Source organism: Polypterus senegalus, chromosome 7 (genome assembly GCF_016835505.1).
Source record: "Polypterus senegalus isolate Bchr_013 chromosome 7, ASM1683550v1, whole genome shotgun sequence".
NCBI lineage: Eukaryota > Metazoa > Chordata > Cladistia > Polypteriformes > Polypteridae > Polypterus > Polypterus senegalus.
In genome coordinates this window covers 186,058,431-186,130,519 of record NC_053160.1, presented here as the reverse complement: position 1 = coordinate 186,130,519, position 72,089 = coordinate 186,058,431, and positions in this window count along the sequence as shown.

Genomic DNA, 72,089 nt, shown 5'->3' with positions numbered 1-72,089 from the left:
AAAAAAAAAAAGGGGGCATCAGAGAGTCAATAAACAATATCTTTAAATGATGATCGCAGTAAACTAAAGGCCAAGAAAACACTTAATCCATACCGACAAGACTTAACGTTTAAGGGCTGAGTGATGGCTAAGGCTCAAGGAGGGTTTCCGTGCCCGCATTTATCAAGCATCTTAGCATACAAGAAACTGGCTCAGAGTGACACAAATGGGGACCTGCACTTAGGAGTGGAGATACAGTCGGCCATCCATACTCATGGGGGATTGGTTCAAGGACCCCCATGGATGCCAAAATCTGCCGACACTCTTATATATAATGGAGTAGTATTTTCATATAACCATCCCGTATGGGGTTACGATTAGAGTAGGGGATATGAGCCACACTAGCCAGACTAGGTACACCAGTCTGTGGACCAAATTTAATTTTACATTATTTGTCACCCATCCATTAACTAAAATAACTATCAAGTTAAAACCCATAAAACTATTTCCTTAAGTGTTTTTTTTTATCAATAAATAAATAGGGCGGCATGGTGGCCAATTGGGTAGCGCTGCTGCCTTGCAGTTAGGAGACCAAGGTTCGCTTCCCGGGTCCATGGAGTTTGCATGTTCTCCCCGTGTCTGGGTGGGTTTCCTCCCACAATACAAAGACCTTTAGGTTAGGTGCAATGGCGATTCTAAATTGTCCCGTGTGTGTGTGCCCTGCGGTGGGCTGGCACCCTGCCCAGGGTTTGTTTCCTGCCTTGCACCCTGTGTTGGCTGGGATTGGTTCCAGCAGACCCCCGTGACCCAGTAGTTAGGATATAGCGGGTTGGATAATGGATGGATAATATAATATAATATAATATAATATCTGCAGTGGGCTGGCGCCCTGCCCGGGGTTTGTTTCCTGCCTTGCACCCTGTGTTGGCTGGGATTGGCTCCAGCAGACCCCTGTGACCCTGTAGTTAGGATATAGCGGGTTGGATAATGGATGGATGGATGGAAGAAATATTTAAAATATACTTAACCCTTAAACTGCCACATACATAATGCACCCCTGGACGCCAAATACTTTTTTGCTGAACTTGTTAAGGAAACGTCACAGATCACCAAGTGTTATGGTGTATAAAATCTACAAATTATTCTCTATATTTTTATTATTATATTTTGCTCAATCCCACCAAGATGAATTCAGATGTATGACACTTGTATAGGCATTATAATAAAAAAAGGCATCTCCTCTTCCCTTACACCTCACTTTTATAACAGTTGTTCACAGCATAGTGCTAGAATGGATTCACAGCCTGGGAAAGGAAGACTGAGCTGATACTTCAGGATTTTGATTACTTTATGGATGGACATTTGGGACAACGATTTGGTTTACAGCCAGGGAAAGGAGGACATGTTAATGTTTTATTATTATTATTATTTATTATTAGATTTTATTTTTATTTATTTTATTTTATTATTAGATTTTATTTTTTTTTTCTCCAGCCGTCTGGAGTTTTTTTATTTTTTTGTTTTTTCTGTCCACCCTGGCCATTGGACCTTACTCTTATTCTATGTTAATTAATGTTGACTTATTTTGTTTTCTTACTGTGTCTTTTATTTTTCTATTCTTCATTTTGTAAAGCACTTTGAGCTACATTTATTTGTATGAAAATGTGCTATATAAATAAATGTTGTTGTTGTTGTTGTTGTTGATGATGTTTTAGGCAACATCAAAAAAAAAAAAAACTTTATTATCTGGGAAAAGATAGATTAAAGAATTTGAGCAAAATTCATTCATCATATTGACAGCCAGCCAATCTGGTGCATGCAGCAATCTTGTGTTGTGAAACCATGGCATGAAACTAAAATAATAAATATGCCTGAAAGCAACGTCAGTAGAGAAACAGCGACGATGGAAGATCGACGTCAGAAAAGACAGGGGCGGCTCTAGGCTCGTGGTGGCCCTGGGCAGAGAAAGAATCGGTGGCCCCTTCTTTGCCAATGTCAATATGGTATCTTATGCACGGCGGATGGCCACATCTGTGGCGGACACTGCATAGCCGCCTCGTGCTCTTGACACAAGTGTTTGACTTATGATAAAGTTCAGGATTGCTCCTTCCTGTGACGCAATGAAAGCCTCCTGAGCCGCCTTTCTCTTTCGTTTCGAATAACCAGATTCGTGTACTTGATATCTCTTCATTTTACTTAGAATGGGTATGTGAATGTCTTGAGTCCCGTACCCGACTGAAATTCACTATGACTATTGCGCTAACACTAAGACTTTATTAAAACTAGGTGAAACATTAACTTGTAAGACGAACTCGCCCACTTTCACTAGCTTCACTTCAGCTGTCAGCTATGTCGTTATTTTCTCTTTCTGTTTTATATTCAATATATATTGGCGTGCCCCTTGGATTTGGCGGCCCTGTGCAGGTGCACAGTTTGCACATGCCTAGGGCCGCCCCTGGAAAAGAAAACAAAGACACGTGTGACCAGTTTTCATCCGATCGTCAGTTAACAGCGTTTTCATGAACATCGATGGCCAAATCAAACGCCGCCCTGGGCCTTTCATCCTTGACATCACTGATTCCTTTCAGTAAGGTTTTTTTTAAGACTGTCTTATCCAGACTTTACTATAGATCGTATTTTCTATTGCTTATTATTGTTCTTTAATAAATAATAACTTGTTTTCATTTTTCTATGCCTTGTCTTAATGTCTAGAGCAGTGTTTTCCATACTCGGTCATGGGTACCCCCTGTGGCTGCAGGTTTTTGTTCCAACCAACTTTTGTTTGTAATTGGACTCCTGGGCTAATTTAGTGATGCGTTATTTCCCAAGTTCCTAGTTTTGGGAACAATATAGAAATTAGAAAACTAAGTTTGGTATAATATATATATATATATATATAAATGTACCAAACGGATATATAGGAATATGTATTTTTTTCTTTGTAACAATATTTTTATTTTGATTTTCATTCTACTTTTTAAGGTGATCTAATTGCTTAATTAATCCATTATTTACTAATCAGTGGGTCTAACACTAAAGTAGCAAGCCTTTGATTATTCCATGTTGTTTGCCTGTGTGTCTGCTCTGTTCCTTTTTAATTGTCGTTAATAAGACACAATGTAGGGGAAAAGCTGCACAGAGAAAAGGGCAAAATATAATGAAATCAACAAAAGAGAGTTAAGCATTTAAATCAATAGAAAAAGCAGAAATATTTGTAAATCTATACTAATAAAAGGCAAAGCCCTCACTGACTCACTGACTGACTGACTGACTGACTGACTCACTCACTGACTCACTTGTCACTAATTCTCCAAGTTCCCGTGTAGGTAGAAGGCTGAAATTTGGCAGGCTCATTCCTTACAGATTAGTTACAAAAGTTAAGCAGGTTTCATTTCGAAATTCTACGCATAACGGTCATAACGGTCGATAAAGGTCGACAACGTCCGCCATGTTGAACTTTCTTATTTATGGCCCCATCTTCAAGAAATTTGGTAGGCGGCTTCCCTGCGCTAACCAAAACCGATGTACGTACTTATTTCGGTGGTATGACGCCATTGTCGGCCGCCATATTGAATTTTCCACACGTCACTAATTCTCCAACTTCCCGTGTAGGTAGAAAGCTGAAATTTGGCAGGCCCATTCCTTACAGCTTACTTACAAAAGTTAAGCAGGTTTCATTTCGAAATTCTACGCGTAACGGTCATAACGGTCAAAAACGTCCACCATATTGAACTTTCTTATTCATGGCCCCATCTTCACGAAATTTGGTAGGTGGCTTCCCTTAGCTAACCGAAACCAATGTACGTGCTTATTTCGGTGGTATGACGCCACTGTCAGCCGCCATATTGAATTTTCCAACATCACTAATTCTCCAACTTCCTGTATAGGTAGAAGGCTGAAATTTGTAAGGCTCATTCCTTACAGCTTACTTACAAAAGTTAAACAGGTTTCATTTCGAAATTCTACGCGTAATAATCATAACAGTCAACAACGTCCGCCATGTTGAACTTTCTTATTTATGGCCACATCTTCTCGAAATTTGGTAGGCGGCTTCCCTCCACTAACTGAAACCAATGTACGTACTTATTTCGGTAGTATGATGCCACTGTCGGCCGCCATATTGAACTTTTCAACAGTCTTTGTTACTTATGGGCCCATCTTCAAGAAATTCTATCGATCAAAGAACTGTCACTTACCGAGTGGTTTCCATGCCCGGAGATGGCACCTGCCTTTTCCATTCTCTGTGTTATATATTGCACGGCCATATCAGGCTCACTCTTGATATCCATTGTGTCTTATGTATTGAATGACTGGGACAGGTTCAAGGTGTGGACTGATGACGGTACAGGAGATAATTAGACTACACAGGAGCACTAGAAGAGTGAAATGCTTAAGCCCTTCACCTATGGATCTGCATGTGAGTTGATGGCTGCCGCTGAATTGTTCGGTTGTCGCTTTCAAGTGTACCGAAATGGCCAAATATTTTACACCTTTGGACAACCGCCAATGCCTCTTAAACATCTTAGATTGACAGGTGACGATTTCAGTAGTGGACACTTTGATGTTTATGAATGTTTAAACTCTCAAAAGCTGGATGTGAAGTTATCAATGAAACCAGTTGTGTGCTTACAACGCTTGACAGATGCCGAATGTCACTTCAACACAAGTCCTACAAATACTGTCGTCATTGAAACAAACCATGAAACTCAAACCGATTATGACAGCAGCTATCCAAGCTGTGAGATTTGAGACAAGATTACTGTTCACATGGCCGACTGTACGTTACATGCTCAAGAGTAAGCTCAGCGCACAGCTTGGTCATATTACAACCGGAGGGCCGAACTCACAATGTGGTATACAAAGAGATCCTTAACAAATAATCATTGGCATATTGTCCCACAGTTTAAAAAGGTTTAATTTTCTTCTTAATAAAAATTTGAATGCAGTACTTCACCGCTGCGAAGCGCGGGTATTTTGCTAGTGTCTTATAAATGTAAAAATCACACTGCTGTGCTTTTCTGAAAGTAGAATAAGAGACAAAAAATACCAGCTAATTAAATGAGATCAGTGCTATCAGGTGTTGTCACTGATTAGGAATCTGGTTGGAACAAAAACCTGCAGTCAAAGGGGGCACCCAGGACTGAGTTTGGGAAACACTGGTCTAGAGTGATTGAAATAATAAGGTAGATTTCTTTGAGCACTTAGCACAGCTGGAGATTTGCCTTTACCTCTGTGCTGCAAGGTTTATTAAGGCTGAGGGTGAGAGCTCCACTCAATAGTTGGGAACAGGACATAAAGTAAGGCATTCTCGACTGATAAATGACCCATAGTCAAAGATGCTGAGCCTTTGTATGTTTGAATATTTTCTTGGAGACCAAAAGTAATATTTAGGTGTGAGATCTATTTAAAACATCATATGTTATTCATTCCGATAATAAATAAGATTCTTGAAGTGCTGAGAGACTGGCAGGCTATGTTATTTTTATAGCACTTCTGTGGTTTAAAGTACTAAAAGTTAGCCAGCTGTGTGTCATTTGTAGAGCACTGTTGTGGTTAGGGTCTGAGTGTGTGTATCTATGTATGTGTGTGCTTATTTAAGTTGCGGGAGTAGACCAATCCAATAATGAACTTGACAAGTTTAAGGGGTAAACAGACGATAACACACCAAGAAAAAGTGAAATTTGAATGGAACACCTTTTTTTCATACAAAGAGCATCACAATTACTGCAACACTAATCATTTTACACACTGCCGATGAACTGTAAAAACTATAAAACTACTACAACAATCTATTATGATATGTACAAGGGGCAACTGACGCTATTGATGAAATTCAGTAAATCAACTGCACTTGAACTAGCAGCACACGAGCACACAGAGGCCAATGCTGATGCTGGCAGGCCAGTCTAGTGCAGCAGCTGAATCCCAGGGACAGTGATGCTGATTCACTAGCGGGCGCCAGTGGTCATGAGCTGCCTGCTCAACGAATGTATGGCACGGACTGATCAGCTCTGGCATGCTGGAAAATTGCACTGGGAAGTGACTAGGGCCTGTTGCGGTGTTCAATGAATGTATGTCGCAGAATATACTCAACTCCGGCATGCTGGCAAATTGCACTGATAACTGACTACCGTGGCAGTTTAAGAGTTAAAAACATCTAAAAACAACCTGCATCAAAAAAGACCTATCGTGCAAGGGTTCAAAAAGAATCCCCTCCTACCGGTAAATGTTATAATTACAGGTAAAACAACTGTTCTCTATATATTCTTAATAAATATTTTTATTTAAGAAATTTATTAAAAAACACTATTATAAGAACTCGTAGGGTTCAAGGACCCCCGTGGATGCCAAAATCTGCCAACACTCAAGTCTCTTATATAAAAGTAGCATAGTAAAAGTGGCATAGTAGTTTCATATAACCTACCATCGCACACGTTCACATGGAAGGCAGCAAAAGGGTTCAAAGGAAGGTAATTCCCAGTCAAACCAGTGGGTGGCAGAGTGCACTGATCCCTTCTCTTTCTTCCCCACAGACCAAATGTGGGGAATTTCGTCTGGGCCCTATGACATCACTTCCTGTTCCACCCCCAGATGACATCACTTCCCCCTTCCAAACTTGCCTGTTACTTTAGCTTCAGTTCTGTTTTGGACTCTTGACTGTAACAAGGATGTGCGGTCAGAGGAGGCAGGTGAAGCGCCACACGATAAGTAAAAAAACGAATAATGATAACCTAAAATAAATGTGTCCACTGGTCTGTGCTATACATTTTGTTTTCTGTATGATTACAATAATTTTGATAATTTTTATAGTCAAAAATCGCTAAATTGGTGCATTTCCTGTTACAGAGGAGAAACGCGAGGCGCGGCAGTGACGAGCCTCACCTCCCCTCAGACTGTGCTCTCCCTCACATGCTGGGTTGATGCCTGCGATCGGCACGTGCCTGTTGCTGTCTCTCTGTATGTCGCCAATATAAGGTTTGCAGACATTTATTATACACCCTGACTTTCCACAGTCTGGTTAATATCTTTAATGAATGTGTGGGACATATTTAGTCTTGCTGATCGGACATAAAACTGCAGTGAAAAGGCACAGGGTGAGTGAGGCAGACAGTACCGTGCTGTCCTGAAGGGGGCACATGTGAGCCGAACAGGTGCTCGTTGCTGCTGTTCTTCTATTCAGAGGCGCCAATAAGTTAGCGACATCAGAAAGACTGCAGCGGTCCGCTTATATATTATATATTATAAAGTCGACCCTAAATATACGACTGGCCTGACATGCAAACAACTTGGTTTACAACCAAAATTATTGTTTTGAATTACGACCGACGTCTTGAGTTACGACCCGAATGCGGTCACGTGTATCCACTTGTTACCATTGTAAACAAACAGCCAAGAGTGTTCGCAAGCGTCAGTCGGAGCCCAGATACATGTGTTTGTGAACTTAATTTCGGTCAGTGCAGGGATTTATATAATTTATTTCGATAATTCCTATCAAAATGGCCTCAAAAAAGTTAGAAAAGAAGCTAAGGAAGGAAGAGAAGGTAACAAAGGTAAAGCAAGCGATCAGAATCGAAACGAAGAAGGAATTGTACGGAAATATGAGAGCGGCGTTCGTGTGACCGATCTCACTAATATGTACAGCATGTCGAAAACCACCATCTCGACAAAGATTTGTGTAAAGAAGCTCCGTCCAAACAATAACCGCCTTCCATTTCATTCTCCTCCTCCTCCCTTCCTGCAAGCCAAAGATGTCAACTTAAATGGTGAGTACAGTATGAAACTGTTATTTCTGGTAGACTACGCACTTTGTATAACTTTTTGGTTAGTAAATTAGAAAAATGTTTGGTGTTTTTGGTAAATTATGCACATTATACAACCCTTTTTTATTATGAAAAGGTTAAGCAAGTGTTGCTGTGGGAGGTTCGGAACACATTATGTGAATTTCCATTATTTCAACCAACTTGAGTTACAACGAGTCCTCGCAAACGAATTGAGTTCGTAAGTCAAGGGTCCACTGTATATCTAAGTTTAAAAATTTCTCAAAATTGGACTTTTAGTCAAAACATCCATCCATCCATCCATTATCCAACCGCTATATCCTAACTACATGGTCACGGGGGTCTGCTGGAGTTAACCCAGTCAACACAGGGCGCAAGGCAGGAACAAACCCTGGGCAGCGCGCCAGCCCACCGCAGGGCACACACACACACACACACTAGGGACAATTTAGAATCGCCAGTGTACCTAACTTGCATGTCTTTGGACTGTGGGAGGAAACCCACGCAGATACGGGGAGAACATGCAAACTCCATGCAGGGAGGATCCGGGAAGCAAAGCCGGGTCTCCTAACTGCAAGGCAGCAGCGCTACCCACTGCGCCACCGTGCCTCCCCTCAGTCAAAACAGGTAGTGATAAATAATTGAAGACCTACACCGGAGCTGAAAGGTTTGCTTGCAAATTAAGGGAAAACTAAATTTTGACCTTAAATAAAATATTCCTTTGTTTTTCTTGTTATCCTTTTTTTGAACAGTCTGTATTAAAATTACATCAGAATTAAAAGCTTTAAACACAACTAAATATTTCAATTAAGGTCTATCTATCTATCTATCTATCTATCTATCTATCTATCTATATATATATATATATATATTGCTCTACTTTCCCCTATTGTATTATTGATATGTAGCCTTAGAATGCCTAATCTCACAGACTTACCACTGTTTATAAGGTATTAGATAGATATTATTGTATATAACTTATCCCCACCTTCCATTTTATATCCATAACCTCAGGCAATTATATGTAGTAAAATGTCAAGCAGGAGTTAAGTTACACATAAAATAATATATTACTGCTAATATTCATAAATAATAACAAAATGCAAAGTACATTTGAATATTGGCAACCATACAACCTGATAAATGGTGATGTGTAGCTCAGGTGGCACACAGACTTGTAGTTACTTCAAATGTCTCTAGTTAAGACATCATTGGTGCTCAGCTTTCAGCCACATGTCTGTTGAAAATGGCTGCCAAGCTGTGCTCTTCCTTGTGTTGTCTTCAGTTCATGGTGTGATTGTCTTCATCAGTTGTTAGCAAGAGAAAGATACTTCTGCATCATCACAGGTTAGCAAGAGAGAGAGAATCTGGTTGAGCAAGCAAATTTATAGGTTTTCTGTCCAACCCCTACAGCCAATAGGACATCATGGTTCTTAAAAGCCTCTGAGACAAGCCAATTCCAAACAGCCACACCTCAGACCAATGGGGGGAAATAGTACATCTTAACACCTGCAAGACCATATGTTAAAATAACTAACTGGTTTAAGACACATCCCCCAAATCCTGTCGTAAAATTACAAAGAGACTTAGTCGTAAAGGGGGGACAAACACAAATGCCTCTCACCAAAGTAACACTAAATTACATTGCTTTGCCTAAATTATAAATAAAGACATACAAAACATTTATCAAGTTATATGCAAATTCTTACATCACAACAAGGTCAAAACTGAAATTCATTTTTTTTGTACACCACTCTATACTTTCATTTGTATTGAATGAGTACAAATTGCTGGAATTGCAACGGAAAATTTAGCTCACATGGACTTGCCGACCAGCATCCCGTTCCTCTGGGGGAATCACTGCGGGTCGTCGTCCCTTTCCTCTTTGGAGAATCGCCTCCAGCTGTCCTTTCTCTCCTGGAAGATTGTCCGCAGATTGTTCTTCCCTCCATTGGAGAATCTACGCTAGTTGCTGTCCCAGTGAACAGCAACAATGACGACATTTATTTCTGAGGCACATTTTCATACAGATGGTGCTGCTGCAAAGTGCTTTACAAGATGAAGCAAGAAAAGTTTATATGAAACAGAAATAAGATTAGGCAATGTTAAATAACAAAGAATATATTAAGGTCAGATGACTGGGAGAACAGAAAAAAAAAATTTCAGAAAACTGGAGAAAAAGAGTGTGTGTGTGTGTGCCCTGCAGTGGGCTGGCACCCTGCCCGGGGTTTGTTTCCTGCCTTGCACCCTGTGTTGGCTGTGATTGGCTCCAGCTGACCCCTGTGACCCTGGAGTTAGGATATAGCGGGTTGGATAATGGATGGATGGAAACTGGAGAAAAATATAAAAAAACAAAATCTGCAGGGGCTCCAAGGCCACAAGACCACCCAGCCCACATTGAGTATTCGACTTAACATACTGTAGATTATCTAAATGAGTCCTCATGGTTTTCAGGCTTCACATGACGATTAAATGTGACAGTCGCCAATTATCATTCAGGCGGGATCCCCCCTTTGATTGACCCTTCACCTTCGGAGGATCCCACCCATCGTCAGCCCATCCCCACAGAGAATCGACATGCGTGTTTGCAGTGAGCCATCGCAAGGCCTTCCGTGAACCGTTCACAACTCTTCCTCATTCAGTTCAGATGTAATTCATAACTCGGAGTGACTCCATTACAGACACTGGCTCGTGAACCATAACTTAAGAAATGCTGGTTTAGTGAATAATAACTTTAGTAGATGGCATGTCACTCTAAAGATCTAAGATTTTTATTTTCTCGTCGAGAGATCGCACTTTACGCACCCTCTTAGCTCCTGAGGGATTGCCCTGACCGCTTTAATTGCTTTTTAGGAGCCAATTTGTTTTCTAATGTAAGTGCCCTGGATGATGGATGGGCATCTCAACTGGGTTCTTGCCTAGCAAGTAAGCCATAATGGGAAGACAGCAGGACCGGAAAGCACTATAATCTTTGTCTGGGGCTGGGATCGGACTGTAATGAATGGACTGGGTGAACGTGGATTCCGGGAGCAGTTCATAGCCCCACACAGAAGGTGGCAGTGCTCCTTGAGGCTGAGCCTAATTAAGACACCCGCAAGTGTTGCATGGGAATCGCGGTGCGGAAATGCATCCCCAGTAGGGGTAGAGAGCACTGGTTTCCACATAAAACGGAAGTGCGGTGACACCAGAAAAAGTTCTGGGTGTTGTTTGAAAAGGAGCCCACCATCTCACATCGGGGAGTCAGAGTCAGCAATGCTCTTGTAGGAACGAAGAAGAAATGATTCGATAAAATATTGTATTTGCCCTCGATCTTTTGACAAGTAATTATCAGGAAGGTGTGGCAAATAAATAAATATCTTTTATTTGAACCCACAATTGTGTCGGGCCTTACTGTGTCTGTGTTTTGGGGCTCAGGAGTGCCACCTAGTGGTTATAACAGTAATTAACAGCACACAGAATGGGACATCAAGGGCCTCACAGCGCCGACTAAACGGATTTTATTTAAAGATTCACGAGGCCGCTGTGCACGCGTGTGTTGTGTGTCAATAGTAACGGTTTTGTCGGTTGAAACTTTATTACACAAATTACAGACAGTCTCTGTGCATGCAAGCCATTTTTTGCCTGCCCTACAGGCGCGCATTTAGATACCCTTATAGTTTAACTCTTTAAGGGCTAATTATTTTTTTTTTTTTCAGTTTTCTGAAAAGCACACAAAGCAAAAGTTTCACACGTAACTCAACATAAAATACAAATTTCTGACAAATGTCACCGTGTTTAATGTTCCGTGAGCGTCTACACTATGCAAATTCACATACCTATTACACAGCATTGCCCTGCAAGGTATGGTAACATTAGAAGCAAGCCAATGGCGTACAAAAGTGCAATTTAAATGTAAAGAATTATTACTATAATTATTACGAGGGGGAGTCAAGTTAAAGTTAGAAAATAGGATTTATTAGAAAATGGAACAAACCTTCACAAAACCGATGATGTCATTTCTCAATGGAGTCTCCACCCGTCTCAATGCACTTGTGACATCTGCCTGGCAGTGCCAGCAGAATAAAAGGTTTTGTCTTGTAACAGATAATAGATATACTGCTGAAAAAAATGAAAGGAACCCTTTTGAATCTGAGTAAAGCATCAAGTCAGTGACACTTGTGGGTTGTTAATCTGGTCAGTTCAGTAGCAGAGGGGCTTGTTCATCAGTTTCAGCGGCTTTGGTGCACTCGAGGGGGGGCAACAATGAGACGACCCCCAAAACAGGAATGAATGGTTTGACAGCTGGAGGCCACTGACATTTTTCCATCCTAATCTATTTTGTCACTCATTTTGCATTTGGCTGTGTCACTACTGGTAGCATGAGGCCATACCTGGACCCTACAGAGGTGGCACAGGTAGTCCAACTTCTCCAGGATGGCACATCAATACGTGGCATTGCCAGAAGGTTTGCTGTGTCTCCCAGCACAGTCTCAAGGGCATGGAGGAGATTCCAGGAGACAGACAGGCAGTTCCTCTAGGAGAGCTGGGCAGGACCCCCTCATAGAAGGTCCTTAACCCATCAGCAGGACCCACTGGTATCTGCTCCTTTGGGCAAAGAGGAACAGGATGAGCACTGGCAGAGCCTACAAAATGACCTCCAGCAGGCAGGCAGGCGAGTGGTGTGAATATCTCTGACCAGACAATCAGAAACAGACTTCATGAGGGTGGCCTGAGGGTCCCAACATCCTCTAGTGGGCACCGTGGAGCTCGATTTGCATTTGCCATAGAATACCAGAATTGGCACCCTGTGCTTTTCACAGGTGAGAGCAGGTTCACCCTGAGCGCATGTGATAGACATGAAAGGGTCTGGAGAAGCCGTGGAGAACATTATGCTGCCTGTAACATCGTTCAACATGACCGGTCTGGTGGTGGGTCAGTGATGGTATATCTGGGGTGGCCTATCCATGGAGGGACACACAAACCTCTACAGGCCACACAATGGCACCTTGACTGCCATTTGATGAAATCCTTGGAATAATTTGTCAGACCCAATGCTGGTTCCTCCTGGTGCACAACAATGTGGCGAGAGGATGAAGGAATTGATACCATTGACTGAACCCCACCAACGCTCAATCTCCTGACCTCAATCCAGTAGACCACCTCTGGGTGGGACATTATGTTTCGGTCCATCTGATGCCTCAGCCTGTCCAGGAGCTGAGTGATGCCCTGGTCCAGATCTGGGAAGAGATCCCCCAGGACACCATCCGTCATCTCATAAATACGTGTTCAGGCATGGGTTGGGCATACAATCCACTGAGTACAATATGGAGTTGCTGCAATGACATTTTGGCCCAATGGACTCGCCTGCCACTGCATCATTTTGTTCCCTTTGATTTTCGGAGTGCCTTTGAGTTCAGCCCTCTCTCTGTTGGTTGATCATTGTCATTTCCATCCTTTCGTTCCTCACACATCACCATCTCACTCCATAGCAGTAGAGAGAGCCAGCAGGATTTGTTTTCCCATTGAGATCTGATGCTTTCAAAGGTTTCCTTTCATTTTTTGAGCAGTTTACATTCATACCCACACCAGGTCACCGCAGACCACCATTACGCACCCACCCAGTTACAGGCCCCATCAGATAGCATCAGGAGATGCTGACATTGAATCCACAGAGTCCTGTAGACATGGTGAGATGTAAGCTAAGGAAAAGTTCAAACCCCGACTGGATTTTCTTCCTGACAGACTTTTCTCGTAGATCCCAGTAAACGTACTTTTCGAGGAGCCATTTTCTTTCCATATTTATCTCGTATTTCGATACTCACTGCCAGCAGTACACAGCTGCCCCATTAAAGGCAGCATACACCTTTGTGATAACCTGACAGTTTTTGAATAGTATTAAGATTCTTCTTTATCGTTTCAGTAATTATAAAACTTCCATTCACATGAAAATGTAATTAACTGTACGGGTATGGTGTTCGGCGGATATCGCAATCATCCTCATCTGCAGGTCTTGGCAGTTAGAGCCGCTCCATAAGTAAAGGCCCAAGAGGCACACTCTGACAGTAACAAGTTTGTTTCGTGATTTGTACCTGAAAATGAAAGAAGCAGAGCGTGTGTAGATCTAATTAAACCTCGCTTGACCCCCTTTTTTTTTTTTTTTTTTTCTTTTTTTTTGGCAATTTATCTTAAGAAATTTCAAACTGGGCAACGTCATTGAATTTAAACCTGGACTTGTCTGTATGACAAGTAAAGTGAAATCTGCAGATAATTTTTCTTTACTGAAGGGGATAATTAGGATTTTTCTTGTCGTCGTCTCGCAACAGTGGTGTGGAGATTTCATGTGAAGTATATTACGTGTTGTGGAAGGCCAGACAGACACCGAATGTCCAAAACACGTATGTTTATTACAAACAACTGCACCACAATGCCTAATCGGCCCACTCAGTCCCTTCTTTCTTTCTTTCTTTCTTTCTTTCTTTCTCCTCGAATCCTTCTGCCACCTCTACTCCTCTCCCCACAAGCTCCATCTTCCTCCTCCTGACTCCGGCTTGTCTACTGGACTGAGGCGGCCCCTTTTTATGCAGTACCCAGATGTGCTCCAATCTTCCTGTTGTGGCAAAAGTGCCACATGAGCACCCGGAAGCACTCCAGGTGTCTCTCTGGAATTCCATTCCGGCAGCACCTCCAAGTGTGGCAGAAGTGCTGCCATCCAGGGTTCCATAATCGTCCGGGTGCCCCCTTGTGGTGGCCACAGGCCCCAACAGGGATGAGCTTCCCAGCTCCGTTCCCATGGCCCCCATGCAGACCAGGGCGGTCTCCCTCTCATGGCCCAGGGGAGGTATTGTTATTGAAACAGGATTGTTTCATTTATGTGAGGTAGAATGCCCAGAGGGGACTGGGTGGTCTCTTGGTCTGGAATCCCTACAGATTTTTTTTTTTTTCTCCAGCCGTCTGGAGTTTTTTTGTTTTTTCTGTCCCCCCTGGTCATTGAACCTTACTCTTATTTGATGTTAATTAATGCTGATTTATTTTGTTTTGCTGCGGTGGGTTGGCACCCTGCCCGGGATTGGTTCCTGCCTTGTGCCCTGTGTTGGCTGGGATTGGCTCCAGCAGACCCCCGTGACCCTGTATTCGGATTCAGCGGGTTAGAAAATGGATGGATGGATATTTTGTTTTGTTATTGTGTCTTTTATTTTTCTTTTCTTTATTATGATTTTTTTTTTTGTTTTTTCTGACCACCCTGGCTATCGGACCTTACTCTTATTCTATGTTAATTAAGGTTGACTTATTTTATTTTCTTACTGTGTCTTTTATGTTTCTATGTTTTATTTTGTAAAGCACTTTAAGCTACATTTTTTGTATGAAAATGTGCTATATAAATAAATGTTGTTGTTGGTTGTTGTCCCTCTTGTGGACTTTCCAGGTGTCCCAGCTGGGTAGGGTCCCCAGTCGTCTGCCACTGAGTACCATGAAGACATTAAAGCCAGTTAAAACCAGTTCAGTTCTTCTTTCCCCCTTGACTTCAATGCATTAGAACATCAGAACAATAAACACCAGAACAGACCTTTCTGCCCAACAAAGCTCGCCAGTCCTCTCCACTCAATTCTTCCAAACTAACATCAAGTCGAGTTTTGAAGGTCCCTAAAGTCCTAAGTGCCTTGAGCCTGGGGAAGGTGTTATACAAATAAAATGTATTATTATTATTGTCCACCACATTACTTGGTCACTAATTCCAGCATTTCTCAACCTTTGCGACCCGAGTTTTCATTACAGTTTAAATCGCCCAACGTTATTTTGAAAGGAGCCCACTAATACCAATTTGTTCTTTTTTAATTAATGATATATCATAGATGCATATTTTATTATACCTCCTTAACTTTTTTCGACATTTATCTAACTCTAGATTTATTTTTCTAGTATCAGAATGTAGTTTAAGTTCATTTGTTTTGGTTTCAATAGATTTATTTTCATATTTTTGATTCTTGCTTTCTTTTTTACACATCTTCGCACCTCCTTTTTGTTACTTTGTGCCCCCCTAGGGGGGCCCGCCCCACAGTTTGAGAACCACTGACTTATTCCATGTGTCAGTTGGTCTCTGGGTGAAGAAGAATTTCCTAATGTTTGTGTGAAGTTTACCCTTCACAAGTTTCCAACTGTGTCCTCCTTACTGAACTCATTTTAAAGTTACCATCTTGATCCACTGGACTAATTCCCTTTTATTAACTAATTGACTAATTTTCTTTTCCTTAAACTGTAAAGGCTCAGCTCTTTTATAATCTTTCTTCATAACTCATCCCCTGTAGCCCTGGACTCAGCCTAGTCTCTCTTCTCTGCACTTTCTCTAGTGCTGCTATGTCCTTTATGTAGCCTGGAGACCCAAACTGCACCCAAACACTTCAATCCTCTCACCTCACTGAAGAGGCTCAGCTCTTTTCATCTTTCTAACCCTAAACCCTAACAGTAATTTATTTATTTATTTATTCCACTTCCCCTATCCCTATCCTTACCTTAAAGTTTGTATTTATGGGGTCTCGGGGTTACAAATTGACCATTGACCCAGGGTCCCTAATATTAACCACACCCCTACCCTTTCCCTTATTCTTTAAAATATATTCATCCATCCATCCATTATTCAACCCGCTATATCCTAACTACAGGGTCACGGGGGTCTGCTGGAGCCAACACAGGGCGCAAGGCAGGAAACAATCCCTGGGCAGGGCGCCAGCCCACCGCAGAAATATATTTGTTTTAGCCCTTATGTTAAGAAGTTATTTTATATATTTCCCCTTTCCCTATCCTTACCTTAAAGTTTGTATTTATGGGGCCCTGAGGTTACAAATTGACCCAGGGTCCCTAATATTAATCACACCCTTACCCCTTTCCTTATTTCAAAAAAAATATTCTTAGCCCTTATGTTAATAGTTGGTTTATTTTATATATTCCCACTCCCCTATCCCTATCCTTACCTTAAAGTTTGTGTTTAGGGGGTCATAAAGTTACAAATTGGCCCAGAGTCACTAATATTAATCACACCCCTACCCCTTCCCTTATTCTTAAAAATATATTCCTTTTAGCACTTATGTTAAGAAATTATTTTATATATTTCCCCTTCACCCTATCCTTAACTTAGAGTGTGTATTTATGGTGCCCCAAGATTTAAAATGAATATTAATCACCCCCCCCTTCCCTTATTCTTAAAAATATATTCATTTTGGCCCTTATGTTAAGAAATTATTTTATATATTTCCCCTTCCCCTATCCTTACCTTAAAGTTTGTATTTAGGGGCCCTAAAGTTACAAATTGACCCAGGGTCCCTAATTTTAATCACACCCCTATCCCTTCCCTTATTCCCTTAACACTGATGTTAAAATTAGTTGTTTAGGGCCCTGACCTTAAGAGATTGATTTGGCCAATAAAATTAATCCCCTATTATTTATATCCTCGTTTAAATAATTTTAATGCTATTTATAATTGATTAATGAGATTTTAGATATTTATTACTTTATTTAATTCTTTCTTTTGCTAATTTTAAATTGTTTAGAGGTTCTTTTTAGCCGTGTTTTAAGGATCATGGGGAATCTTATATTTTACCTCATGAGTAGAAAATTAATCTTATGGAACTTTATAACCGAGTAGAAATATTTATGAAAAATATTTTTAGTTTTACAATTTTTAAGAACCTTCTAAGTAAGATTTTTTTGGATTTTCTTAGTATTATATTTATTCATTATTTATATGTAGAGGAGTGTGCGCACTACCCTAACCCTGTCCTCTTAATTCTCCTCAAATAACATCAAGTCGAGTTTTGAAAGTTCATAAAGTCCAGCTGTCTGCTATACTACTTGGTCGCTTATTCCAAGTGTCTGTGGTTCTCTGTGTGAAGAAAAACGTCCTAAGGTTTCTGTGAAGTTTACTCTTAACGAGTTTCTGTGTCCCCGTGTTCTTAATTCCCTTCATAATTTTAAACACGTCAGTTAGGTCTCCTCTTAATCTTCTTTTGCTTAAACTCTAAAGGCTCAGCTCTTTGAATCTTTCTTCATAACTCATCCCTTGTAGCCCTTGTTGCTCTTCTCAGGACTTTCTCTAGTGCTGTTATGTCCTTTTTGTAGCCTGAAGACCAAAATTGCACCCAGGACTCCAGATGAGGCCTCACCAGTGTGTTATAAAGCTTGAGCAGAACCTCCTGTGACTTGTACTGCACACATCAAGGCGCTATATAACCTGACAGTCTGTTAGCCTTCTTAATGGCTTCTGAACACTGTCTGGAAGTCTTAGTCTTAGAGTCCGCTACGATTCCTAAATCCTTCTCATAAGGTGTATTTTCAATTTTCAGACCTCCCATTGTGCATTCAAATCTAACATTTCTTCTTCTTACGTGTAATACTTATACTTACGTTCAATTTCATTGACCACAAATCACTGCCGTCACTACCAACTTCCAATCAGTGCTACACTGTCCTCCTGGCGGACCCCTGATTCTTGATGATAACACAAACTCCTTCTGCCAGGACATTCAAGGGGTGTGGAGGGGATGTTAGTCAGTTCTTATCCCACCACTGTGTTAATCCAGTGTTACCGAGAGAGTGAGGTACCACCAGACTGCTGGTATGTGGCTCTATAAACAACCATTAGATTCTCCAGCTACTCCTATCCCCATTTAGAGTGTCTGTAGCGACTTAAGAAGCTGTCCTTCTCTGGTCCAGACCCAGGGGTGCTGCTCTTCACCATTTTCAGATCCCTCATCCATCCTCGAGTGTAAGACGACTTTCATCTACTAGAATTTTCAAGGGGTGCGAGGAGTCACTAGTCGATTTTTATCCCACTTCTGCGACCAGTGTAATGATCTGTGGGTGTGCAGGAGACAGAAGATTAGAATCAGCCTCTTCATGCCAGACTGGTAGTATGTGACCATATAAACAACCATCGACTTCTCCAGTTATTCCAACCTCTTTAGAGTGTCCATAGCGACTTAAGAAGATCTCCCTCTCAGGTCCAGACCCAGGGGTGCTGCTCTTCCCCTTTATCAGAGAACTCATCCTCAAGAGTAACACAAACTTCTTCTACTAGGACTTTCATAGAGTGCAAGGAGTCGTTAGATGATTCTCATCACACCGCTGCCACCAGTGTAACGATCTGGGGGTGCAGGACACAGAGGAATAGAATCTGCCACTTCATGCCTGTTGTAGGTCTATAAACAATCATTGGATTCTCCAATTATTCCCACCCCCTTTAGAGTGTCCGTAGCGACATAAGAAGCTGTCCCTCTCTCATCCAGACCCAAGGGTTGCTCGTCTTCCCCCTTTGCAGATTTTGCAGATCCCTCATCCTTGAATGTAACACCACTCCATCTAGTCGATTAGTTGATTCTTACCCCACTACTGCCACCAGTGTAATGATCTGGGGGTGTTGGAAACAGAGGACTAGAATCAGCCACTTTATGCCAGAGTGGTGGTATGTGACCATATAAACAACCATTCGACTCTCCAGTTATTCCCACTCCCTTTAGAGTGTCCGTAGAAACTTAAGAAGCTGTCCCTCTCTGGTCCAGATCCAGAGGTGCTGCTCTCCCCCCTTTTTCAGACTCCTAATCCTCAAGTGTAACATGAATTTCATCTAGACAATTAGTCAATTCTCATCCCACCGCTGCCACCAGTGTAACAATCTGTGAGTGTGCAGGAGACAGAAGAAAAGACTCTGCCACTTTATGCCAGATGTAGGTCTATAAACAACCATTGGATTCCCCAGCTATTCCTATCCCTCATTAGAGTGTCTGTAGAGACTTAAGAAGCTGTCCCTTTCTCATCCAGAACCAGGGGTGCTGCTCTTCATCATTTTCAGAGCCCTCATCCTCGCGTGTAAGATGAACTTCATCTCCTAGGACATTCAAGGGGTGCGAGGAGTCATTAGTCGATCAATTTTTATCCCACTTCTACCACCAGTGTAATGATCTGTGGGTGTGCAGGAGAAAGAAGAATAGAATCTGCCACTTTATGCCAGAGTGGTGGTACGTGGTTATATAAACAACCATTACCTTCTTCAGCTATTCCGACCCCCTTTAGAGTGTCCGTAGCGACTTAAGAAGCTGTCCCTCTCTCATCCAGACCCAAGGGTTGCTGCTCTTTACCCGTTTCAGAGCCCTCAACCTCAAGTGTAACATGAACTTCATCTAGTCGATTCTAATCCCACTACTGCCACCAGTGTAACGATCTGTGAGTGTGCAGGAGACAGAAGAATAGAATCTGCCACTTTATGCCAGAGTGGTGGTATGTGACCATATAAACAACCATTCGACTCTGCAGTTATTCCCACTCCCTTTAGAGTGTCCGTAGAAACTTAAGAAGCTGTCCCTCTCTGGTCCAGATCCAGAGGTGCTGCTCTCCCCCCTTTTTCAGACTCCTAATCCTCGAGTGTAACATGAATTTCATCTAGACAATTTGTCAATTCTCATCCCACCGCTGCCACCAGTGTAACAATCTGTGAGTGTGCAGGAGACAGAAGAATAGAATCTGCCACTTTATGCCAGATGTACTGTAGGTCTATAAACAACTCCAATTATTCCCACCCCCTTTAGACTGTTTGTAGTAACTTACGAAGCTGCCCTCTCTCATCCAGACCCAGGACTGCTGCTCTTCCCACATTTCAGAGCCCTCATACTCGAGTGTAGCACAAACGTCTTCTATTAGGACTTTCAAAGGGTGCAAGGAGTCATTAGTCAATTCTTATCCCACTACTGCCACCAGTGTCATGATCTGGGGGTGCGGGAAGCAGAGGAATAGAAGCTGCCACTTTATGCCAGACTGGTGGTACGTGGCTCTATAAACAACTGTTGGCTTGTCCAGGTATTCCCACCCCCTTTATAGTGTTTGTAGTGATTTAAGAAGCTGTCCTTCTCTGGTCCAGACCCAGGGGTGCTGCTCTTCACCCTTTTCAGAGCCCTCGTCCTCAAGCATAACGCAAACTTCATCTAGTCGATTTTTATCCCACTATTGCCACCAGTAAAACAATCTGGGGGTGTGCAGGAGACAGTGGACTAGAATCAGCCAGTTTATGCCAGGTGGATGGTGTGCGGCCCTGAAAAGTACCATTTGCTTCTCCAGGTATTCCCACCCCTAGTGCAGTCCATGGTGACCTAAAGGATTACCCTCTCCGATCCAGACCCTGGGGGTGTTAACCATATTTACTTTTGTAATGTGCAAGGATGTAACACCGAGAAACATTCCTAGCCTCAATGTTGCCTGGCAGTAGATTTCAGCTCTCTTCTATTTTAATTGCATTCTAAGAGCCATTTGTCTAAATAATTTCTAAACATTGGCTTATAATATATTTGTTTCCATTTTTACTTCTTTAATGGGATAAACAAATAGAGTGACACAAGGGCCCTGAGGTGAGGGCTAAATTAAGCCGACCTCCTTGTGCCCAACAGCAAGAGTGGCATTTGGGGGTGACGAGCGGGGCGACCGTCCCAGGCCCTACGCCTAAATGTCCCGTTCGAGCAGATTTGTCAAGTTATATTCTCCAGAATTTGAGATTATTCTAAGAGGAACCCTTTTAAAATCCCTCTTCAAGGTGAAATTCCGAACATGGATGTCTTTTTAAACATTCCATAGTCCACCTTCATTGCCTGAAAAGGGTCGCCAGTATAATCCCTTCCTAAAATAGGTCTAGCCCATTAGTCGCTGGGTTGGCCGCTCCTATCTATAGAAAAAGACATGGCATCCAGATTAGATGACGAAGACGTCCTCAACGACTTTTGCAATCGAAAGGCAAGAAAAGTGGACTTTTGTCTCTGAACCTGGAAACCCGGTAAGAGATTTCACGACGATACCTCTGTGTTAATTTCACACTTCCTGTCGAAACACTGAAACTCACATTTCATTTGTAGGCCATAAATATGTGCAAATATTAATACACAATAAATATGATCACCGGCTGACATGACATCAATGTGAGTTAGGACTTCAACATCCTGCATATCGAGACTCAGAGTATACTTTTCTAGAAGAGGACCTGCTAATTTTGGCACGACAACATATCGCATTCCGCACTGTCATGGTATTGTCAGGGTGGCACGGTGGCACAGTGGGTAGCGCTGCTGCCTCTCAGTTAGGAGACCTGGGCTCGTTTGAATGTTCTTGCCGTGTCTGTGTCGGTTTCCTCCCACAGTCCAAAGACATGCAGGTTAGGTGCATTGGCGATCCTAAATTGTCCCTAGTGTGTGTGTGCCCTGTGGTGGGCTGGTGCCCTGCCCAGGGTTTGTTTCCTGCCTTGTGCCCTGTGTTGGCTGGGATTGACTCCAGCAGACCCCCATGACCCTGTAGTTAGGATATAGCGGGTTAGATAATGGATGGATAGATGGTATTGTCATGAATTATGAACTGCACTATTTTAAAAGGGGTGGCACGGTGGCGCTGCTGCCTCGCACTTAGAAGACCTGGGTTAGCTCTCGGGTCCGCCCTGCGTGGAGTTTGCATATTCTCTCCCCGTGTCTGCGTGGGTTTCCTCCCACAGTCCAAAGACATGCAGGTTAGGTGCGTTGGTGTTTCTAAATTGTCCCTAGTATGTGTGCTTGGTGTGTGTGTGTGTGCCGTGCGGTGGGCTGGCACCCTGCCCAGGGTATTTTTCCTGCCTTGCCCACTGTGTTGGATGGGATTGTCTCCAGCAGACCCCCAAGACCCTGTAGTTAGGATATAGTGGGTTAGATAATGGATGGATAGATGGTATTGTCATGAATTATGAACTGCACTATTTTAATAGGGGTAGCACGGTGGCGCTGCTGCCTCATAGTTAGGAGACCCGGGTTCGCTTCCTGGGTCCTTCCTGCCTGGGGTTTGCATATTCTCTCCCCGTGTCTGCGTGGGTTTCCTCCCACAGTCCAAAGACATGCAGGTTAGGTGCGTTGGTGTTTCTAAATTGTCCCTAGTGTGTGTGCTTGGTGTGTGTGTGTGTGCCGTGCGGTGGGCTGGCATCCTGCCCGGGGTTTGTTTCCTGCCTTGCACTCTGTGTTGGCTGCGATTGGCTCCAGCAGACCCCCATGATATCCCCTGTGTTAGGATATTGCAGGTTGGATAATGACTGACTGACTTTTTGAATAGGTTATATTTTGATAAAGTCCGCATATTATCTTGCAAACACTTAGTTGAATACTTCAATGAGAAAATGCAGTGTATGTTTTTATTAAATTCTCATGCAAGTTTCTACAGACCACACATACCGGTAACAGGCCCCCCGTGGGATTGGTCAGCCCTAGGCCCCGCCCACCCCAAAGGCCGCCTCTGTCCAAAGCACCGGCGCCATTGTGCCTCTTACAGATGAACTGGTGAGACTCCACACTTCCCAGTTCTAAACGTGTTTTCGTCACATCACTGGTGAAAGGCACAGACAGGGAAGTGAGGCTGCCCAGAGTGGTCCAGGACAACCTGGCAGCAGCAGGAACGGCTCAGTTCTTTGCCTAAAGATCCTCTCGAATCCACTAAACACAGCTCTGTTTGCCACAACACGTTTGTGTACATCACACACAAGCCATTGTGCCCCAGGGCGACTTAGGATACCAACGGGAGCCATTAGCACTGAGCATTGAGAAGGGGCTGCCACACCCTCCCCAGAGGAAGGAGAAGAAAGAAGCCATTTCAGTGAGATCATCTGAGGACTCCGCACGGCGTTGACCTTGGAAATGCTAAGCGATATGCGTTCACAAATTAAAAGTGAACTCCGGGTCGAGGAAGTCTCAGCGATCCAACTGTGGTGAACGAGTGCCAATCATTTCTGTTTCAGATTCTTGCACAGTGTGATCCTGCATTATACAGTGTGTGACCTCTGGGTGACAGCAGAGTCATTATGTCAGCTCACTTCGAAAAAATGATTAAACATTAAATCGCTTAACAGAATTTTGGAATTTGTTAAATTTACACGACTGTGGTAATCTTTTTCAGATGTGTTGAGATAGCGAACATTTCCGTAAAGTGGGCCTGTTTATTTATTTTTTTTTCTTTCTTTGGTTAAAATGGGATTGCATTAGGCCTTTATGGGGGTCCCTTCTCTCTACAACTATAGCGTGAGCTCCATTTAGCAATGATAGAGTCGGGATGTTCTCCCTGTGTCTATGTATTTTTCCACTCAGCACTCCGATTTTACTCCTAAGTGCAGCAGAGGTCTGTTTTTAGGGTAATCCTCTGTGAAACGAAGAGACCTTGACACCCAAAACAGGTCTGGGGCAGCCACCCGTATACTTGAACAAGGCTGCAATAACACAGAAGTGTACAGGCGGAGTCCAACAACAGAACTGCAGAGAAGCCTCGTTTTTGTCATTTGTACTCTCAAGCTCCTTATATTGGTGATTACCCACATCTCAGGAGCATTGATGAGGATAGGGACGTGGGCCGACCGGTAAACTGAAGCTCCTGTTTCACCACCAAGGCCCAGTATGGTGCCCACAGAATACATCATCAGAGACTGGCGGCATGGTGGGACAGTAGAGAGGGTCAAAGTGGTTCTGGATGGCGATGCTTGCCTGAGCCAACGGAGGTGATCGAGTCTTGAGCCCCCGCCTGCATAGATGAAACAGCCCAGCTAACTCATTGTCGTCATCGTCGCCTTGGATGGGCATGGGGGTAAAACTCACTTTGCCAAGTAAGTGAGCCACACGGGGTGGGGTTGAAGTTGTTGAAAGAAGGCGACTTGTGACGATCTCAGCTGCCAAGCAAATCTCTTTTAGCAGGCAAACCTTCAATTCCCTTAGGAGCAATTGTCTGGCTAGGAGTTGCTGCGTTTCATTTTTAATTCCACGAGAGGACAAATCACAAACATTTGTAGTAATAAAATGCATTGCATTTGTCGTTCCAACAGGTGGTGCAACACAAACATTTCTAGTAATAAAATATATTGCATTTTTCATATCAAGGCATAGCTAATCACAAACTTTTGTAGTAATAAAATATATTGTATTTTTCATTATCAAGGCATAGCTAATCACAAACTTTTGTAGTAATAAAATGCATTGCATTTTTCGTTCCAACAGGTGGTGCAACACAAACATTTCTAGTAATAAAATATATTGCATTTTTCATATCAAGGCATAGCTAATCACAAACTTTTGTAGTAATAAAATGCATTGCATTTGTCGTTCCAACAGGTGGTGCATGACAAACATTTCTCTTTATTATAAAAAAAAAAATCCTGGAGAGAAACACTAGGGTGTCGAGACGTGATCTTCACGTTAAGATCACGGAAGACACTTAAAAGACAAGTGAGAAGAAAGAGATTGGCCACGGAGCATCTCGTGGGGACCTTAAACATGAGACTTTGGGCCAAGTGATTGACCCAGGACCGTCTCGCGATGACAAAGAACATGAGATTCTTGCAAGACATGCCCTACTTACAATCAATATCAAATTAGACAACGGGCAGCAAAACATTCAGTCGTGATTTGGCTTTGAGCACACGCTGATCCAGGGCTCTCAGCGCATATAAAGTGTATAAGGACAATACGTTATAAATGAAACGTCGATGACTAAGTGAAGAAGAAAGCAGCGTGGAGAAAAGAGACTCAAAAACGTTGGAGAGACAAAACAGAATAATCAAGGTGCAAATTTAAAAAAATAAGGAATGTAATTATCAGCCCGGAACAAGTGGAATTGAAACAAAAGCAGCTCCAATCGGCCTCAGAATTAAAAGACAAAGTAAAAGACAAAGCAGAACTTCATAAAGACGTTCACAAATGTTGGCGCTAAACACATGAAGAGCAGGTTAGAGATTATGAAAGCAGTGGAATTCGAAAGGCTCAAAAAAAAAATAGTTAGCGCGATACACATGTGGAGAAAGTTAAAGAATATGAAAGTAGGAAAATTAGAAAGTATAAGAAAATGAAAGTAAACATCGCAGGACCGCAAACAAATGGAAATCATTACTCGAAAAAGGGAAAATAATCAGCACGGACCAGGAGTCATTGAAAAAAAAAGCAGGACAGAGCGAGGTCAGAAATAAAAGACAAAGAGTAGAAAACAAAGTAAAACGTCATAAAGAGGTTAAAAAACAAGGGGGCCAAACATAAGCAGAGCAGGTTAGAGAAAATGAAAACTGGAATTAAAAAGACTCAAAAAAAAAGTAGACGTGAAACACATGAAGAGCGAGATACAGAATATGAAAGCAGAAAAAAACGACAGGGTCAAAAAAAGAAAGTAAAGATCGCATTAACGCAAAGAAAGAAATTATTACTCGGAGAAATAACGAAAAGGCAAATAGAGATCGACTATATGGACACAGGTGATATGTCAGAAGTATATAAATATTGTAAGACTTTGAAGTTTAAGTCAGAGAATTTACCTCACATGCATTTATCGGTTACGTTGCAAAAAAAATGATTAACTGCTGATGATGATGAAGATCGTGTTGTCTGTGCTGGAATTCCTAACAGACATCCTGAATTATGGTACAAAGTCATTAAACACACGTCTCTCACGGACCTCATTAAAAAGATTCAGCATATTGCGGAAACGAAAGATTCCAAATAATAATTTTTGAAATAAAAGTGAAACTAATGAAATAGTAACAACTCAATGAGCGGAGCGAAGCGAGCAGGGGGTGAAGCCCCCTAGTGTAGTAATAAAATGCACAGCATTTGTCATCCCAAAAGAGGGCACATTACAAACCTTAACACTTGTTCTACTAATCCCATACCAATTGTGTACAATAGATGCATATGCACTGTATTTGTTATTCCAACAGATGGCGCATGACAAACATTTGTAGTAATAATACCGAATGACATATAACAGAGACACAGAAATAAGACAGACTCACAGGCACGTGTCCTTTTAATTAAGGTGCTTATTTAAAGAATGGTCATTAGGATTCGGACCAGGGGTGTCAAGCTCGGCGGTTGGTGGGGGCCGCGGTGGCTACAGGTTTTCTTTCCAGTCACTTTCTACTTAATGAATGCTAATTGAGCATACTATATTACCTTGATTTAAACTGACTTGTATTACACCCATAAGGTCAGATCGCAGCACTAAGCTCTGCCCTGGTGTTCATTCGTTTTGCCATCTGGCGGCTTACCAACCTGCCGGCAGCGTCGTCAGCCACTGAGCCGCCATTCTTCACATTTACAGGCTAATTAAAGGACGGCAATCTTGTGTCCTGCAGGCAGGCTTTCATGGCAATCTGCGCTCGCAGTTCACAACAGAACACTGACGGCTATGCTGAATGCAGTTAATAATGTTATTTTTATACTTCCATAAAGCCAAAATAACAGGGGTGAAAAACCCTTGGTAGCAATTTTGCATGATTTATTATACAGTTTGCACAACACCAAAAAGGCACGCTTTTCTATTTTTAAAATGAAGGCAAGTCATTCTAGCAATCCTTACGTATCTATTTTTGGCAAATCAATAATGCAGGCCCCGTTTCAAATGAGACTTGGAGTATTTCGGAGGAAAGTGAGGGGCTTTTCATCTGAGCAAACTGATTTTGCAGACTGCAGTCATTTGGCGAATGAATATTAATGTGCACCCTGGCCATAGACACCTATTAGTGCTGTTCGGGGGTCTCTGCACTGAAGTAAAGAAGAGGCTGTGGGTCTCAAACTCGTTCACCCCCTCTGGCTGTGGCCTTTCATTCCAACCAACGTCTGTTTCCTAATTAGACTCCTGGCCTAATTAAGCAAGCTGGTTATTTCCCAATGTCTATGTTTTGGAGTCAATGTAGAAATAACAAAACTATATTTGGTACATTTTTATTAGCATATACCAAGCATTGACAGTAAATACTTTTGCTTTATAGTGCAATAGCAGTGTAGAACTGCTGGCCTAGACCTGTGGTAAAATATGGTGTTGCCACTGTGTAGTGGGATATTATTGCTGTCATATGCCATTTGGTATGGGGTTTCTAACGTAAGTCTTAATATTTGTGATGGAATATCTGTTGGAATGACAAATGCAACGTGCTTCATAACTACAAATGTTAGTGATGTGCCATCTGTTGGAACGACAAACGCAATACATTTTACTATTACAAATGTTTGTAATGTGCCATCTGTTGGAATGGAAAATTAAATCATATGTCTCTATTATAGAGAAGGATCGAACTGTAGATCCACAGCACCATATGTCACCGCAGGTCTACCCTTAGCCACTCTAAAAACAGCAGTTTCACAGAAGAGGTGACGTCACTGCACATCTGTGCTACACGCTAACCACACTGAGCCCTAACCTTAACAATACTATCCCCCTAACCTTAAGTTATTACTATTCTTAACCTTTTATACTACATGCTAAGCCCACTAACCCCTAACCTTAAATGGTATAGAACTGCTGTTCTAGTCCTGCAGTTGTTTAAGGTGCTGAATCTCTGCAATGGGATACAATTTTTGCTATATGCCATTTGGTATGGGATTTGTAAAATCAGTGCTAATGTTTGTAATGCACCATCTGTTGGAATGGAAAATTAAATTATATGTCTCTGTTATAGAGAAGGATCGAACTGTAGAGCTGCGTCACCATATGTCACTGCAGGTCTACCCTTAGCCACTCTACACCAGCAGTTTCACAGCACAGATGACGTCCCTGCAAATCTATACTACACACTAACCACAAAGCCCTAACCCCCTGATCTTAACTTACTACTAATCTTAACCATTTATACTACATGCTAAGCGTACTAACCCCCTAATCTTAACTGGTGTAGAGCTGCTGTCCAAGCCCTGCAATGATGGAAGGTGCTGTAGCTTTGCAGTGGAATACTATTTTTGCTATATGCTATTTGGTATGGGATTCATAAAAGCACTGCTAATGTTTCTGACGCACCATCTGTTGGAATGACAAATGCAATTCATTTTCTATTGACAAATGTTTGTGATGCACCATCTGTTGAAATGACAAATGCAATTCATTTTCTAATAATAAATGTTTGTGATGCACCATCTGTTGCAATGAGAAATTCAATGCATTCTCTAATGATAAATTTTTGTGATGCACCATCTGTTGGAATGGCAAATGCAATTCATTTTCTATTGACAGATGTTTGTGACATGCCATCTGTTGGAATAACAAATGCGATGCATTTTATTAGAATCAATGCCTACATTGCACCATCTTTTGGAATGACAAATAAAATACACTTTATTGTTAGAAATGTTTGCAATACGCTGTCTGTTGGAATGGAATGATACACTAAATGCAATGCATATGTCTCTGTTACATGCCATTTGAGACACTTCTCTTTTTATTATGGTGGATATCCAGGCACTTTGGCTATAGAATTGTTAGCCAGTCTATAATAATTTTTTACAATTTAAAACAAGTACATAGTAATATGAAGTTATGGCAATAAATGGTCAGAGTTAAGGATAAGAATTGAATGTAACCAAAAGGTTAGCTCAGTGTTGTTTAAAGTTTAGGCACGTGAGGCGTTTGTCTCATCTTAGAGGAGCCACCAAGTAATTATTGATTTTAAAATGAAGGAAATGAGTAATGAACACCCCTTTTGAAAGTGAGGATAAACTAATGGGAAAGCCCAAGCATCCCTGAAATGAAGCAGTGATGCATTTGAATTGGAAAAACCTCAATACACCCGTATTATCGAGGTGGTTTTTAGAATAATGGGAGAATCGACATGCATGCAAAATTAATGGTGGCCACAGTTGATTGGTTATGATGATAAAGTTCTGCACATTAGGAGTCAGATGACGTGATGGATTGGTAATAGAAAAATATTAAAGAGAACGAACTGTTCAATTATTGCTCACTCCATGGACTGAACCACCTGTGCATCTCTTTGCTTTGTATTCTAATCTGCACTTTGACGACAGAGGAAGAGTTTCCCACAACACGCCTAGCGTTTTATCAAACAGCAAACCCTAACAATAAAAGTTTATTGCCTCTTTCTAGATTAAAAGAAAAAGCCCACAAGCTGTTTTTTGCTTGGTTGGCACATGAGCTCTCCTGCAACATCATTCTCACTCGCAGGAGTCACGAGAGGGCAGAGACTCTCCTGGCAGCACTGTGCACAAGAGAGGAACCAGTCTGATGCCAGTCCATCATAAGGGCCACTCAAGAGATTTAAATTCACCAGTTAACCCAACCTGCTCATCTGTCACGGGAGAAGTGGAGTCACTGGAGAAAAACCCCAAAAGATGCAGGAACCGATGTGCAGACTTCAGTCGAGGCAGCCGGCAGGTGGAGAATTCCTAGGGCGGTAGCACTAGTGACTGTGCCAGTGTGCCACTATCTAAGGTGGCAACAGTGCACTGCATCATTTTCTACTAGTAATTTCATGTCTCTTTTCATGTTTTTGTCTTAACCGTTTCCGATTTGTCTTCTCGTTTGTTTTATCTCAGTCCAAGAGACCTGCATGAGCTGAATTGTGTTAGGTGGAAGAGGGCAAAACTAACCGTGTCAGTTAGTGAATAACAGCACTCGAATGCAAAAGCCGCATAGATAATGGCTGGTTGAATTTGTTTTAATTACGCAGAGGATTCTTGTTGCTTTTCCTTTGTACAGGAAGATCTAAGTGAATGCCAGAAGGCGACAAATGTTTTGCCTTTCATTTAAGCAAAGTTAACATGTAAAACAGAGCTAAGCAAATCGAGCTCTCCTGGATCTTCTGGTTCGTATTTCATCTGTTGGCTCTCAGACTCAGCTTTCTTTGTTTTCATTTCCATACGTTGGAGGCACTGCATGGTGGGCGACTCAGCCTGGGCATCGGGATACACTCTACAATACATTACAACACAAGGCGATATGCTAGAGGATGCTCCCGACCTGAACCTGAACGTTTCTAAGGATATCATCCAAATGATTTGAAGTGTAAAACAGTTGAGTAATTCTCAGTCCTTCACTTTTTTCTCTTTGCTTTCCTTCCAAATATTTAATTAAACCAAACAGTGCACGATAAATACACCCAGGTATCAATGGAAACAAGGTCAGATTGAGAAATGCTGGCTGGGATTGGCTTCAGCAGACCCCCGTGACCCTGTATTTAGGAAATAGCAGGTTGGGTAATGGATGGATGGACGGACAGGGCCGGATTAAGGTGGGTGCTATTGATGCTGCAGCATTAGGCCCATTCCTGAAATAGGCCCAGATGAGAATTTTCCAGAAGCTGAGTAGTTTTCCTTTGCTATATTAACCTCAAAATAATTCTTAGAATGAAATTTGGAGTCCGACGTTCAGACGCCCAGACACAGCGTTACTTATTATACAGTTACTATTGTTCTTTGCGCTGTGACGTAACTGTAACGTCGTTGTGTTTATTGTTAACCGAAGATTTCAAGGTAATGCTATCGATTTCACGTAAACAGTTTACTTAGTAATTGAGCTGCGTTTTTTTGCAATATCTTGCAATAACTGTTCGGTAAGTGCCACGTAGTAAATGTTTCACCTTGAAAGTTAGTTGTACAGTAAAAATCGATGGCTATTTAAATGGTTATCTGTAAAGGTGTTCTGTGTATTGTATTGTATTGTATTGTATTGACCCCCTTTTGCTTTTTGACACCCACTGCACGCCCAACCTACCTGGAAACGGGTCTCTCTTTGAACTGCCTTTCCCGAGGTTTCTTCCATTTTTCCCTACAAGGTTTTTATTGGGAGTTTTTCCTTGTCTTCTCAGAGAGTCAAAAGGCAGGGCCTGTTAAAGCCCATTGCAGCACTTCCTGTGTGATTTTGGGCGATACAAAAATAAACTGTATTGTATTGTATAAGGGGCGGCACGGTGGCACAGTGGTAGCGCTGCTTCCCGGGTCCTCCCTGTGTGGAGTTTGCTTGTTCTCCCCGTGTCTGCGTGGGTTTCCTCCGGGTGCTCCGGTTTCCTCCCACAATCCAAAGACATGCAGGTTAGGTGGATTGGCAATTCTAAATTGTCCCTAGTGTGTGCTTGGTGTGTTTGTGTGTGTCCTGCGGTAGGTTGGCACCCTGCCCAGGATTGGTTCCTGCCTTGTGCCCTGTGTTGGCTGGGATTGGCTCCAGCAGACCCCCGTGACCCTGTATTTGGATTCAGCGGGTTAGAAAATGGATGGATGGATGTATTGTATAAAGTTTAAACTAAAAGCCGGCCCGCGGGCCCGACATGAATGTTTAGAACTTTTCAAATCCTCGACAGGATTCTGGTCTGTTATGAAATTTAAATCATGGACACACTTTTACCCTCAAGAGCCTGAACTGAGTCACTTTGACCCAATGTCTCTGCAAAATCGTTTTTGCTTACTCTGTTTTGTAAGAGAATTGTGAAATTTTGTGTATTTCATTGTTAGGTTTTCTGCATCAAGTGCACTTTTCAGACAATTGCTACTGAATGTTGATGTTACATAGTTTGATGTGTGGACTATGGCCGGCAGCTTATCCTGGCCAATACCCCCAAGCCGCCAGGTGGAGCTCTCCCTGCAATGTGGAGATGCCCTGAATTCCAGCAGGGCATCATGGACCTTGGAGTTTTCCTTCACAGCCCTTCTGGATACCATGGAGGCCACCAGAGGGCGCTGCAGGGAGGCTCAAGGATTTGTATTCTCCGTATAGCCCAGAAGTAATTCCCTGTCATGAGGACGGAAGAAATAAAGTACTTCCGGGCTGAAGAAAAGGAGGACTTTTCACCTGACCCGGAAGTGCTGGGTAATCACATGGACTGAGGGATCAGAAGCACTTCCGGGTCAAGGACTATAAAGGACTGTGGGAAACCCCAGCGTGTGGGCCGAGTTGGGAGGAAGGGTGACTGAGCTGCTGGGAGGTGTGGAGGATTATTGGGATTATTATTGTGAATGAGTATTGTGCAGTGGAGGGTGCTTTGTGCACTTTATTCTTATAATAAAACCAAAATTTGGACTTTTATCTGGTGTCTGGCGTCTGATCTGAGGGTTCAAGGGGACGACAGCGCCCCCTATCTGTCACAGATGTTGCGATACTACATCGTTATTAATATTCATGTTCAATAAAGGCTGGCTGGTTGCATCGCAAGCAACTAAGGATCCTTGGTCGGTCTGAGTGCAAATGCACAGGCACCAATGCCCAGAAAAAATAGGCTGCAGCATCAGGCCCAATTTCGTCTTAATCCGTCCCTGTTGGGTGGATGGTTTCTTTTGTCATTTGCATCTTATTGCTAATAAGGAGCCATTAAAATCTGAGAATCCAGCTGTTTTTAGGCTAAAAAAAGCAATAAGAGTTCAAAATCTTAACGAGCAAGACCACTAAAGTGAAGCAGAAGTGTTACTTGAGCAATAGGGTCTTCTTATTGGGCAGCCACTGCAGCCCCCCACACGCCCCCCCTTGTGTGGCTGCAGGTTTTTTTTTCCAACCAATGTCTGTTTTTAATCGGACTCCTGGCCTAATTAAGCGAGCTGCTATTTCTCAAATTTTGTGTTTTGGAGTCAATGGAGAAAGAACAAAACTAAGTTTGGGAAATTTTTATTAAAATGTACTGAGCACTTATAAGGGGATATTTTTTTTTTTTTTAATTTTCAGCTCGATTTTCATTCTGCTTTTCCGGGTGTTCTGATTGTTTAATTTGTTATCTACTAATTACTGGGTCTAACGCTAAAGTTATTGGAGACTTTCCTCATTCAGTGTTGTTTACCTGGCTGTCACTTCTGTTTGTTTTAATGGTCATTATTAGGATACAATGAAGGGTAAAAACTGCACAAAAAAATAAAACAAATGGGCAAAAACAAAAGAGAGGTAAGCCTTTAAACAAAAAGGTAAAATATTTCTAAATCTCTCTCAATATATATATATATTGGGGTGAGCGGCTGGGGGCGATACCCAGTCGGGACGCCTGGAAGGACCAGAAGAGGGACTATGCCTCCTCCGGACCACGAGATGGCAGCCGTCCTGGAACAGAGCATGGAAGCTCAACCCTATAGGGGCCTGTGGTCACCACCAAGGGACGCCCGGATACCAGGAAGTGCCGGCGGAAATTCATCGGGAGGCACCTGGCGCACGTCCGGGTGAGCATAAAAGGGGCCGCCTCCCTCCATTCGATAGCTGGAGTCGGGTGGAAGAGGACGAAGCCTGCAGGAGATGAGTGAGGCGGTCAGAGGGCGAGAGAGGCATTGTGAGAAGAGGTCTGGACTGAGGGTGCTTGGTGCGGGGGCACTGGGTTGTGTGCGGGACACTGTAAATAGTGAAAATAGTGAATAGTGAAAAATGAATAAACCATCGGTGTCTGCCTGTTTGTGTCTGGGCTTCTTTCCACTAAATATATATATATATATATATATAGTGGAGCCGATCCAGACACAGACAGGCGGACATGTTCTTAATCTTCACCACACGTTTATTATTTACAATATTTACAAATTATTAAAGGCACAATTGGGTGGCACGGTGGCGCAGTGGCAGTGCTGCTGCCTCGCAGTTAGGAGACCCGGGTTTGCTTCCCGGGTCCTCCCTGCGTGGAGTTTGCATGTTCTCCCCGTGTCTGCGTGGGTTTCCTCCCACAATCCAAAGACATGCAGGTTAGGTGGATTGGTGTTACTAAATTGGCCCTAGTGTGTGCTTGGTGTGTTTGTGGGTGTCCTGCGGTGGGTTGGCACCCTGCCCAGGATTGGTTCCTGTCTTGTGCCCTGTGTTGGCTGGGATTGGCTCCAGCAGACCCCCGTGACCCTGTATTCGGATTCAGCAGGTTAGAAAATGGATGGATAAAGGCACAATTACACCCAACACACAGTCCTGGCCACACAAATGCCTTTCTTCGGGCCGCATCCACTTTCTTCTCTGCCTCGTCCTACTTCCACCCGACTCCAGTCCTGAATGAAGGGAGACGGCCCCTTTTATACACTCCCGGATAAGCTCCAGGTGGTTTCTGACACTCCCCCGTTGGACACGCCCCAGCGTGGCGGAAGTGCTGGCTGTTCTCCCAGCAGCTCTCCGGGCACCCTTTTAATTCTTCCCCCCAGCACTTCCTGGTGTGGCGGAAGTGCTGAGGTAAGAGGTCCCCAAGGCATTGGGGCGCCTCCTGCCGGTGACCACAGGCCCCTACAGGGTGGGGCTTCCATGCCCTCAACCCGTGGCCCCCAAAGCAACCAGGAAGGCGGCCCCCAACATGATCCAGGGTGGGCGTAAACCCGGCCGGGTCGTTGCCCCTGGCATCTCTGACAATATATATATATATATATATATATATATATATAATCCAACATCTGTCTGTCTGTCCTCTTTTCACATAGAACTACTTAACAGATTTAGATCGGATTTTTTTCTATAATTTGCTTGAACGTTACGGTAGATGCTGCAACTTCTCTCATCGCTCCATGTATCATAGTTCAGTTGCATTACCAATTTATTTGCACGAATCCGAGAGACAGGCGGCAGGCCGAGGGCAGGGGAAGGCAGAACCTAAGGAGCAGGGAGCCGTGCGGGGCCCTCCTCACTCACACGCAAGCCTTGGGGCGTTCCTTACCTCTGCTTAGCTAGCGAATGAGAGAACTACTTAACAAATTTAGATCTTTTTTTTTTTTTCCTAGAATTTGCTTGAACGTTCCGGTTGATTCTGCGATTTCTCTCATCGCACTAAGTATATCATAGTTCAGTGGCGGAACCAATTTATTCATGCAAATTCGAGACAGAGGCTGTGGGACTGGGCCCTCCGTTTGAGTCGTTGTACCTCTGGCCACGTGTTGGAGCGCACCTCACCTCCACTTAGCTAGTGATACCTGCTTGTTCAGCAGACATTATCATTTACGGACTGTTAAGGAGTCACATTTGACGTTTTTGAGAGAGAGATCACAGCTATGTGTGTTATACAGATATCACGGCCACACATAGGGGTCGCACTCCCGTCAGAGCTGAACACAATCAGATACAGTGGCAACGTTTGACATCAGTGCTTACCTACCTTCCGCTTGGCCAGAATTACATTATTTTACGTTTTTTAATTATTTTTTAAAGTTTGTCCTCTTTCACTACAGGAGCCGCAGGGGAAAGCAAGTCTCTCATAGTGTACTGACCTTCCGCTTGTCCAGAGATACCTTGCCAAGGTTTTACATTTTTGGCAAAGAGATCACCGCTACATTCTCGGCCTTTGAGAAAAAAAAATTTAAATATTATATATCAAGAGGCCCTTGGATATGAAAGCTATTAATATAAATTTTTCTCAATACAAATTATTAATTTTTTTTATTATTGCTATTTAAAGTTTGTCCTGTTTCACTACTATGTGGGCAGTGCCACCGGGGACAGCTAGTGTCTTATAAATGTAAAAAGCATACAGCTGTGCATTTGTAAAGGCAGAATAAGAGAACGGAAAAAAGGGCCGTCTAAATAAATGAGATCAGTTATTCTCACTAATTGTGAATTTGGCTGGAATGAAAACCTGCAGCCACCGTGGGTCCTCAGGACTGAGTTTGGGAATAGCACTGGCACCGAACACGGGCTGGGAACCTTTCAGTGGTGTCGTGCCGAATCTATGTCACAATGTTATTCTGTGTGCCGACATAATTCTACCAATTATAATATCAAAATTGGTCCAGTTATAATGGGCAACAAAAGTACAGTTATATTATTATATTACAGTCGGACCTCGCTAAGTCAAAAACCTCCCTATTTCGAATTGCTCGTTAGTCCCCAGCCGAATTCCCATAAAACCAATGTATTTAGATCTCCTCAACTCGAAAACTTTTCAGCTCCCAACCTCCGTTAGTCGAATTTTCTATGGCCTTTGGGTTATTATTCTGAGGCTACATTTCAGAACATGTGGTCCAGAAAACCAAGAAAAGGGAGGCAAAGTCTTATCTTAATACATTTCACAAGGGATTAAGTGACTCTCTGAGGGTATAGGGACGTCTATTTTGAGACCAAAAATGTCCGAAAGCTAAAGTGAGTGGCTGGAATAATCTGCGTCCCTTCGGTGCTCCATGAGTCCTAACCAACCGGGTGGCGTCTGGAATTTCCAAATTGTCTCAAGAAAGACGTTTTATAACCCATTTTTCCTTGACCTTTGTCAGTCTCTTGTCGGGAGGAGCCATGAATAGTGTTCGTGTCTGTGTGCTTCTCCATAGTCTCCCGTACGGTACGTGCCCCGAAAATGACAACTGGTAAGCGTAAGCTTAAAGCGTTGTCAATCGCGGAAAAAGTTATCGTCATCAGAGCCGTCGAAAAGGGCGACAAGAAGACAGTGGAAATTGCAGAGCAATTCGGCATTCCCACAAGTACGCTCTCCACTTTTCTGAAAGAAAAAGAAAAGATTTTGAAACTGTACAGTGAGAAGTCATGTGGCCATCAGAAGAGGATGAGGGAATGTGAGTATCCCGTCATTGAACAATACATTTTGAAGTGGTTTGTGCAAGCAACGGATAGGAACGTTCCTATTGACGGGAAGCTTTTGCAAAAATTGTATGTGTTTCGGTCCAGTGACGAGATTGAGGAGATTGATGAGCGAGATGCATCGGCACATCGACGCCAAGCGAAGTTAACAGGCCTTTTTCTCTAAAGGTAACCTGTTTCATTGCACTGTTCGATAGTACATACTGTAGATGCATGTACTGCAGCGCTTACCGATTCATTTTACACTCGCACCCCCTGTGACGGACAAGGCCGATTTCGCACCCCCTTGGTTTGAGAAGAAGTATGAAAAAATATGAGTTCATATGATAGTTCATAATACCCACGCAGCACTAAGTGCGCGTAAGAGCGGAAGTCGTCCGTTTTAACAAGCAGCGTATTGCACTGATACGAAATAGCCTGCCTAATTAATTATTTAGGAATGGATAGATTTTGTACAAATAATGTTTTTCATTTTACTTCCTCGATGGATTCTGCTAGCACCCCCAATCAGGAAGCGCTGATGTACCAGTATGTAGCCTACATGTATACGTATAAAACGACAATATAATAAATGGCTATACTGTATAATAATTAAGCCGGAAAAATAATGTCCTTGATTAACCCGCGCATATTACGCCATTTTCCCTTACTCGTAAACTCCGTAAGTCGAATTTTTTTTTCTGGTCCCTTTGAGTTCGATTTAGCGAGGTCCGACTGTATATACTTTTGAAGAAAAACAACATTTATTTCTAAAGCACATTTTCATACAAATAATGTAGCTCAAAGCTTTACATAATGAAGAAAAGAGAAATAAAAGTAAGAATTAGAATAAGACAACACTAATTAACATAGAATAAAAGTAAGGCCAATGGCCAGGGAGGACAGAAAAAACAAAAAAAAATCTCCAGACGGCTGGAGAAAAAATAAAATCCGCAGGGGGTTCTGAGGCCAAGAGACCACCCGGCCCCCTCTAGGCATTCTACCTAACATAAATGACCTCAATCAGTCCTCATAATATTCAGGGTTCTCATGGAAGAACTTGATGATGACAGTCATGTGGACTTCTGGCCTTTGATCCACCAGTGCAGGGACATCATGATGCTTTGATCAGGTGGTGGTGGTGCAGGTCGCCACCACAGAAAATCAGAAAAAGAACAGAAGATAGAGTAGGGGTTAGTATGGATTGTGGAGCCACCATGAATAGTAATGATAATTAATTGAACATACAGAAAATCAGGATTAAATTAAAATGAAGTTATAAAAAGGCCATGTTAAAGTAATGTGTTTTCAGCAGTTGTTTAAAGTGCTCCACCGTGTCAGCCTGGTGAATTCCTATTGGCAGGCTATTCCAGATTTTAGGTGCCTAACAGCAGAAGGCCGCCCGCCTCACCACTTCTTTTAAGTTTAGCTCTTGGAATTCTAAGCAGACCCTCATTTGAAGATCTAAGGTTACGATTTGGAATATAAGATGTCAGACACTCGATATATAAGATGGAGCAGATTATTGAAGGCTTTGTAAACCATCAGCAGTATTTTAAAGTCAATTCTAAATGACACAGGTAACCAGTGTAGTGACGCTAGGACTGAGGTGATGTGTTCGGATTTTCTTTTCCTAGTTAAGATTCTAGTAGCTGCATTCTGCACTCGTTGTAACCGATTGATGTCTTTTTTAGGGGGTCTTGAGAGGAGTGCGTTACAGCAATCTAGTCGACTGAATACAAAAGCGTGAACTAATTTCTCAGCATCTTGCAATGTTATAAAAGGTCTAACATTTGCTGTATTTCTTAAGTGAAAAAATGCTGTCCTAGTGATCTGATTAATATGTCATTTAAAATTCAGGTCAGAGTCAATAGTTACCCCTAAATTCTTTACCTCCTTCTTGACTTTTAATCCTAAAGCATCAAGTTTATTTCTGATAACCTCATTATATCCATTATTGCCAATCACTAAAATTTCAGTTTTTTTATTTATTTAGCTTGAGAAAATGACTACTCATCCATTCTGAGATACAAGTCAGACATTGTGTTAGTGAAACAGCAGAGTCGGGGTCATCAGGTGCTGTTGATAAGTACAGCTGCGTCTCATCAGCATAGCTGTGGTAGCTCACGTTGTAAACTGAGATAATCTGACCTAACGGAAGCATGTAAATCGAAAAGAGCAGCGGACCCAGGATAGAGCCTTGTGGGCCACCATATAGGATATCAGGGGTCTTTGAAGTATAATTACCACAACTAACAAAGAATTTTCTACTTTTGAAGCCCATTCTAACCGGATCTTATATTATTAGTCATTCAATATTTTAAAATACATAGGATCGTACGTGAAAAGAATTGTCACATTGTTTGTATAACTACATTCGGTGGCTTTATTTTTGGTTCCAATTATTTGAGTAAAATAAGTACTTTGTTTCTTAACACCAGAAAAAGCCCTTCTTATAGCTTCACTTTTCTCATCAGAGTTTTAAAACATGAACTGATGTTTAGTTTGATAATGTCTTTGTATACCTGACGCACACTTTCACAGCATAACGTGTACATTTTCACGTATCACGGCCTGCACTGATCACACGGTTTGGTTTCCCTTTACATGTGAGTTGCACGTGCAAAACGTTAGTGGGGACGCGGAGCGCAAACACATGTGCTGTAATTAAGATATAATAGAGGTTTATTTTAATGTTCCATGGCCTGCACTGAACACATGGTATACATTTACACGTGAGTTGCGAGCGCAAAACATCGGTTAGGGCACAAATGCGTGCACTGTGATTAAAAGATCATTTTTTTTTTACAATATTTCAATTCGATCAGAATGCCTTTAAAAATCGTTCTGTGTGCCACGCTTGGCACGCGTGCCATAGTTTTGCCGACCCCTGGTATAGACCATAGGACCCTTATAATTCACTCAAAACGTGTTCAGTTCCTCCTTCCTCATTGACTTCAAAATACTTCAAAAATCATTTTCATACTGTCCTTCTGAGATGGCATCAGACACAGCAGTTGAAATTTAGGCGGCAATAACAAAAATAAACATAAAACATTACACCGAAGATAAACAACTATTCATCCATTATCCAACCCACATATCACAACTACAGGGTCACGGGGGTCTGCTGGAGCCAATCCCAGCCAACAAGGCAGGAAACAAACCCTGGGCAGGGCACACACCCACCAAGCACAATTTAGAATCACCACTGCACCTAACCTGCATGTCTTTGGACTGTGAGAGGAAAGCCACGCAGACAACATGCAAACTCCGTGCAGGGAGGACCTGGGAAGCGAACCCGGGTCTTCTTACTGCGAGGCAGCAGCGCTACCCACTGCGCCACTACACTGGTTCTGGTTCCATCCATCCATTGTCTAACCCGCTGAATCCGAATACAGGGTCACGGGGGGTCTGCCGGAGCCAATCCCAGCCAACACAGGGCACAAGGCAGGAACCAATCCTGGGCAGGGTGCCAACCAACCGCAGGACACACACAAACACACCCACACACCAAGCACACACTAGGGCCAATTTAGAATTGCCAATGCACCTAACCTGCATGTCTTTGGATTGTGGGAGGAAACCCACGCAGACACGGGGAGAACATGCAAACTCCACGCAGGGAGGACCCGGGAAGTGAACCCAGACGGGTCTCCTAACTGCGAGGCAGCAGCGCTACCCACTGTGCCACTACACTGGTTCTGGTTTTTTGCAGCATAATTATATTAAACTAATAAATAGAAAATGGCTTATCAGTGCCGTCTATACCAGGTGTGCCCAGACTTTTCTGCTTTGCGAGCTACTTTTGGGGGGGGTGGTTATGCGAAGATGTGAAAAAAAGAAAACAAGAAACAAAAATATGAAAAAAAACCATCTGTTGAAACCAAAACAAACCAAAACTACATTCTGATACTAGAACAATAAATATAGAGTTAGATAAATGTCGATAAAAGTTAAGTAGGTATAATAAAATATGCATCTACATTTCAAAAAAATGTTGCGATTAAAACTGTTATGAAAACTCGGGTCGCAAATACGTAAAGGTAGAGAAACGCTGACTTGAGTAACTTTTTTAAAAAATTGCACTTCTAAGAGTAGTTTTACTGCACCATAGTTTCTACTTTTACTTGAGTACATTTGTGTAGAAGAAATGCTACCCTGACTACATTGGGCGACACTCGACTCGTTACTTTGTTTTTTTTTTTTTCATTAGATAAAGTCTAACAGGCCATTTTCAATCTGCTCTGTGTGCCGAATGCTGTCAAGTTGCGCTCACGCCTTCCATTGCGTCTCCAGCTCTGACGTGAGGTTTTGGATGTTCCCCAAATCAAGGTGCTGCAGCTTTGAGGACAGATGTTGCATTTTTCGTTTGAAAGCATTAACTGAGTCACATTGGCCATGATTTTCACTTTTCCTTGCAGCTGTAAATTAAGCTCATTCGACATGTTGGTCAGATCGGAAAAAAATGCCAAGTCTAGCGGCCATTGATCGTTATTAAGTTGCTTGTATTCTGCATATTTAATGACCAGGAGAAACTCCTTTTTCTCAGGCCAGGGGTCTTGGAATCTCAGCAGGAATTTCTCCCAAGCCGTCTGCCTCATCGAGGGCCTTTTTTATCATCTCTCCATCTTGGAAGGACTTCTTATGTTTAATGATCGAGTGACTCACCCGGAACGATGCTTCGGTGTGTCTGCCTTTGCTTTTGAATCCCAATGAGAAATGACAGCTGTCTGATTAACTGCGGTTTTAGTTCCCTCTCCTTTTCTTTCTCAGATCGCTTTTCAGAAGGAAGTCAGTTTGGTAGTTTTTATGAACAGTTTGAAAGTGCCTTTCCACATTTTCCTTCTTTGGAATAGCAATGATAGATTGACAGATCAGACAAACGCACTTCGAATGTGACATAGTGAGAGAAAAAAAAATCCTCTTCCAATTCCACATCCAGCCCATAAACAACAATTTTTTTAAAAAAAAATCCCTTCTTTAGTCAATATAAATTGGAAGGCTGACTAGATCACTTAGATAGCTGGAGTTTTGCAGTAGCTCGCGCGTTTGATGGTGCGTGCTGGGTGACCAGTGTGTTAGAAGAAAAGATATCTCAGACTGGCCGCCATGTGTGTCAATCAAGTGGCAAATGGCATAGGGAGGATATATGATAGACTAACATTAAAAAAAAAAAAAAATGTAATGCAACGCGATCTACCTGAACTACCTTTCCGATCTACCGGTCGATCGCGATCGGCGTATTGGGCGCCCCTGGTCTATACTATATATTCTTGTCTAGTTGATGCTTATAAATAATTATATGTGAAAAATTATTGCTGTTTCTCTATATATGAATATATCTATTTATTCTATTGATCTTAATCTTTCTCTATATGTCGTCATGTTAATTTTCTATTTAAATAGGTTAACATATTCAGATATGTTGGAGGGCGGAAAGTTGAAGCCCCGCCCCGTGCGACAGGAACACGAGCTGCGCCACTGAAGTGAGGAGAAGCGCATTTATTGGGGTTTCGCTCGTCACTATTGCTAAATTGCCCCTGGCTCAAGACCACCTCATTGATTTCCTCTGCCGTTAGGAGGATTTTTAACAAATACGTTGGGACGGGAAGATCGAAGTATTTTTTGCTTTCGCAGGGTGCATTGCAAGCAAACGAAACGCACACTTGCTCGTAAAATGAAATCAAAGTCGAGCCAGACTGGCAACTTGCAAATCTCCTCTCTCCCATCAATAAAAGTGTCATTTTTCTCTAATGGATCAAGTCTTTTTCTCCCAGCTGAGGGCCCCCTCTGTCTTTAAGATCCTTTGCGGAGAGCAACGCAGCCCACCGCACTTCTGGAAAGCAACAACAAAAAATGAAGGCGACTTTCAGTTTTACGGAGTCTGACAAAGCGAGAGGGAAGACAACTCGACGCAGACAGTTTTCCAGGCTCCCTTTTTATGTTTCTAAATTGTTTTGGAAAGTGCACAACTCCGTTTACGAGCCTGCATGGGATAAAATGTGATGTGAAAAGAAAAAAGAAATCTCCCCGATTATGAGAGCGACGTGAAGTCCGCTAGGCTGCCGAATGAAAAGGCTGGAGCCAAAGCTGCTGCTGTTAGGGTGTCCGCCATAATGTTTGGGACAAGGATACCTTTCTCCTCGATGTGCCCCTCTGCTCCACAGTTTTAAAATGACAAATGAGACAATCCAGCCATTGTGATTAAAGTACACACTGTAGACTTTCATTTAAGGGGACTTGCAGACACTTCAGTCACACAACACATGGGACCCCCATTTTAGGGCACCAGAAGGTTTGGTTCAACTGGCGTCCCAGGTGTTTGCGATTCCTCAGGTGGGTTTCATGACTTCATCAGACACCTAGGCTCACTTCTACCCTTTGGAGTCTGTAGCTGCCATTGTTCAACATGAGGACAAGAGCTGTGCCAATGAAAGTCAAAGCAGCCATTATGAGGATGGAGAACAAGAACTAAACAATCAGAGACATCAGAAAAAAAAACCATCATGGCTGCCCAGCAAAACTGAGATTCCAGTGCATCTCTTCAGGTAGCCAAGCAGGAGTCATGCCAGAGGGATACGGCCATACAGTGTACTGGTTTAACAAGTAGTCTACCTCTGTCCTTCCATTATAATGTCCTCCTGACCAGGAAACGTACCACTAGCCAACCCAGTCGGGACTCCCGTCCATCCATCCATCCATCACTTTCACTTATCATGGCTTCCCAGATGGGTAAGGAACCATCCACCTTGGCAGGGATGCCAGCCAACTCATACATATGGCACAATCTATCACTGGGATTACAGGCCAAGTTTAGAATCTAGTCTTTAAAAATACAGGGCCCCCTTATAATGTTTGGGACAAAGACCCTTGATTGCCCCCTCTGCTCTACATTTTCAAATTATAAATCAAACAGTTCAGCCATTGTGATTAAAGTGCACATCACAGACTTTCATTTAAGGGGACTTGCAGACACTTCAGTCACACAACACATGGGCCCCCCATTTTAGGGCACCAGAATGTTTGGGCCAATTGGCATCCCAGGTGTTTGTGATTCCTCAGGTGGGTTTCATGGCTTCATAAGACCCCTCGGCTCACTTCTACCCTTAGGAGTCTGTGGCTGCCATTGTTCAACATGAGGACAAGAGCTGTGCCAATGAAAGTCAAAGAAGCCGTCAGGAGGCTGGAGAACAAGAACTAAACCATCAGAGACATCAGTGACACCTTAGGATGTCCAAAATCAACTGTCTGGAATATCATGAAGAAGAAAAGACGCACTGGTGGGCTCAGTCATCACAAAGAGGCTGGTAGGCCAAGAAAGATCTCCACTGCTGATGACAGAAGAATCCTAACTATGGTCAAGAAAAAGCCCCCAACGCCTGTCTGACAGATCATACACAGACTTCAGAGGTCCAATGTGTGTGTCAGATGACTATCAGCAGAAGACTTTGTGAACTCAAACACTGCATGATGGAGACCACAAAACAGAATGGCCAGATTACAGTTTGTGAAATGAGATCCTGCAGAATTCTGGGAAAAGGTCTTGTGGACAGACGAGACGGAGATGAACCTCATCAAAGTGATGGCGAGAGCAAAATGTGGAGATGAAAAGGAACTGAATGACATACAAGCAGACCACCTCATCTGTTAAACATGGCAGTGCTGGGGGTGTTGGGCATGTATGGCTGGCACAAGTCCTGGCACACTTCTCTTCATGGATGATGTGACTGCTGATGGCATAATGAATACTGAGGTGTGTAGAAACATCTGATCTGCTCAAGTTCAAATAAAGACCCCCAAACTCAGTGGACGTCACTTCATCTTACAACAAGATAATGAGCCAAACACACTGCTGAGGTGACACAGGAGATTATCAAAGCTAAGAAACGAAACATTCTTGAATGGCCAGACCAGTCACCAGATTTCAATCCAATTAAGCAGGCAGTCCATATGCTGAAAAGAAAACTTAAGGGGACAAGCCCCCCGAAACAAGTAGGAGCTGAAGATGGCCACATTGGAGGCATGGCAGAGCAGCACCAGAGAAGACCCTCAGCACCTGCCGATGTTTATGAATGGCAGACTTCAAGCAGTCACTGCATGTGAGGGACATGTGACAAAGTCCTTAATGTGACGGCTTTAGCAGTTCATGTAACAGACATTATGGTGTTCTTAAATTGGGGGGGCTTGTAAAATAAGCGTCATGTGATCGATATGTAAACAGATCCCCTTAAATGAAAGTGCACTTTAATCACGATGTCTGAACTGTGTGATTTGTAATGTCAAACTGTAGAGCCCGGGGTGACGGTAAAGAACAATGAATTAATTAATGATTAAGTAATTATTGTTATTAATAAATTATTAATAATAATAATTAATCATTAATTAATTGTTCATTAACTTCCCCCATTAAGTATTATTAATGAATTATTATTTAATTAATATTATTAATTTTTAACACATTAATAAAAGTTAATGAACAATTATGTCTTTGCCCCAAACATTATGTGACATGTGACAGCAGTTCCAGCATGGGGTCTCCTAGGGTCTGACACATCGAACTTTGCACAGCTGGATTTGGGGATTTCCTGCCATTTTTCTCGTCAGATCCTCTTCAGCTCCGTCAGATTGGATGGAGATCCCTCAGTGGAGAGTTGTTCTTGACGGTCTCTCCAGAGATGTTCACTTGGGTTCAACTCTTGACTCCGGCTGGACCACTGAAGGACAATTACAGAGTTGTCCCTAAGCCCCCTCCTCTGCTGTCTTTGCTTTGTGCTGTTGGAAGGGTCAGCTCTGATGTGGGACGTCCAGAGTGGTTCATTAAGGATCTCTCTCTGTACATTCAGCTTTCCCTCAGCCCTGTCTGGTCTCCCAGTCTCTGTTCCTGCCACCACCACCACTACCTCCACACTTCACCGTTGGAATGGTATTGTGGTGCAGCTGGGACACTAAAGGACATTCCCATAGATGTGACATCCTAGGGATGAGTGCCACGGCTTGTTACTGTCTGTGTGTAGTTGGCATGGGCATCAATCTGACAGCCTTGGCTTGGTGGCCCTATATAAGTAAGTGAGTGAGTGGGCCCTGTGATTAATAGGCACCCCGTCCAGGACCGCTCCTTGCTTTGTGTCCACTGCCATCGGAAAGGACTTTGACCCCCGTGGGCTCTTAGAGGAGGATTTCTGACATTTGGAGGTTGTTGTGTAGAAGCTGCTAAGAGCTGTAAACAGGGCTACACAAAAAACATGCAAAGTAGGCCTTTACATTTCAACCATATTTACATTTACAGGTAAAGGTCATTAAGTCGCTGGTCTGCCTTGCAAAGTCATTTACGTGCATTTTGCAAACCAGCCCTCTACGACGTCATTTAATACACACATTTGCAATTTAGACTGTATTAGTGTCGCCACACGTTCTATAAAGTCAGGTTTGAATTATATACCTGAAGGAAATCAGATGAACCCTCTGATGCCCCATAATGACAAGAGATAGATAGATAGATAGATAGATAGATAGATAGATAGATAGATAGATAGATAGATAGATAGATAGATAGATAGATAGATAGATGATGTGTTTTATTTTACAAAACCTCATTAAATAATAAAAGAATCAGTGTATCTGTTTGATCTGTTTGCTTGTTTCTGTCATTCCAACAGATAACACATAAAGAACATTTGTAATAATAAAATGCTTTACATTTGTCATTCCAACAGATGGAGCATCACAAACATTAACACTGCTTTTATAAATCTCATTTTAGTGTAGTCAACAGAATAGATAGATAGATAGATAGATAGATAGATAGATAGATAGATAGATAGATAGATAGATAGATAGATAGATAAGGCACTATATAATAGATAGATAGATAGATAGATAGATAGATAGATAGATAGATAGATAGATAGATAGATATGAAAGGCACTATATAATAAATAAATAGATAGATATGAAAGCCACTATATAATAAATAGATAGATAGATAGATAGATAAATAGATAGATATGAAAGGCACTATATAATAAATAGATAGATAGATAGATAGATAGATAGATAGATAGATAGATAGATAGATAGATAGATAGATAGATAGATAGATATGATAGGCACTATATAATGTGGTCCCCGGTCGGGGCAGGAGCCCAGCCGGGACGCCCCTTTGTGGCGGAAGTGCCGGCCGCGCACCTGGAAGCCGTTAGGGTGTCCCCTGTTGTCTTCCCCTCAGCACTTCCTGGTGTGGCGGAAGTGCTGGGCTCCCGGGATATTCAGGCACTGGGGCACCGCCTGGCTGTGGCCACAGGTCCCTACAGGGCTGGGCTTCCTTCACCCGAGGCCCCCAACATAACCAGGGCGGACGCCCCCTCGCGGTCTGGAGACCACAATAATAAATAGATAGATAGATAAATAGATAGATATGAAAGGCACAATATAATAAATAGATGCACCAACATGGAGAGAAATTATGAATTCCCATTACAAAGGGATCAGGCAGGTACGTGAACCTGGGACACAGGAGTTGATAGGCCGCAGCGCTAACCCCTGTGCTTCCCATCCACTTTAAAAAAAGTTCAAGTGCCTTTTGTGTCTGTCCAGTGGCTTTGTCTCTGTTAATTGCTATTTGGTATGGGCTTCATAAAAACAGTGATAAATGTTTTCAATCTGCCATCTGTTGGAATGAAAAAATGCAATGCTTTTTTTTTTTTTACCTCATACATTACAAAGTACAGCACATTGCATTAAATGGCGCAGTGCTTCCTTCTGCAGGTTTCACACTCTCACACCCTAATTTGGGTTCCTGAGGCAGTTCATCTTGTGGTGGGTGCAGCTACCAACCCAGCCGCCATGTTGCTGAATGATGGTGCAACCCCATCCGTGTTCAACTAGACTGACGGCAGAGTGCTGTGCAATGCATGTTTGAAGTACCCATAAGCCATTGCAAACATGTTGTATTACGTCAGCTGCTATCCGTTGCGATTACAGCGTAATTTTACTTTTTGATTCACCTTCATACACACCAAAACAAATGAAAAATGAACAAAGATGACATACTGTATATAATATGAATTTGAACATCAGCCTGGAGGGGAGCCCCCAGTGAGTGAAGCCCTCTGGACCCCCTATAGATAAGATAAGATAAGAACTTTATTCATCCTGAGGGAAATTCTTATGTCATTGGCATGTTCAGTGCAACAAGAGAAATAAAGACTTAAAAAGAGAAAAACTGATGTGTTATATTATTTGAAATTGGAAAAAATCAAATACTCAGTTAGAGGATCCGTACAGACGTTTTTCAAAACATGGCAGGATCTAATCAGTAATATTTTAAAATAAGTTCATGAAGCATAGAGAATTTATTAATTTAGGTATGTTTAAAAGCTGTAAAATTTTTATGCCGTTTGGCTTGCTCTCTCTCTCAAGGGTGGGGATCGATCTGTTCTTAACTCTATTTTTCTTTTTGTAAAAACTTGATTGCTTTGTATGAAGTGTAATAAAATTAATAAAATAAATAAAAAAAGAGAAAAACAGTAATTGTGCAAATAACAGTTTTGCAAATGTACAAAATACGACAGCATATAACAAGAATATGACAATTAAAAGTGACTTAGTTCTTGTGCCTCAGTAAAATGAGCTAGCCGCTTGTGATGACATAATGGGACTAACTTAACGCCACAAAGGCTGAACAGATCACCTACAGAACGAAGAGGAGTTATAAAGCCTTATTGCCACAAGATCTGCTGTGGCGTTCAGTTCTGCATTTGGGGGCAATGAGTCTTTTGCTGTGTGTGCTCTGATGGTTCCTCAAGGAGGCGTGCATGGGGTGAGAGGGGTTGTCCATGATACTGAGGAGCTTTTTCAGCAGTCTCCTCTCGGACACCTCCGTCAGATCCTCTAGTTTGATGCCTAGGACAGAAGCAGCCTTTTTAATCAGCTTGTTCAGCCTATTATGATCATAGATTATATGATTATAGGTAGCGGTAGAAGAGAGAATGAAGACAAAACTGACAGCCATTATGACCAATAGCGCACGAACACTGAGGGCTGTTAGCCATTAAATTGTTGAATGGAAGTCTCTCAAGAGTTGTAATGAATTTGCAGACCTCTATGAACACACGCGTGTCACTTTGTCCTTATGGGTTATTGAGTGGAGATTGACAGGCTAAAATGACAAATGCATCCATTTCAAAAGTGCAGGAATTGGAGGGGTCTGAAGACTTTCTGGATCCACTGTAACTGTAGTCGTAGTCATGGCAGGAGTCTCGTTTGGTGCTCAGAGTGCAGTGAAATTTTTACTTTATCATCCCACCAACATGAAAAGCGTTGCCATTAAAGGGTAATTTGTTAAAACACAGGCGGTTTAATAGTCTGCTTCACTTCATGATGATTCTGACTGACATCTTCATCATTAGCTCTACTTCTAAATGTCTGTTTAACACTTCAAAAAGGTTCACATGAAAAGCACTCGGGCTGTTATAACCGGCCAGTTCTGTTACGTCACATTTGGCTGTTTTATCGCACCGTCCTCATGAATTTTGATGAGCTGCCATATGTGCCTCAAAGGCGGCGGTGTAGCCCACCAGTCTCATTTGGTTACATTTGCTTTAATGAGTGGCAGCTTCGCTGTCTGTCCACAGGGGCATCCCTGGCGCAAAATTCAAATTCTCAAGATGCAATCGCACAGTTTTGAAAGGGCTGTTGGCTATGGGTATCCAGAAATGTAATTGAATGTTAAAGAAAGAACGCACTTTCAGACCTGCACTGGTTAAATAAATTCTAACAGCTTGGCCTTGAATAATCGAGTGCCCACTAAGACACGGGTAAGCTTGAAAAGCACCTGTGTGCCACAAAATACACTCACTGAGCAAACGACTAGGAACACCTGAACACCTGCTTACCTGTGCAATTATCTAATCAGCCAATCACACGGCAGCACTGCAATGCATACAACCCTGCAGGTACGGGGCAGGAGCTTCAGTTAACGTGAACATCAAACTCCAGAATGGTGAAAAAATGTCACCTCAGTGATTTCAAACCAGGCATGATTGTTGGCACCAGAATAGATCAGGGGTCGCCAACTCCCGTCCCGGGGGGGGGGGCGCTGTGGCTGCAGGTTTTCATTCTCACCCTTTTCTTAACTAGTGACCTGTTTTTGCTGCTAATTAACTTCTTTTACGTTCATTTTAATTGACCTGCTCTTGAAGACTCAGGCCCCTTAATTGTTTCTTTTTTCCTTAATTTTAGCTGCCAAACAATAATGAGATACAAAATGAGCCAAAACAGGACCAGCAAACTGTGACCGTCACACAATATCTGAAAATAAAGAAAGGCGAAGGTCCCAGGAATGCTGGTCTGCTCAGGTCCACAAAACATTTGACCAGTTGCTCTTAGAAAAGAGAAAATCAACAATTTTGGAAACGTCTGCCATTAAACAATGAGAGGAGCAACAAGCCATGGAGTTTGAGGCCCTGACTTGGTTGGCCTTCTGTTTGGACCCCCTCACGTCACGTTTTATTTCTGTTTTGGTGCCATTGAAGGAAAGAAATGAAGCAATTCAGAGGAACGATGAAGAAATTCAGGGGAATGAATCTAAAAAATCAAACTGATAGGAAAAGGAGTGTGAAATGCACAGAGTGACACAGAGGCACCTGTAAAATCCAAGCACACATTTATTTTCTTCAGCTGGAGGTCACGTCTTCCCCGTGAACCCTCCAGCCACAACACAGTCCCAAAAGCACTTGATATACACAACACAATCCTTCCTCTGACACCACCACACCTCCCAGGCAACCTCGTCCTCTTTCTCCAGATTCTGGAACATTTTATAGCCCACCCGGAAGTGCTTGATCACCTGCTTCTGATTGCACCTCCAAGCGGGGCTGTAGAGTTGTCCTGGCCGGCTCAGGGACCCATGCAGCACCCCCTGGCGGCCACCCCAGATCCCAACAGGGGCTGAGGAGAATTCCATCTCCCATGGAGCCCTGCGGGAAACTGAGGCACCATCCTCAGCCAGGGAGGCCACCACCAAGCGTCCCAGGGGAGGTATTGAGAAGTCCATGATTGCTCCCCCGGAACATATGTTGAAGGGGCGTCCCGGCCGGGCATGGGACAGGCCACCCGCCACAGGAGTTAATAAGCAGCAAAAACTGTTCACTAATTAAGAAAAGGGTTAGAATGAAAACCTGCAGCCACTGCGGCCCACCAGGTGCAGAGTTGGGGAACCCTGGACTAGATGGTTTGAGCATTTCTGCAACTGCTGATGTCCTCAGATTTTAATGCCCAACCATCTGTAGAGTTTACTCAGAATTGTGCAAGAAACTAAAAATCAATCAATTATGTTAAGTGAGCGGACGTCCTGCACATGAAAATGTAAAATCAGAGAAGAATGGCCAGAATGGTATGAGCTGACAAAAAGCTATGGCGACTCCAATAACCACTCCATACATCTGTGGTGATAGATAAAGGCACTATATGATAGATAGATAGATAGATAGATAGATAGATAGATAGATAGATAGATAGATAGATAGATAGATGAAAGGCACTATATAATAGATAGATAGATAGATAGATAGATAGATAGATAGATAGATAGATAGATAGATAGATAGATAGATAGATAGATAGATAGATGAAAGGCACTATATAATAGATAGATAGATAGATAGATAGATAGATAGATAGATAGATAGATAGATAGATAGATGAAAGGCACTATATAATAGATAGATAGATAGATAGATAGATAGATAGATAGATAGATAGATAGATAGATAGATAGAACTTGTTAGTTAAACAAAGATGCATACTGTATTGATTTGGGAGGATAACCAGAGTATTTGTAAAAGAACCTGCATCAACATGGAGAGAAAGTATGAATTCCCATTACAAAGGGATCAGGCAGGTACGTGATTCTGGGACACAGGAATTGATAGTCCACAGCGCTAACCCCTGTGCCTCCCATCTACTTTAAAAAAAAGTTCAAGTGCCTTTTGTGTCTGTCCAGTGGCTTTGTCTCTGTTAATTGCCATTTGGTATGGGATGTTTTTGGTTTTTTTTTTTACAAAAGCTCATTAAATAATCCATCCATCCATCCATCCATTTTCTAACCCGCTGAATCCGAATACAGGGTCACGGGGGTCTGCTGGAGCCAATCCCAGCCAACACAGGGCACAAGGCAGGAACCAATCCTGGGCAGGGTGCCAACCCACCGCAGGTCACACACAAACACACCCACATACCAAACACACACTAGGGCCAATTTAGAATCCCCAATGCACCTAACCATCTTACTAAAATAATCAGTGTTTATGTTTGTTTGGTCTATTTGCTTGTTTCTGTCATTCCAGCAGATAACACATAAAGAACATTTGTAATAATAAAATGCTTTGCATTTGTCATTTCAACAGATGGTGCATCACAAACATTAACACTACTTTTATGAATCCCATGCCAAATGGCATATAACAGAAGCACATACATTTCATTTGTCATTCCAACAGATGGCGTATCACAGACACTGATTTAACTAATCCCATACTAAATGGCATATAACAGAGACATATACATTAAACGGTGCTCTCTAAATGTTAATACCAAGGTCTTTGTTGATTATTTTGTGTTCATCCCATCTTAGATAGGCACCACAGCCTGTAATAATCTTAAAGGTAAAATGACTTACCTTACAGTCCTATTGCACTTCGATAAGAATAACTAAATGAGCAAAAAATGAAACATTAGATTTTCATATTTTGAATATGTTGCTAAAATAAAAGTAAAAAAAGAAAAGGAATAAGTACATTTACAAGAATAAACACAGCATTTTCCTAGCTACTTTACAAGTGAAATTGTAAAAACATGGAGTCGCCTCTAGCATGAAAGTGCGCATTTTACCACATTACTCAGCTGCCTAAGGAAGAACAGGTTCAGGTTTCTTCAGTTTGTCTTTTATGCCTTTGTATACAACATGTGAGATAAAAATGTATTTAGCTGTAAAATGACAAAGAAAGGAAAATAGGGCCAAATAAAATGACAAGCTTTTATTACAGGGGCAGATTGTCCTCATATTTTAAAATGAGTTCTTGCTCAGTCATTTCACTTTTATTAACTATGGAGCTACAGTATGAAATTTTGATTTTTTAATAGCTCCTTTTTGGACAGCGATTAACAAATCATTTTACTGGAGAAACATTTTGGGATATTTATTTTATTATCTGCACTCTCCAGTCCCCAGAGCACAACATTTGAATCAAACAAAAATGTCTCTGCAAGTAAACACTGTGGACAGTGGATTGTGAAAGCACTCGGGGGTTCCACTTTCTGCACTCTTCATTACTACTGCACTCAAAAACCAATAATGAGAAAGTGAAAATGTGTTTGGAAAGGTCTGCAAATCTAATAAAAAACTAAAACTGAAATCTCCCATTCCTAGAAGTATTCATAGCCTGAATTCAGTGTTTTGTTGAATAGCCCCAATTCCAGCCTGAAGTATTCTTGGTAAAGTCTCTACAAGCTTTGCACTCCTGAATTTGGGCAGTTTCTCCAGTTCTTCCTGGCAGATTCTCTCAAGCTCCATTAGGTTGGATGATAAGAATCTGTGAACTGCCATCTTCATGTCTCTCCACACATGTTCAGTGGGATTTAAGTTTTATCTATCTATCTATTATAAAGTGCCTTTTACATCTATCTATCTATCTATCTATCTATCTATCTATCTATCTATCTATCTATCTATCTATCTATTATATAGTGCCTTTCATATCTATCTATCTATCTATCTATCTATCTATCTATCTATCTATCTATCTATCTATCTATCTATCTATTATATAGTGCCTTTTACATCTATCTATCTATCTATCTATCTATCTATCTATCTATTATATAGTGCATTTTGCATCTATCTATCTATCTATCTATCTATCTATCTATCTATCTATCTATTATATAGTGCCTTTCACATCTATCTATCTATCTATCTATCTATCTATCTATCTATCTATCTATCTATCTATCTATCACCTTTTCTGTAGTTCTGTCACATTCTTTGTATTTTGTGGGAGGATCCCAAGAAGGTGAGGTCACCTGCCTGTCACCATTAAGGGACCGCCCTGTCATTTAGGTGGTTCTCGTGAGTATTGTGATTTCCTTTAATGTTTGTCGTGGTTCTCAGTTTTTGTGCTACTGTACTTTGGAATATTCTTGAGGATTATGATTGGAATTTTCTTTGCCTTGGATTGCCTTTTCCAGCAAATCCTGTTTGATGTTTTTTGACTTCTTTGTTCTTTTGCTTGTATATTCTTATTTCTGTGAATTAAACCTGCTTTTATAAAGATTTTTCATGGGTCTCACTCTGTATCACCTGGGGACTGAAGGTGATCCCCTCCTTTGAGGTGCTTTTTGGATTTTACAGAACCCAGTGGTGTCTCATACTTCAAAGTTAATTCGTTTCAGGACGCCATTTGAACTCTAAATTGTCTAAATCAATTTTCCCCATTAGAAAAAGTAGAAAGTGAATTAACTCATTACCAGACCTTTAACAACACCCATTTAGATAAACTTAAAATAGGTAATACATATAATGTAATGTAAAAATAACACAATTAAATGCCCTTAATAATAAAATGAAACAATCAATATGTTAATTCTATATAATAAAATGAAAATTGTATTTCTTGCACCTTCGTGAGGAGTGCTGATGTCCCGTGTGGCTGACGGAGCGGAAGAGAAAGGCTACTCCTTGGAAGTGGTGGTGGTGGTGGGGTTGTCACCTTCCATAAGCACATCAAATGTCTGTACTTTGTGGTAAGACCTCTACATTAAAGAAAAGAACACAAAGACATAGCAACTTTGATAAATCTTATAACAAAAGGTGGCGCAGACCTGCTCTGCCCGATCCTGAAATCGCACTTCAGTTTTTTATCTCTCAGGTGCTGCTGCAGTCGGCGGTGCAGTCACCTCAGGCACGTAAAGTCAGATTGAGGCCCCGTCCTGAGAAACAAGAACATCTCTCAGAAAAGAAAAGAATGTACCCTTGCTTTGTTCTTTAATTTATTTTCTGAGTGGAAGAGGTTAAATATGCAGACCAGAATTTGAAAAACATAACCCGACACGGATTTTGTCAATTAAGCAAACATTTGTGATGGAACAAAATAAAATGAGAATTCTTTAAATGTTAATTTGACATTCTTTACCAAATGAAACTTTAGTCTTTCCTCGGGCAACGTCTCTCGTCTTTATTTTTTAGGTTTCATATGGAACTTGGCACCCATTTTGAATATTTTTTTACAGGCACTGTATATGAGTACAAAATATTCATTAAATCACATTATACACTTTATTACGTTAGTGCAAATCCAATTCGGTTTATGACAAATTCATTTATGTTCAGAACTCAGAGGCTGTTACAAGTTTACAGCTCAAATGCAAACGACCTCAATTACGTGCGTAAAAATACAAATGAGGTTAAACACACATTTTAAGACAGTCAATTAAATTTAGTTAACAATTCCGGGCAATAAAATTATGAAATGGCCAGTAGACGACGGAGAGGGAGACGAAAAGTCGATGGCAGGTTTAGAAGAGCCTCGGTGGGTAGGGATTGGGGTCCCTAACTGGTTACAGCAGACAATGTCAGAGGTTTGTATAAAGAGAACACAAATTCAACAAAGACATTTAGGGGGGAGTCAGCTGGCCACTCTGTTTAACCCTTTGAAGCCTCACCTTTTTAATGCTCTTCTATTTCTTTGTGGTGGGTGACATTTCTTCTATTGCGTCCTATGGGGTTTGATTGAGGTCCATCCCTTAAAATCTTTTAAACTATTAGGATTATTAATTCCACCCATCCATCCATTATCCAACCTGCTATATCCTAACTACGGGGTCACAGGGGTCTGCTGGAGCCAATCCCAGCCAGCACAGGGTGCAAGGCAGGAAACCAACCCCGGGCAGGGCGCCAGCCCACTGCAGGACACACACACGGGACAATTTAGGATCGGCAATGCACCTAAGCTGCATGTCTTTGGACTGTGGGAGGAAACTCGCGCAAATACAGGGAGAACATGCAAACTCCACACAGGGAGGACCCAGGAAGCGAACCCGAGTCTCCTAACTGCGAGGCAGCAGCGCTACCACTGCGCCACCGTGCCGCCCCAGATTATTAATTATTTATCTTAATATGTCAACTGAACCCACACACAAGTTGTATTTTAAATTATTGCAGTCGCTTCATCATTTGGAGGTAATTAATGCAGAAGCCTCAGCCGCCCAAAGGCCTGCAGAACCACATATTGATGTTCTCTACTTTCATTAAACCTGCCTCACCTAATCCTCAGCTTTAGGACAATTTTAAGACTCATACAGTACAGTACAATGGTTGAATGGCATTGTACAAATGTTAAGAGAAAGTTGCCAAAATGTAAGAGATCAGATTCTAATGCATTGCCTCCACTGGATGAAATGGCCTTACATACAGCAATTTTGTTTGGCAAAAAGAGATATACAAATAAGTTAAGAGGACTTAACCCCTGTCATGCATGTGCAAATAGGAGGACATTGTATGTACCAAGTGAGGGTAATTCCACGCCAGTCCAGGGGGTGGTGGGGTGCACTAAATCTTCTTCTGTTGACTCTGCAGACCAGCCGCGGGAAAACCTGTCTGACTCCTCCCTGAAGACATCACTTCTGGAGCCCAGGATGATGTCACTTCCGGTTCCGGAGCCCAGGACGATGTCACTTCCAATTGTGACGACAGAGGAAGGTCACTTCAGGTTCCACTACTTCACTTCCGATCTTAACATTTCAAGCCGTCATCTTTACACACTGAATTCAGTTCATTTTTGGACTCCATCGCAGACACTACTGTGCTATTTCAAAAACCCATTACAGCCAGGGACAATACACAGGTGGCTGCCCCAAATCTTTATGATTGTGTCGGGTCTGATCTTTTCACAGTGGCATAGTCGGCAGGATCATGAGCTCTCGTTAGCCCAGAAGTCGAACCTGAACCAAGACTGAACTACGCCATTGCGAATAGATCAGACCTGACACACTGATATGCGTAGGTCGTTATTCAGGACAGCAGGATTATGACAGTACACAGGTGTAGCGGTCTTTCAGCAGTGTAAGTTGTGTAAGCAGCGTAACAGTATAACTAGACAGCAGTGTATTATGTGTGTAGTCTAAAAAAAGCAAAGGCCAACATGCCATCCAGCCTAGTGATGATGGGACAGAAGTGTAATGGCCTTTCGGGGCTATGCCTCTATGGCACTAGACTATGAGACTTAGAGAGTAGTATAGTATAGCGTAACATTTATGTGTAGACAACTTATTCAGCCCAGAAGATAGATTGGTGGAGCTGTCCATCGGAAATATATCTCTAAACCAGTGGACTGAAAGATTTAGAGAATAATGTAGGCCGTTATTCAGGCCACTAGTGGTATGATGGTAGACAGGAGTAGTGGCCTTTTGGGCCTATGTGTCTATGCACCTAAAATCTGGAATAGCCTGCCAATGGGAATTCGCTGGGCTGATACTTTATAAAACTGCTGAAAACACATTACTTTAACATGGCCTTCTCATAACCACACTGTAATCAAAATCCTGATACTCTGTATGTTCAATTCTTCGTAATAACTATTCATGGTGGGTCTAAAATCTGTACTAACCCCTACTCTCTCTTCTGTTTCCTTTTCCGGTTTTTCGATTCTTGTTTTCTTTCTTTCACATCTTCGCGCCCCCCCTTTTGTTACTTCGCACCCCCCTAGGTGGGCCCGCCCCACAGATTGAGAACCACTGACCTAACAGCAGCGGAGTGTAGTATCTACAGTATCTATAGTCCATTATTCAGGGTTATAATGGCAGAGGGGTGTAATGGTCTATGTGGACTATTTCTCTATGGCAGTGGACTGCAAGATTTAGAAAGTAGTGTAGCGTAACATTTATGCATAGGCCGTTTTTCAGGCGAGTAGTGGTATGACGGTAGATACAGGTGTAGTGGCCTTTCTGGACTATGTCTCTATGGCAGTGGACTACAAGATTTTCAGAGTAGTGTAGCGTAACAAATATGCGTATTCCACTATTTAGGCGAGCAGGGTTATGACAGTAGAGCGGTCTTTCTGGTATATGTGTCTATGATAGCGGACTGCAACATTTAGAGGGTAGCGTAGCCTTACTGTAGTGTATAATTACAGCAGCCTTGCATAACAGATATGCAGAGACCTTCATTCAGGCCAGAAGGGTCATAATGGCAGAGAATTGTAGAAGCCTTTTGGGAATACACCTCTATGACAGTGGACTACAAGTTTTAAAGAGTAAAGAAGGTACAACAAACATGTGTAGGCCGTCATTCAGGCCACTAGTGGACTTTTGGGCCTATGCGTCTATGACAGCGGACTGCAAGATTTAGAGAGTAGCATAGCATTAGAGTAGCCTTGCATAACAGATATGCAGAGACCTTCACTCAGGCCAGAAAGGTCATAATGGCAGAGAATTGTAGAAGCCTTTTGGGAATCCGTCTTTATGGAAGCGAACTGCATGATGTAAAGAGCAGAGTAACATAGCATATATGTGTAGGCCGTTATTCAGACCAGAAGTGTTATGGTGGAAGATGATTGTAGTGGTGTTTCTGGAGTGTTCATCTATGGCAGTGGACTGCAGCATTTAGAGAGAAGAGAAGAGTAATAGTAATTAGTGATGAGCGAGCACCAAAATGTTTGGGTGTTCGGGTGTTCGGTCCGAACACATCGCGATGTTCGTGTGCTCTACCGAGCACCCGAGTATAATGTAAGTCAATGGGAGACAACCAGGCACCCCCTGCTCTGAAATGGTAAAGGTCAGAAAGTGACAGAAACACCACCCAAATGGACCGGGAACAGGGGACGATGTCTGGATGCATCTTGGACTCCCACATGGCTGCTGGGAACCAGTTTGTCCGAGTTGTACGCCACTTTTACAGACTGACAAAAACACGCCCAAAACTCCCCAAAAAAATCAATTTAACAGGAAAATGACGCTCTAAAACATTATATGCCAGCACCTGGAAGGTGAGCTGACGCTCTAAAACATGACATGTTCCGGCCAGCCAATCACTGTAATGCCAGCACTTGACATGGCTACTGGCATTACAGTGAGGGCAGTACTTACCTGCCCCTTGATTGGCTGTCTCTAACCCACTAAACGTGCAGGGCGGAGACTCGAGCATGGCGCACGGGCACATGTGGTGCTCGTTCGAGTAGCGCCATGCTCCGAGCACTAATAGTAATGTAGCGTAACATCAACGTGTAGGCCGATATTCAGATCAGGAGAGCTACGACTTAAGATTTGCTTTGTGATGCTGCCACCTGATTGGATAAGGAGGTGCACGGGGGTTCCAAAGAATTGGCTCGATAAGTGTATGTCTTAATGTTAGGAAAATTATTTCTACGCCATGAAAATGCCACTCACACCAAAGTGCCACCTGAGTCGATCGCCTCACTGCCAGGCCACCTCACTCCACGCCCCAGCCCTTTGTATCGTGGAACTGGCCTGAGATTTTTCCAGTTAGAGTGTGATGTAAAAACGTACTTTTCAATATGCAGTATGGCAAAGTGAAGAAGGAGAAAACAAGGCCTAGTAAACGGAACTCAATAGTCTCCCTCTTACATGTAAATGAATGCGCATTTGTCATGCAGTATTTTGATTTCACGATTAATGAAAACTGTGATTGATTAGTGGGACCCTGAGCAGCCTAAAATTGGCAACTTGTGTAGCAATTGAATCCAGCAAAAGTTTCAGCTATGCTTTCAGGTGGTTGAAAAATGAATAATAGATATAATATTATATTACTGTGGCATATGGTGTAAAGGAATGGATAAAACATATGTGGTTTAAAAGTGAAACCTTTTTAAGTTTTTTTTTTTTTAATTATAAAATGTGACTTGATTTTAATTATCAATAGGGCCCTCAGAACTGTTAGGTTAACAATCAAAAACATTAAGAAAAAAGATTCATTAATTCTTCCTCCCTTGACTTTTATTTCTTTTGGCTGTGAGCCAAGTAAAGTACCACAGCTGAGGGGAAAATGGTTTCTTACTACTTGTTGGTATCTAATGGCATTCATATGTGCCGTTACATCACAAATTATGAACAGCCATGTTGCGGACAACATGGCAGAGTTTTCACTCCCAGAAGGATTTGAATAATCTTTCACTGCCTAAAACTGCACTTTGTCTCCCCGAGTGTCAGCCTGATGCCAACAAAAGCAATAACTGCTGCCAGTTCAATGCCTTGGTGCGCACATGGAAGTGAATGTTAGGTGGTGTTCAGTTGTGTCGTGTTAATCAAGTGGCTGGCAATGTTACTGGGCACATAAAGACACACATTGGAGTGTCTGTCCAACAGTGACCACTAACTAACATTTATTCAATGCTACTCTGTCCCATTAGGTAGATACTAACTGTACTACCATCCAAGATGGGCAGAAATGTAAGTAATCAACGCAGACTTCAGCATATTCAGCGCTAACATTTGCAGCACATCATCTATTTTGTAGTGCAAGTAGTAATAAAATGCTTTGCATTTGCCATTTCAACAGATTGTGTACCAAACATTAGCACTGCCTTTACGTCTCTCATAGCAAATGAGACATATGCAATGCATTTGCCATTTCAACAGATGGCACATCGCAAACATTAACACTAATTTTAACAAATCCCATATCAAATGGAATATAACAGAAACAAAGGCATAGCATCTATTATTCCAACAGATGGCATATCGCAAACATTAACACTGCTTTTATGAATTCCATACAAAATAGAATATATCAAAGACGTAGGTGTTGTATCTGTCATTCCAACAGATGGAGCATCAGAAACATTAACAATAATTTTAACAAATCCCAAATCAAATGGAATATAACAGAAACAAAGGCATAGTATCTATTATTCCAACAGATGGCACATCGCAAACATTAACAATGTTTTTACAAATTCCACACCAAATAGAATATAACAGAGACATATAAATTGCATTTGTCATTCCAACAGATGGAGCTTCAGAAACATTAGTACTGCTTTTTCAAATCCCTTGACAATTGGAATATAACAGAAATATATGCATTGAATTTGTCATTCCAACAAAGGGCACCTCACATTCATTACCACTGTTTTTATGAATTCAATACAAAATATAGTATAACAAAGTCATAGGTGTCGTATCTATCATTTCCACAGATGGAGCATCACAAACATGAATACCGCTTTTACAAATCCTTTAACAAATGGAATATAAAAGAATCATATGCATTGCGGTTTTCATTCCAACAGATGGCGCATCACTCACATTACCACTGTTTTTACAAAAGTATAACCAAATAGAATATAACAGAGACATATGAATTGCATTTGTCATTCCAACAGATGGCGCATCAGAAACATTAACACTGCTTTACAAATCCTTTAACAAATGGAATGTAAAAGAATCATATGCATTGCGGTTTTCATTCCAACAGATGGCGCATCACTCACATTACCACTGTTTTTACGAAAGTATTACCAAACAGAATATAACAAAGACATAGGCATTGTATCTATCATTCCAACAGATGGAGCATCACAAACATTAATGCTGCTTTTACAAATTCCTTACAAAGTGGAAAATAAAAGAATCATATGCATAGCATTTGTCATTTCAACAGATGGCACATCATAACCATCACCACTGCTGTTATGAATTCCATACCAAATATATATATATGTATGTACTGTATGTACGTTCCAGCATCACTTCTGAACAGCTGGAGTGATTTTCATGAAATGTGGTACACATGTTTCTCATTGGTCGACTAAAAATACTGTAGGGTGAAATCAACCCTAACCCACCCCCTTCTAGGTAGGGTGGGGGGTGATCTTGCGGTCTTATATGCATTTTATCATCCAATTGACACTTGGAACGACCGCCAGAGGGCAAGCTAGAGGTGACTGCCAGCATTCTATATGTTTGAGCACCACCCTGCCCGCCCGTTGCTTTTGAAATTAAATAGAGTTGGCCAGTTCCGAGCGTCAACTGGATGATAACATACATACAAGACCGTAAGACAAGCACATTAGTGAGTCTTCATTGTTTGTTAATTTATTTTTATTTTTAAAGTTGTGTTTTTTTTTTTTATTATATTTTTCTCAAACAATAAAAAAAAACACTTTTTTTTCCTCCCGGGCAACAGCAGGTATTTCAGCTATGCTAGTAGCATATAACAAACCCATATGCATATGCATCATAAAACCATCATCAGCTCTTGAATAAGCCATGTGAACACCAGCAATTACTTGGGTGTTAGATGGTCAAGGAGAGCTCCAGTCTATCAAAGGATCTTCAGGCATAAGGTGGGAAACAGACCTGGATGGGATGCCAGTCCATTGTTTGCTCATGCAGAGGTCCGCATTTATTGATTTACTCTCGTAAGGTAAATGTAACCATCCGTCAAATCACAAATTTAGTTGCTCCTTTGCCAAAATCCCTGCCTGCTTACATTTACTGACACACAAAATTAGGACCGGGTCCAAACATTGTTACATGATAGGAAACTCTATCAGTTCAGCCCCCAGCGACACCAGACTCAATAGCCCCAGGGACACATAATATGTTTCCATTGTGATATGGGCGCGGTGGTTTTAGGCAGTCATTTAGTTGAGGACAAGCCATTGTTTCTGGTCCTGGACCCAGTTCCAAGATTCCTCTCAGCAATTTATCATCAAAAACTTTATATATTTATACAGTATATCACTTAAACCCTGGGTGCGGACTATATCTGTCCAACCCAGAATAAAAGATGGACCAATGGTAACCAGATAAATTGCTGATACTATAAACCTGGGCCAAGTCAGTCACCACAGAGACACTACCTATGTAACCACATACATCATTCATGTCATAAGCCCGACCAGTGGAAAATTACGAGCCAATTTAGGAAGTAAGGAGTTAGGAAGACTAAAAGTAGTCCTTATATCCAAACATACCATATTGATCTGAGCATTTCAGTAATACCTTCAAGTTTTAATATTATCTTCTCTAAGTGGAGCCTGCTCATTGGAGTCCATCTTCTAAACAAGACCTTGCAATGACAGATCAGCCCTAATGACAGTTAAAGCTGCAATATAGCCTAAAATTAGGCTTGAAATCAACGATTAGAAAATTTTCCAGATGATTGTAAATTTTTACTGGCAGTTGTGAAATTAAAATAAAAAAAGCTGACAGCAGCTTGCTCTAAAACCTGTTGAGTAGCTTTAATGCCGTAATGCCTGCAAGGCTTTTAAAATTGTATGCACATCATAAATGTGAGAAAAGCTAAATTTACAGTATGTCCAGTTACCATCACCTAATTATCTGTAGGCTGAGATGCCCAGGCATCCATAGTGAAAGTGTCACAATTGCCTGCACCTGTTTTTACTTACTATTTCATTGTTCGAACAAGTGCAAAATTATGTGACTAAAGGTGCCAAAAATTACGTTTCGGTGGGGAACTGAAAGAGAGGGCATCGTGGTTGGCTACCGGTAGTTAAGAGAGTCCAAATATCTGAACTGGGATGTATCAAGGTGTGATTCCATGACAAAGCACTTGGCATAGACAGCAGGATTTGTGCGGTGAACGGGTGGAGTGTAGTGGAAGTGTAGGTGCTTTCCTAGAGCTGCGTTTGAGGGCCTTTGTTAATCAGGCAACACAAGTTTACGATTCTTCTGTTAGCTTATGGTGTAAAATGGAGCTGCTTCGGAGGATCTCTGTATTCCAGACGTCATGGTTTCACAGCTGGCTGCTGCTAGTTACCACAGTGCAAATGTCCAAACTGAGATGGATTGTGGTGCGACTCCGCAACAAATCATTTGGCATAGTCGGCAGGATTTGTACAGTAAAAGGGTGGAGTGTAGCGGAAGTGCAGTCCTTACAAAGACAGTCAATGTGCTGAGAAGTGTGGGTGTTCTGCTATTAACTCACACTGTAATCTGAACGGCAAGTTTATGATTCTTCTATTAGTTCTATGGTGTAAAAAGGAGCTGCTTCTGAGAACTTTTGCAATCCAGACGTGAAGGTTTTGTAGCTGGCTGCTAGTAGTTACCACAGTGCAAATGCCCAAACTGGGATGGATAGTGATGTGAGTCCACAACAGATCATTTGGCGTAGTCAGCAGGATCTGTACGGTAAACGGGTGGAGTGCAGTGGAAGTACAGTGCATGAAGACAGTCCCTGTACTGAGAAGTGTAGGTGTTCTGCTGTTAGCTCACGCTGTAAACGGAGCTGCGTATGAGGGTCTTTATTATCCAGGCATCACAAGTTTACAATTCTTCTGTTAACTCTATGCTGTAAAAAGGAGTTGCTTTCTGAGAACCTTTGGAAACCAGACGTCATGGTTTTTCCAGCTGGTTGCTGGTAGTTACCACAGTGCAACTGTCCAAACTGGGATGGATGGTTGTGTGAGTCCACGACAAAACACTTGCCGTAGTCAGCAGTGGGAAAGAAAGCTCAGTTGAAGTCACCAGGAAATTATTCACTTGCAGTGCTTACAGGCATTTGTGGCATGGAAAAGCATAGATGTTCTCCTATTAGCTCGAGGCATTAATGGAGCTTCTTCTGAGGCACTTTGTAATCCAGACATCGCCGGTTTGAGACTGGCTGCTGGAAGTTTACACAGTGCAATAATCTGGACTGGTATGGATTGTGGTGTGATTGAATGACAAAACATCTGGCGTAGTCGGCAGGATTTGTACTGTGGTTGGATGGGATGCGATGGAAGTGTTTGTGTGAGTGAGTGAAAAGAGCTCACCCGACGTCAACAGGAAGCACTCTACTTGAGGCCGCCCCTGCACACACGTGTAGGATTTCTCTTATTACCAACAAGAAGCTTCTTCTGATGGCCATTATAATTCAGGCATTGCGGGTTGATGATTCTTCTATTAGCTCACAATATTAAAGGATCTTCTTCTGAGGTGTTTTGTAATCCAGATATCATGGGTTTTCAACTGTTCACCAGTAGATAACACAGTGCACATGTATGGACTGAGACAGATTGTGATGTAGCACAGCAAAACACTTGACGTAGTCAGCAGGATTTGCACTGTGGAATGATGAAGTGTAGTGGTGATGTCATGCATAAGGTGGTGTGTCACTGAGTGAGGGAGAGAGACAGAGAAAAAGAAAATTAGAGAGAAAGAGAGGGAGTGAGAGAGAGAGAGAGGCGTCACCAACTAGCACTCCGCTTGTAGTGTTCTGAGGCAGTCCCTGCATGCACAACTGTAGAAGTTCTACTATCAGTTCATAGCGTAAAAGGAGCTGCTTCTGAGGGCCCTTATAATTACAGCTATTAGCTCACAAGAAGGATCTGCTTCTGAGGGGCTTGTAATCCAGAGTTGTGGGTTTTGCGGAGTTAGCTGTCAGTAGCTAAATCAGTGCAGTTGTCCAAACTGGGACAGAAAGTGGTGACGTGGTGGTGGTTTACAAAAAGTTCAAATTGCTGAAATAAGGAAACAATTGAAGTATAATAACGGTTTACTCATGAAGAACCTTGAAATGATGGTCTCTATTGAAAAGTACCTGATGCCAAAGTGAACATTAGCTCTCTTTAAAATGGTCTCAGCCACAATCGATCCCGCTCTGATATCAGTGAGTCATTTTCTTTCTCTTTTTTTTTAAAGTTTCTTGAATTTACTAAAATCAAAAAACATTCCATACACATAAGTCAAGTTTTACAAAAAGGAAAAGGTTTGAAACAAATCAACCCCGACCCCTGAGAAAGAGAGCTAGGCCAGCAAAGTAAGACTTTATGCTAGTAAAGGCAAATCCATCCATTATCCAACCCACTATATCCTAACTACAGGGGTCTGCTGGAGCCAATCCCAGCCAACACAGGGCGCAAGGCAGGAAACAAACCCTGGGCAGGGTGCCAGCCCACCACAGGGCACACTCACAGACCAAGCACAATTTAGAATCGCCAATGCACCTAACCAGCATGTCTTTGGACTGTGGGAGGAAACCCACGCAAACATGGGGAGAACATGCAAACTCCACGCAGGGAGGACCCGGGAAGCGAACCAGGGTCGCCTTACTGCGAGGCAATAACGCTACCCATTGCGCCACTATGCCACCCTAAAGACAAATGAATAGATGAAATAATACATGGGGGAGCAGCTGCCGGCTTGCTGGATTGCCGCTCAAGGAGCTGCGAACATCTTAAAGACCAAGCCGCGGCCATGCTGAAATGTTTAAAGAGGAGAATCCTCAGGAACATTTCCAGGCTCCAGGCAGGACTCCATTCCAGGTCCAGCAACACGTAGTCTGATTATTCCATCGCACATTTTTTTACTATTTGAAATAACAAACTAGAAAAGCAACTCCCACCGTATTCGAGGCAATCGCAGCACAAAGTTTGACCTCCAATGTGTTATGTGGGTTATTTAACTTTAGGAACACATATTTTATTTCATACCTAAAATGCAACATTTTATATTATTTTATAACTTTCAGGAAATGACATTTCCAAAAACTGCATACTTAGCAAAAATAAATCAGAGACATTCCCTAACATTAATGAATGACCGGAAACCAGAGTTTATCATGGCAGCACTGGGCACAGGACAAAAATGAGTTATGCCAGTTTGACTTGTAGGGGGCGTACCAGCAACCCGAACACCCTGCCATAACCAAACCTAACAGCTATGGGTTCAAACAAAGATTTTTTTATTAAACTAAAGGTTTTCATCACCTCCTTCCACCTTCATTCTTCTCTAAGCAGGCCTTGTCCACCTCATCCAGACTCTGACTGCCCCGGGTGAGGCATAGTGGCTGCTTTTCAATCCAAATGCAGGAATACTTCCAGATGAAACAAAACTGCCACCTTGAAACGATAGATAGATAGGTAAGGCACTATATAATAGATAGATAGATAGATAGATAGATAGATAGATAGATAGATAGATAGATAGATAGATAGATAGATAGATAGATAGATAGATAGTGTCACAGATGGCTGGAGTTCTTACCCGGCCAGGACGCCTAGAAGGTCCGGAAGGTGGCATTAAAAGCTTCCAGGTCAGAAGAACACACCCGCCCTGGAGCAGGAGAGGACCACGGGAGAAGAGGAGAGACTTTCCAACTCGTTGGGGCCCGTGGCCACCACCAGGGGGCGCCTTAAGCCTCCTAGAACCCGGGAGAACATTACTTCCGCCACACTTGGCAAGATGGCGGAGGAACCTGCCAGGGATGCCCGGAGTGCTTCCGGGGCAAAGGGCAGAACTTCCGCCACACCAGGAAGTGCTGCCAGAAGATCGTCACCAGCCACCTGGAGCACATCCGGGCGGGAATAAAAGGCGCCGGCTCACATCAATCTGGGAACTAGAGTCGGGAGTGGGAGCAGGACAAAGCTCCTAGGAGGAGATTGGCGGTGAAGAGTTCATTGTGGGAGATTATTGCTTTGTGCTTTGTATCGTGTTTGGGACTGTTTTTATTAATGTTTAATAAACGTGTGACTTTTATGAAGATGTGGTCTCCGACTGGTGGTGTCCGGGAAAGTCTCACAATAGATAGATAGATAGATATTATGGCGTAGTTGGCAGGATTACATAGATAGATAGATAGATAGATAGATAGATAGATAGATAGATAGATAGATAGATAGATAGATAGATAGATAGATAGTATTTTATTTGTCCCCAAGGGGTAATTCATCTCTGTTAGTACACAGCGTCAATCTGTGGTCCGGTGGATGATTTCCGTCACCAAAGCCACACGTGACAAGTATTTGACACACCAGCGAGGTTTCGCGTGAGGCCCTGTGTAAAGTTCAGGTCTCCATATTACAAAATGACACAGCAATACTAGAAACATCCAGAGAAGAACATCTAGGCTGATTCAGGACTATGAGGTATGAGGAGAGTCTGAAGGAGTTGAACCTTTTCATGTTAAGCGAATGGGGATTAAGATACGAATGAAGTTAAGCGAATGGGGATTAAGATACGAATGAAGTGTTTAAAATTCCAAAGAGAATTAGCACAGTAGATCCCAGCTGTTACTTTAAAAGGAGGTTTTCAACAAAAACACAGGGACTTTGTTAGAAACACAAGACAAATTTCCCATGCATGTTACACAGACTTACTTCTCCTAAAGAACCACAGACACATGAAATGAACGATCAAGTAGTGTGAAGAAGAAAAGGACTTTAGGGGACCATCTAATCTCAACTTGATATTATGTTGGGATATCTCTGGGAATGGGATAGGTGAGCTTGTTGGGCTGAATGGCTCATTCTCATCACAATTCTTCTAATGTTCCACTGTTGCAACACAAAGCGCAGGTTTTTCCGCACGATAATATCCATCGGTATTGTCCATTCAGTATCTCCTTGGTAACGCTCCACTGCCCAGGTGTATTTAAGGCTATTTTCATTCCAAATGATTGCTTGTTACCTAAACCCCATTGTATCACAATAGAAAGTCTAGATCTGCGTATATGCCATGCACTATGTCGACGTTTTCAAATTCCAGAGCCCGAGAATGTGCGTCAGTCAGAGACAAGAGAAACTATGCAAAGTATTCAGGTATTTCTCACTGCCCAGGACAAGAATTTCAGTAGATAATTGAAAATAAAAAGAAACCCTGCAGGGTAGAATGAGATCTGGTATGAACCTGCTCTTTTTGTTGTTGTCATATAAACGTATGGTGGATAACTGACACATATCCAGTATATTAGATGTGACCTATAAGTCGCTCTCTTAGAAAGCACTTTTAGCTCTGTTTAAACTGGCCCAGTGCAGTGCTTAAATTTCCAAATGTTTAAATTTAAGGAAGGTTTGGTCGATAAAGCCACAAGACATTACATTCTCAAACCAGCGCAGGGTCAGAGGGGGCCGAAGCCTGTTCTGGTAGAGTTGTGTCCAGTCGTAGGCCAAAAGTGTTGAGAATGACACAAGTGTTGGTTTTCACAAAGTTTGCTGCTTCAGTGTTTTGAGATCTTTTTCTCAGATGTTTCTATGGCATATAAGGTGGTCCAGATCTAAATATTCAATTTTCATTACGCTATAACTTATTAAGACCATCGAGAAGTGTGCGAACTGACGACACGAAGAATCGTCTTCGCGCCAAACTGGAATCATCCCCGTATAAATCAAAGTCATCCAGACGATCTGGATCTGCATAATTAGATCTGGACCACCCTGTACTGAACTAAAATTACAAGCAGTTCAGAAGTTTCAAAGGCTTTGATAGACAACGACATGAAGTTTATACAAAGTGTCCATATTTGCAGTATTGGCCTTTCTTTCTTTTACAAGACCTCAGCTATTCACCCTGGCAGGCTGGTAATCAACTTTCGGGCCCAATCCTGACAGATGGCAGCCCATTCTTGCAGAATCAGAACTGGTGCTTTTTTGTTTGTCCACCTGCCCCTCTTGAGGAGTGACCACAAGTTCTCAATGGCATTAAGGTCTGGGGAGTTTCCAGGCCATGGACCCCAGATTTCGATGTTTTGTTCTCTGAGCCACTTAGTTCTCACTTTTGTATTATGGCCTGGTGCTCCATCATGCTGGATTGTTCATTGTTGGTCACCAAACTCTTCTTGGAGGGTTGGGAGAACTTGCACTCGGAGGATGTTTTGGTCCCTTTCTTTAATCATGGCTGTGTTCTTAGGCACCACCAGGGCAGAGCTTGCTCAAGAATGGCAGCAGGCAGGAATGAGGGAGGTGAAGACTTGTGGAGGATGTCCTGGTGTCAGGAAGGGCAGGAAAGAAGTCATCAGGGACAGACTGATATTCTGCAAAAGGTACAGGAATTGGACTGCTGAGTACTGCTGGGGGATAAGTCATTTTCTCTGATGGATCTCCTTTCCAATTGTTTAGGGCAGGGGTGCCCAATGCATCGGTCGCGATCAACCGGTAGATCGCAAAGGTAGTGCAGGTACATTGCGTTGCATTCAAAAAAAAAGTTTTTTACACATTAGTCTATCATTTATCCTCCATATGGCATTTTCCACTTGATTGACATACAGGGCGGGCCAGTCTGAGATCTCTTTTCTCCTAACACACTGGTCATCCCGCACGCACAATCAAACGCGCGAGCTACTGCAATCTAGTTAGCCTTCCAATTTATATCGACTAAAGAAGGGATTTAAAAAATATATTGTTTGGGGAGGGTATGGGCTGGATGTGCGTTTGTCTGACATCCGAGGTTCGATCCCCGATGAGGGGTGCAGTGAGTGTGTACGCCTGATGAGCGCAAAATAGGGAGAAACACGTGTTACATATTCTTAGCATTATTTGACAGTTAACTATGTAACATTCGATGATCTGCTTCTCACAACTGAGAAGGCACCGTGGCGATGTCTGCTGACTTGCAGGCCAACCACATGTGTTACCTGGTTGGTAACCACCCATACAATCAGATTGTGATTCAGACTTTGAATGCTATATATATATATATATATATATATATATATATATATATATATATATATATATATATATATTTATATATATATATGATATTGTCACGCATGTGCGAGTAGGAGGCCGCAGATGGACCTTAAAACACATTGAAAGACGCTCCGGCAGGGAGTGGCGGGTACTAACCTTTCTCCTTTGTTTTCCAGAACTAAAGACGCCCGCCATAGGACCTTTCCGCAGTACGCCCACTTCCGCCTTCCTCCGCCATCTTCCCTGACGCCAGCAGTCCCGTCATCCCTCACGCCTCCTTCCCAGCATTCCTCCACTTCCGCTCCTCCTTTATTAATGCGCCACGCCTAGTATGGCGTCGTGTAGATGAACGTGTTTTGTTTTCTCTGTTTTGACCTGATTTATTGTCCGAATCGTGGATTGTAGACAATATACGGGGCCGGAAAACCCCAAAACTTTTTGCTGCCTAGTTCTGAGTCTTTTACAATATATATATATATATATATATATATATATATATATATATATATATATATATATATATATATATATATACTGTATATATATTTTGTCAGGGATGCCAGGGGCCGCAACCCAGCCGGGACGCCATGAGGGGCCGGATGTGGGTCTGCACCCACCCTGGATCACGTGGGGGCCCCTTCCTGGTTGCTTTGGGGGTCACGGGTTGAGGGCATGGAAGCCCCACCCTGTAGGTGCCCGCGGTCACCGCCAGGAGGCGCCCCAATGCCTTTGGGACCTGTTACCTCAGCACTTCCGCCACACCCGGATTTTGGAGGACACCCAGAGAGCACTTCCGCCACGCTGGGGCATGGCCAACGGGGGAGTGTTTGGAACACCTGGAGCTCATCCGGGGCTGTTATAAAAGGGGCCGCCTCCCTTCATTCAGGGCTGGAGTCGGGTGGAAGAAGGACAAGGCACGAGAGGAGTGTGGAGGCGGCTCGAAGAAAAGGCATTTGTGTGGCCAGGACTGTGTGTTGGGGTTTGTGAGTGTGCACTGGACTTTATATTTGTAAATATTGTATATATAATAAACGTGTGGTGGTGACAAACAACATGCCCGCCTGTCTGTGTCCGGGTCGGCTCCACAATATATATATATATATATATATATATATATATATATATATATAGTGGTAATTATTTCGTGTAAAATAATTCTTCACAAAACAAAAACAAAGTTTTGGGGACCGTCCCCGTATATTGTCATGCAGACAATAATGAAAAGGAGCGATTCAAAGTCTTTAGAAGTACAATGAACATTTTACTCAGAACAAAATGGCGATTTTATAACAAAAATGGATCATATGACAGGAAATGGTTGGCAGGAAGTGACGCTGCAGCAGGAACCGGAACCAACGTCATCATAATGGGCCGGAAGTGAGGTGATTTGTTAGAGCCGGAAGTGACGTCATCTAGGTGGGCCGGGAAGTGACGTCATCGCGGCCATTTTGGAAACCGGAAGTTGCGGGAATTATTTTTCTTCAGGATTTCTGTTAATGAAAAGAAGTTCAGGTAAGTACCACGTGATGACCCTCTATCTTGTGATATTTCACTCACCTTTAGGCTCTTTGACTGCCTTCTAATTGCACATGTGTGACAATATATATATATAGCATTTTTAATGTAGGTAGATCATTTCAACCTGGTCATTTTAAAAGTAGCTCGCAAGCTGAAAAAGTGTTGGCACCCCGGTTTAGGGCATCTGGAAAAA